Here is a 72,089-nt window from a genome sequence, read left to right on the forward strand (position 1 = left end):
ACAATGATTCACAGTGATAATTCAGTGATAATTCTTCTGGTGTTCTGCGCAGTGTGCACTGCATGAATAATGAAAAATAAATCAGTACATAATAGTAGATAAGGTTTTTCAACCAATAATAATAATAACCCTAGATCGGTAAAAATTATACAGAAATACAGAAAAATTCAACAGAAGGTGTTTCAACCTGATCTTGCACAAAGAGAAGATTCAAGTGTGAGATCAGAGAGAAGATTGTAAGACATCCCTACAGACAATCTATACACATACGTGCACTTTGCTATATAGGAGCTAAATACTTTTAGAATGTAATTATAGGTTGCCCTTTTTCTTTTATTCCAGGCTTTATCAAAATATTCAGCAAACAGAAATACACAATGTACAAAAAAACATTTCAGTTTCTCCTCATCACTCAGCCACATATTGCCAGGGTAAATCTGGTGGGCTTTCTGGAATAAGGAAAAATGTATATATCGCGGTAGAAAGTGCAATAGATGATCAAATGAATGTTATTCTCTATTTCTTCGAGGTCACAATAATTACCTAGTTTTTCCTAATCCATTTTACCGACCTGTTTCAATACGCACGGGCAATATCCCTGATCTTACACGTAGCGATCTCTTGCTTTTAGGTAGGTTGCACATAATATACTGTATCTCTCAAACACAAATTCACCCTTAATCAAACAAAAGGTTCTCAATTTRGGTTTATGATTCATCTCCCCCACCCATTTATTTTCATATCACACCATCAGTTGTTTTTAAATAGTATCTATATCTCCCTTCATTTGGTCTTCGTACAAATGTTAAAAGTCAGGCTGCTGGAAAAGGGCTGACCGACATTTTGGTTTCCCAGGCTCCTCCTGTGAAGAGATCCCATTGAAAAACTTGTCTGGCAATAGTCATATCCAACAGTCTATTCCAAAGTCTCACCATGCACGCCTTCCATCTCACCTCACAGGGATCCCAGCCCATGTCCCCACTTAATGCCAGTATAGGTGCAAACTTGTAGAAACCTAAAGAATAAGTACTGCTTTGAGATACCTCTTAGTAACTCACACTCCTGCTGAATAGTCCACAACAGGACACACACGTCTGATAAGGTTTGGAATATGTGGCATAACCAACATCTTTGAGTGTTCTTGTTTTTCCTATAAATCTCCCAAAAGCTCTACATGCTGAGTCAGCCAGGGCAGATGTGCTGTATTGAAAGTTCATATGTTCATCAAAATAAAGACCCAAATATTTATAATTGCCAGTAAACTCAAGAATGTCTTCACCACAAAATTGAAAACCAATTGACTGCACGTAATAACATTTTCCTCAGGTTTTGTTCCCTTTCTGCCATCAAAATAATATAATCAGCATTTCATCGTCATTTCTTACGCCAGTATTTAACTGTTTAATTTATTTTGCCAAATCATTAATAAACATAGCAAACAGAGTCTTTGATCAGGAGTCTCCTTGTTTTACACCCGAGAGTGTGAGAAACCAATCTGAACGATATTCGTTAACACACAAACAGACAGTTGGTGCTTGATTGTTAAACAATTCCTTCTCACCTTCCTCTCTTCTGTCTTGGAAGCATGATCAAGATAACGATGACGACTGCTTCATCTGTAGAAGCCAGGGCAGCTTGATATGCTGTGATGAGTGTCCTCGCTCCTTCCATCAGAGATGTCATCTTCCTAATGTGGATGATGCTATCCTGGGGTGAGAAGAGTTGAGGGTTGATGAGAGACAGAGTGAGAGAAAGAGATTGATACAAGAGAGGTCTGTTTGTTCTGTGTAGGTAAACTTAGCTGTCAGCTTATTTGTGGCACTAATTGAAATGTGTGTGTGTGTGTGTGTGTGTGTGGTAGTGATGTAGTGTGTGTGTGTGTGTGTGTGGTGTGTGTGTGTGTGTGTGTGTGTGTGTGTGTGTGTGTGTGTGTGTGTGTGTTGTGTGTGTGTGTGTGGGTGTGTGTTGTGGTGTGTGTGTGTGTGTGTGTGTGGTGTGTAATCACAGGATGAATTGTCCGTGAGTGTGTACATTCTGTGTACTGAGGACCAGTCAGCGTGGCGCTACCACCAACAAATGAGCTACGCAGAAAGCCTTAACCTGCGAATCTCAGACCACCTACTGGTAGGAGCCTGAATGAATGACTTCTACCATTGGTCCAACTGCCTCCAATATGTCCATTATAGTCTATCACCATATATTTGACATGAAATAATTATTCGATTATTAAACAAGCTTTGACCAGTCACATAAGGTGTGTTTACTCTGACAGGAATGCCAGTACCATTCTGTTGTGTATACCAGCAGGACGAGGAACACATCGCTGTGGCAGATCCTTGATCATGTAAGTTGCTTGGTTCTCTCTTCTCTCTCTGTGTGTTGTGTGTGTGTGTGTGTGTGTGTGTGTGTGTGTGTGTGTGTGTGTGTGTGTTGTGTGTGTGTTGTGTGTGTGTGTGTGTGTGTGTGTGTGTGTGTGTGTGTGTGTGTGTGTGTGTGTGTGTTGTCAAAGTTCACATACTCCGTCGCTGTATGTTTCATTGCCAGGTGAGAACTATACCAGTGTGATAAAGACCCTATATGGCTGGACAGGGTTGTGGAGAAGCTGAGCAGAATCTCTCTACCAAACAGTTCAACACTTTTGTGTGATGTGTGGCTTATACTTCACAACTGTGCGGCGCACATTTAAACGAGAACAAGCATGGGATTTTAGCAGGGTATAGGTGGTGAGTGACTACTGCATATGCCCATTGAGAAAATATGCAAGACACAAATCTTGGAATTGTGCTAATGCATGAATAACACTTTAACAATGTGTCTTTGTTTAATCCATAACAAATATGAATTAGGCTAAATGAGTTGTGTTTTATGCATTACTAGTTTATTATGTTTTCTATACAAATGTGTGTGTCTTTTTTTAATGAAGGATAATGCAGAGTTGCGTGGGATGGGCGAAAGATTGAAGAATCTATTTGAGAGAGAGTTCAAGAGTACATTCAGCATCCAACTTCAGCATCCAACTTCAGCATCCAACAGCCAGTAGAGCCTTCATCAAGTCTGTACTGTTATCTCACTATGAGACAACAGGGAATATTCACCATGCCCTGGTCTTTGTATACAGCCTTCATACAGACTTGCATGTACATTATTATCCATCTAGGACTTTCATTATTTATTTCATTCGTTCTAGCAGTCAAAATGGGTGTGTGATAATAATTGAAATAGAATGATGGTGATAACATTGCATTTCACACAGTAAATGTTGCTTTGCTAACTTCTCATGCAAGAGCCTTAGAATTCCTAACCTTCCAGGTTTTTACTTCTGGTTAGGCCTCACTAGATTCATGTCCAGGGATTCTGTCGACAATAAACTCATGAATTTCGAAAATATTGTACAACATAGGTCTACTTGTTTGACTGTGTAGCCTACCAGAATGTGGTTCTGTTGGGGAGAATATCACCAGACAGAGCATCAGCGCCCTCTTCAGGGAAGTTAGATCAGCGGCTGCTTTGGGTCTCTGCCCTCATGCAGGACCTGCGCACACTGCTAATGTAACAGTTGTTAAAGTACTGTGTGAATTTCACCAGGTTCATATATTAATATGGCATGTTGATTTGTTTTTATGCATGCCTGCATCCTGGGAGTAGGGGAGTGTGTACTTACACGGAACCCAAACCGGCTACGTAGTGCGCCATCGTGCGCTATCGTGCATGAATTTATTTTGCCCCCCCACACCAAACGCGATCACGACACGCAGGTTAAAATATCAAAACAAACTCTGAACCAATGACATTAATTTGGGGACAGGTCGAAAAGCATTAAACATGTATGGCAATTTAGCTAGCTAGCTTGCACTTGCTAGCTAATGTTAATTTGTCCTATTTAGCTAGCTTGCTGTTGCAAGCTAATTTGTCCTGGGATATAAACATTGAGTTGTTATTTTACCTGAAATGCACAAGGACCTCTACTCCGACAATTAATCCACACATAAAACGGCCAACCGAATCGTTTCTAGTCATCTCTCCTCCTTCCAGGCTTTTTCATCTTTGAACTTATATGGTGATCCATCTAAACTTTCATTGTATTACCACGACAACCGGCAACAAAGTTCGTCTTTCAATCACCCACATGCGTATMACCAATGAGGAGATGGCACGTGGGTACCTGCTTCTATAAACCAATGAGGAGATGACTTTCAGCGAGATCTGCGTCAGAAATAGGAAAGACTTCTATTTTAGCCCTTGGCGTAGCAGACGCGAGCAATGTGGGTGCAATAATTGAATAACATGGATTTCTACATTTATTTTGCGACAGTCGCGCACGCGACGTGTCCGATCTGGTCAGCATGTTACGTTTTGCCCTGCGTGCTCAAATCATTTTGATGCACTATGAGAGGTAGGCACGCTTTTTCTGTCGTCTTCAGAAAAGTTTGATTATTATAAAACCTGTTCGGGACAGGGGGCAGCATTTTCACTTTGGACGAATTGCGTGCCCAAACTGAATTTCCTCCTACTCTGTCCCAGAAGGTAATACATGCATATTATTATTACTATTGTATAGAAAACACTCTGACGTTTCTAAAACTGTTTGAATTATGTCTGTAAGTATAACAGAACTCATATGGCGGACAAAAACCTGAGAAGAAATCCAAACAGGAAGTGAGAACTCGATTTTCAAAACAGTGCCAAATGATATCCCTTTAAGTTATGGATGAGCAAACACTTCCTAGGGCTTCCACTAGATGTCACCGTCTTTAGATTCTGGTTATATGATTCTACTATAAAGGAGGGGCTCATAGGAGCTATTTTACTGAGTGGTCTGCAGAAATTCTCGGTCTCATTGTGTGCGCTCACGAGAGAGTGCTCTCGTTCCAATGCTCTTTCATCAGACAATGAAATTCTCCGGTTGGATCCTTATTGATGATTAATGTTAAAAACATCCTAAATATGGATTGCATACATCATTTGACTTGTTTCTAYGACCTGTAACGGAACTTTTAGAGTTTTTGTCTGGAGGGATTGCTCGTGCGTCATGAAAATGGATTACTGAACATGCTAACAACAAGTGGCTAAATGATGGGCTTTATGGAACAAATCAGTCATGTATTGTCGAACTGGGAATCCTGGGAGTGCCTTCTGATGAAGTTATTCGAAGGTAAGTGAATATTTATAGTGTTTTTGTAGCTTCTGTTGACGCCAAAATGGCAGCTATTTCTTTGGCTGGATTGTGCTCTGAGCGCCGTTTTCAGATTATTATTTTTCTGTAAAGTTTTTTTTTAAATCTGACACAGCGGTTGCATAGAGGATAASTTTATCTTTAATTCTGTGAATAACACTTGCATCTTTTATCAATGTTTATTATGAGTATTTCTGCAAAATCACCGGATGTTTTGGAATCAAAACATTACTGCACGTAACGTGCCAATGTAAACTGAGATTTGTTTTAATATATATATGCACATTATCGAACAAAACACACAATACATGTATAACATGATGTCCTATGACTGTCATCTGATGAAGATAATCAAAGGTTAGTGATTCATTTTAACTATATTTCTGCTTTTTCTAACTCCTATTGTTGGCTGAAAAAATGGCTGTGTGTGTTTGTGACCTAACATAATCATATGTTGTGCTTTCACTGTAAATCATTTTTGAAATCGGACACCATGGGTAGATTAACAAGATGTTTATCTTTCATTTGCTGTATTGGACTTGTTAATGTGTGAAAGTTAAATATTTCTAAAAAAATATTTTAGAATTTCGCGCACTGCCTTTTCAGTGGAATGTTGTGGGTGTTCCGCTAGTGGAACCCCTGAGCTAGAAAGGTTTTAAGCACAAAATCATACACACAGTGTTTTGTTCATGAATAATGTTGTATATTTAGAGGTTACTCATATGTGGATGGTATTGTTAAGATGCACTTGTAACTGCTTTTTAGGATGATATTAACATTCTGAATTCAACATGTGGTTAATAGCTAGCTACAGTATTAGCAGGCTATTGTATGTGTGAACGATGGCTAGCTCCTCGAATGATCCCAGTCCCTTGTATTGTGCATCTGTTGTAGAAAGAGGCGATGATTCGCAGAACATATGTGCTCAACAAATGTTTTATTTTCTTTTGGATGCAGATGCAGGATGCAGAGAGTGAATTCTGCTTAATTAAAACAACCTGATCTCCAAAGTCCACGTCTATAGTCTCAATCAACCACACACCACGCAGAGTTACAGCGGTGCAGTACAGCACCGGTTACATTGGTGCCTTCTAGACCCGGATTCATCGTTGATCGACGTCAGCTCAATCACCGCGGCGCCGCTGCTCTAGGGACTAATTACATCATTGAGGTACTCTTGCCACCCTGTGGCAAAAAGCGGAACTGCAGTCTTTTCTTTCCTGTTTTCTTTCTTCTGAAAACTTTGTATTGAGAGCGCTGTTTATGTTTAACTAACAGAAGTGTGTTCATCAACAGACATTTTATCATAACATTAGTGGTTTAGTGGCATGGAATCTTATAATGTTGATGAACCCAAATTCACTTTCTCATACTCTGATCAAACTCCATGTTTTGCTCCACAAAATGTTTGGGATGAAAGCCCTTCATCTAGTGTTAATCCAAATGCCCCTGTAGATGGTCTAGCTGATCTGGTCACTCAGCTAGCCCGGGAAATAGGGAGCTCCATTAGGGAAGAACTACAGAGTGGCAGGTCCAGTACTTATGAGCTACCAGTAAGACCAGAGAAGATAAGTGATCATCATTCAGAGTCGGTAGGATATGTAGACATCGGTAAATTTAAGTTCATCATGCAATCAGACATGAAGGAACCTCCTACATATAGAGGAGATGGTACAGACAAATGCTCCATTCATGAATGGGAGGAGTTGATGAGAATATACTTGAGGGGGAAGGGATGTCCTGTTGGGGAACAATCGGATGAGATGATTAGTCGATTATCTGGAAAAGCAAGAGACATGGTAAAGATACATTTACACAATGAGAGAACTGTTGATCCTACAGAGAAGCCAGAGATTGTATTTGACATTCTGAAACAGAACTTCAGCGAATTGGCCTATTCATGCATGCATTTGGCTCATTTTTACAATACTAAACCTGTACACGGAGAGGCTGTTATGGAGTATTGGGTTAGATTGAACAAGGCCGGTGATGTCGCTGACGAGGGCCTTAAGAGACAAGGTAAGAAGATTGATAGCTCCAACTCCGATGTCGTCAGGATGTTTGTAACAAACTGCCCTGACCCCAAACTGGCAGCAGTATTCCAATACAAGTCTGCTGAGAAATGGTCTGAGAGTGAAGTACAGGAGAGAATCTATGAACATGAACGCTGCAGGAAGGCCACCATGTGTCAATCTACCACTGTATCCTCAAAGCAAGTAACAGTACATCCGCAGACAACTCCGTTTGAAGGCTGGGTCAATGCTGGTGCGCGCAGTGACACTTCTCTCACATCAAGCGCCAAACAAGATGGGCAGAGTGCAAGTATTGCGAAACTCATTCACCTGCTTGAACGTACCTTAGAGAAGAGCATACCACCCGTTATGGTTTCACAGACACAGGCCAAGGCACCATCTTTCCCCGCCCAGCCCTTCAGGCGTAGGGAATGCAGGGTTTGTGGCTCAACAGATCACTCCACTGTGATGCACTGTAAACATGAGAACCTGTGCCTCTGGTGCTTTTCCCCAGATCATTGTCATTGGAAGTCAAATTGTCCAAAACGGGGAAAGCTATGCCAATCCTGGTGGCAAGAGACGCCCACCACAACAGCAGAGAAACTCACCACAGCAGCAAATTAAAACTGACACGCCCGCAGGTGAAGGGGGGAAATGTGGGTGTTCAACTGTCTGCCCCCAAGAAAGAATCTGATGATCTCGAGAAAACATGAGATTTTGTGCTCTGATGTGAAAGGAGAGAAAATTGTTATGCTAGGTTCACAAGAGGTTGTGGCTTTTTCAGATTTGTTTTACACCTCTGTGTCTGTACATTGGAAAGTGCAGCTTACAGGCATGCTTGACACTGGGTCTATGGCCTGTACATTGAGTGAACATGCGGAGCAGAGACTTTTGGAAGCAGGTGCCCTTCCTCAGCATTATCAGCCTCCTACAGAGTTAGTGTTAGTGGGGTGTGGGGGGAAGAAGGCCTCAGTGTTTTTATGACTTGGAGATGCAAATCTATGGGATTGATGTTAAAGTGCCCACCCTAGTTGTTCCTGGACAGCGTGATGATCTCATCCTGGGATCGAATGTCATTAAACATCTATTGCATGAGATGAAGGGCACTGACGAATACTGGAAGCTCGTCAACGACATGGATGGCCAGACCCACTCACCAGAGGGTGAGCAGTTTCTGCAGATGATAAGTGTCACAAGATGGAAGGGACAGCAAGTTGATGGCAAGATTGTGACAGTGAAGCTCACTCAAGCTGTGACTCTTTCGCCCAAGACTGAACACTTAGTTTGGGGTAAACTTCCTAAAAATGTGGCATTGTCTCCAGGCAGCACTGTAATAGTCGAGCATACCAGGTCAAAGGTCATGCCCAGAAACATACTTCTGGGTTGAGTTATTACGCCCATGTGGGGAGATGGCTGGGTCCCTTTTAAAGATAGTAAACTGTTATGACCAACATCTCACCCTGAGACGTAACATGAAGCTGGCCGATGTGTCTACATGCTTGGCTGTTGAGGATGCAACAATCTTTCAGGGCCTTCATGAAGTGAGGAAAACCCCAATGGAACAGAAGCAGGATGACAATGGCGGCCACAACCTGAAACAAAGATTGTCTGATCTAGGATTAGGAGACATTGACATTGATGGATGCCAGGTAACTGACCAGTGGAAGGAGAAGCTTGTGAATACCATCACAAAATATGAAGACATCTTCTCAGACATCTTCTCTTGGTCTTTGCACCCACCGAGGAACAGGCTCTACAGCGACTTGAAGTTGTGTTTAGCCGTCTAAGAGCCAACAATCTCAAACTAGCACCCAAGAAATGCCACTTCCTACGAAGAACAGTGAAATTCCACGAAGAACAGTGAAATTCCTCGGACATATCATTAAAGACACGGTGTGTCAGTGGATCCTGAGAAGGTGGAGGTCATTGCCAAGATGAGCCAAGCTCAGCTGATGGAGGCAGACGGATGCACTCCCTCTGCTCGCCGGCTGAAATCCTTCTTGGGTTTGGTATTATATTACCAGCACTTCATTCCTGACTGTTCTGCCATAGCCAGACCTTTGTTAGCACTCACTGGGGTTCAAAAGAGAAGAGGAAGAGATGGGAAGAAGGGCAACTGTGGGATTTTCGGGAAGCTGACTCTATCGGATTGAACTGTGGAGTGTGTCGTTGCATTCCAGAAGCTGAAGGATGCTTTTTTGAATTGTGTCATGCCAGCTCACCCTGATTTTGAGAGGCCGTTCATTCTCTTCACTGACGCATTCTTTGGATGGTCTCGGAGCTGTGCTTTGTCAAGTGCCTGAGAAGATAAAGCAAGGCCCATAGCATTCGAGAGCAAGACCCTGAGTAAGTCGCAGGGAAGGTATCCAGCACACAGACTTGAATTTCTAGCACTGAAATGGAGCGTGTGTGAGAAATTCAGTCACTGGCTTAAGGGGCACGAGTTCACTGTCTGGACAGATAGTAACCCGTTAACGTACATCATGACAAAACCCAAGATGGACGCTTGCGAGCAAAGATGGGTTGCCAAGCTGGCACCGTACAACTTCGATTTGCACTGAGCCGCGACCCCTTCGCAGTGACTGTCGCGCAGACTGATGAGGGAGTCCTACCTAGCACTTCTGTCTGAGGCTGTTGGGACGTTGAATGATGATGTCCAAGATGCCTTCCGTTGGGCTTCTTTTTCCCAGGAGATATTCTCCTTGACCACTGCTGAAGTGAAGGCCATATGTCAGCTCCATATCGACTGGGAATGTTCAACGGAGATGCAAGCCATCCAGCTTGGTTCCAACACCCAACAGCTGCTTTCTCCTGGTATTGACACTTTCCCTGAACTCTCGCACAAGGAACTTTGAGATCTCCAGCTGCAAGACTCTGTGACTTCCAAGGTCATCCCTTTCGTCTTCAATAAGAAACGGCCCACCAGACGAGATCGATACAATGTTTCTTCTAAAGTGGTGTTGCTGATGAAACAGTGGGACCGCTTGATCCTAAGAGAGGGAGTTCTGTATCGTGTCACTAAGGAGAGTCACACAAACCGGAGAAAGTTCCAGTATGTATTGCCAGAGGTGTTGAGACTCAAAGCAATGACCGGCATTCACGACCTTGCAGGACATCAAGGCCAAGCTAGAACTCTAGCCCTGGCCAGACGGAGGCTTGCAATGGAGAGAGAAATCAAGGAGTATGTGCGCTGCTGCCAGCAATGCGTTCTAGCAAAGACTCCAGAGCCAGCGGCTAGAACCCCGTTAGAGAGCATCAAAACCTGCTCTCCCATGGAGTTGGTGTGTTTGGATTTTTGGACAGCAGAAGACAGTAAGAAGAACTCAGTTGATGTTCTGGTGGTGACTGACCACTTCACTAAACTTGCCCATGCAGAAACCAGACAGCCATGCAAGTAGCTCCTAAATTGTGGGATCATGTCTCCTGTGTCTACGGATTTGCTTCAAGGATCCATACTGATCAGGGTGYGAATTTCGAGAGCAAGCTAATAGCAGAACTACTTAAGCTCTCCGGTGTCTAACAGGACTTTAGGTAGCATGCTCAGGAGTCTGCCCTTGAAAACCAAAGAACATTGGCGTGAACAAATCCAGTCATTGACATTTGCCTACAATGCCACCGTTCACAAGACTACGGGCTATGCTCCATTCTTTCTCATGTTTGGTAGGGTCCCTCGGCTACCAGTGGATGTGATGTTCCACAATGTTTTGGACGACTCCAGTGTTGTGGATTGCAACAATTATGTCGAGACTCTGATCACTGAGCTGAAGGAAGCTATGAGTGTTGCCCAAAGGCACACTGACAAGCAACAGAGACGACAAGGTCGGGAGTACGACAAGCGGGTTAAAGGCATCAGTTTGTCCATGGAAGATCGTGTACTCATCGCCAACCAGGGTGAAAGGGGCCGCCGAAAGTTGGCTGACAAGTGGAATCCCGAGATTTTCACAGTGACTTCAGTCAATCCACAAACTCACACGTACATAATCCAAGACCGTTACGGCAGAGAGAAAGTGGTTCACAGGAATCTACTGCTGCAGGTGAATTTCCTGCCATTTGAAATTGATGATTCAGTGCACTTCAATGACAGTGATGCTGCAGGACCCTCAATCAATGTAGATGCAGGAGAGGCCACCCACTCCGGCGATGGACTGGACAGGGAAGACATGGAGGACTCTGTGGAGGAAAGTGCATCTTGGGTGGCGGAGGATTCAAGCGATTACTCCGAGCTCTGGACATCGGATGGAAAGTCAGAACCAGAAGAACCTTGCTTGCCTGAGGAAAATGACCTGGGAAGCACCTCTGAAATCCTGGAGCTGATTCCTTCAAACCCTCCTCTGATCAATGATCTAAGGCCGGAGCCGCTGTTAGTCACCATGGCCCCTAGCCCAGTGGCAGGTCGCACAAAGGCGGGGAGGGTAGTTAAACCAGTCAAGATACTAATTGAGTCAATCCACCAGAAGGTGCAAGTTTAACATAGTACAGAGATATAATTTAGTACAGAATGACAGTTTTTTTAAGGCTAAGAAGGTAGGTAGAGTGTAAGAGGCACTACGCATCTAGGGGCAGTTGAAGGCCTGACCAACTTTCACTTGCCCTGAACCCTATGGGTAGCTTTGAGTTGAATTCAGAATTATGCCTTGAGCTTGGTAGGTTATTTTGTTCAGTTTTACAAGGTTGGTGAAATTCAGGAGGGGTGAATGTAACAGTTGTTAAAGTACTGTGTGAATTTCATCAGGTTCATATATTAATATGGCATGTTGATTTGTTATTATGCATGCCTGCATCCTGGGAGTAGGGGAGTGTGTACTTACGTTTTGCCCTTCGCGCTCAAGTCATTTTAAAGCACTATGAGAGGTAGGCATGCTTTTTCTGTCGTCTTCAGAAAAATTTGATTATTTTAAGCACAAAATCATACACACTGTGTTTTGTTCATGAATAATGTTGTATATTTAGAGGTTCCTCATAAGTGGATGGTATTGTTAAGATGCACTTGTAACTGTACGTTTTAGGATGATATTAACATTCTGAATTCAACATGTGGTTAATAGCTAGCTAAGCTTTTAGCAGGCTATTGTATGTGTGAACGATGGCTAGCTCCTCGAATGATCCCAGTCCCTTGTGTTGTGCATCTGTTGTAGAAAGAGGCGACAATTCGTGGAACATATGTGCTCTACAAATGTTTTATTTTCTTTTGGATGCAGGTATGTGGTTTTATCTATGTAAAATATATTGTAATGACCCGGCTGGGTCATAAAGGGAAAAGAAATGGACTCTAGGTGTGCAGGTCAGAACACAGGTTTATTCCTAAACTGGGCTATTGTTCCGGCCACAGCCCACGCCGCTAAATGCCGAACGTACACAATGTTACCCTGTCGAGTTAAGAGTCACTCTCATAGGAACAGATCAAGGCCCCGAACAGAAGAGAAAGAACAATGAGACAGTAATCCCTATTTATGCATTTCCAAATCCTGCGGGATTACCCATCATACCCCCCCAACCTTTCCATCTGTCCTGACATATTTAACCCCTGCTAGTAGCCATGAGAACCATAACACACCCACAAACACAGAACACAATACCGGGTCGTTACAATATGTTATGTGTTGATGCATAATAAGGAGAGGCTGTACTAATTTTTGTATTCTAAAATCATTTTGATGCAATATGAGAGAGGCTGATTCGCAGAACATACAGTGGGGAGAACAAGTATTTGAAACACTGACGATTTAGCAGGTTTTCCTACTTACAAAGCATGTAGAGGTCTGTAATTTTTATCATAGGTACACTTCAACTGTGAGAGACGGAATCTAAAACAAAAATCCAGAAAATCACATTGTATGATTTTTAAGTAATTCATTTGCATTTTATTGCATGACATAAGTATTTGATTACCTACCAACCAGTAATAATTCTGGCTCTCACAGACCTGTTAGTTTTTCTTTAAAAAATAGCATTGTATTTGTTCAAACACAATTCTTTCCATCAGTTTACTAAGAACAGGTAGCAAACTGATTGGGCTGCTGTTAGAGCCAGCAAAGGGTGCTTTACTATTTTTAGGTAGTTGAATTACTTTAGCTTCTTCCATGCCTGTGGACACACACTCCTTTTAGACTTTGGTTAAAGACGTGGCAAATAGGGGTGGCTATACAGTCTGCTAGCATTCTCAATAGTTTCCCATCTAGGTTGTCTATACCTGCTGGCTCATCATTATTAATGAATAACAACAACCTCTTCCACACAAACTTGACCAAATTCAAACAGCAATCCTTCTCTTTCATTATTAATCTTCAATACACAAATATGATGGTTCACTGGTCAATGTTGTCATTTCACTAACAAGTTTGTCCACTTTACTGGTGGAAGTCATTGAAATGTTTGGCTATATCAAAAGGTTTTGTTATAAATTACCCATCAACTTCAATGAACGATAGAGATGAATTGGGTTTTCTGCCCATAAAATAATTTATTTGAACCATAAAACATTTTCAATTCAGGGTTCTCTACCAGATAATGTGATATTACCAGGTTATGGCTACTTGGTGAGCACGAGCACGAGCACTGCTCGCCTGGCTACACATTGTGGTGACTGAAATGGCATCAAAACTGCAAAATTTTCTGGTCATGGTTATCAATATTATTTTCAGAAAAAAGGTGCAAAACGTAATCAAAATGCATATCCCTATTATTTTTTTTCAAGATATGACGAATTTAAACAGGCTGAAGGCATTTTTTTAGCAAATAACATTTTAGTTTATGATTTTTTTGTAATTTGATATGGGTCAATATCTGTTTGTTTGTAAGCATAAAATAGAGCGTATGGTCCACAGGTCCACTGAGTTGCAAACCAAGTGGATGGGTCTAGCTCATTGCTTAGCAGCTAATGGTGATTTGTAGATCTGACGCAGTTGCTACCTCAGATTGTGAGCCCAGCAAGTGTATTGAAAGAGGTATGCAGTACCTGCAGATGGCCACGGCGAGGAGCAAGAGAGCAAGTTTTTTGCTGAAAAAACACTAACCCTTAACCTTAACCCTAACCCAAGGTCTATCCCTTAAAACAGTTAGATGAAGTGCTTTCGGAAGAGTATTCAGACCCCTTGACTTTTTCCACATTTTGTTACGCTACAGCCGTATTCTAAAATGGATTAAATACATTCACTGCAGCCACCCTGGCCCCCAGCCCCGCTCACCCCGTTATCCAAAACCTCCCATGTTCCAGGAACTCCACGACCCGGTCCACCCCATCTGCAGCACCCACCCCCAGCCTGATCAGAAGCCCCAAGAAGTGGGCGCGGAGCACCGAAGCGACCAGACCTCTGCTATCCAGAGAGGTCCAGTCTGCTACTGAGAGGGCTGCTACTCTTCTAAGTAGCCCGACGGGGCCCCTCTGGCCGTGGCTCTCAACACCAGTTCCAAACAGAGGTGGTGGTCCAGCAGTCTTGTTGGTGGCAGTGACTCTGCTTCCCCTGGACTCTCCTCCTCTATGTCTTCCAGTCCCAGTACTGACCATGCTCCAAGAGAAAGAGAGCTCCCAGACCCACCACAACCAGAATGGCCCTTACAAACGCCCTTTAACGTCCCATGATGCTCCAGCATCTAGCCCCCCCCTTTTTTTATCTCCCCTGGATGAAGAACGATATGTCTCTCTCCGTTTCCTCTCCCATTGCTTTTTTTCCCCATTAAACAATACTTTTTTATTGAATGGCCTAAACTGTACAGTCAATGCGTGAGTTCAAGCGGATCAGTTTTGTCAAGTCGGTCACTACCTTTCAAAGTGTGTTGCATTGTGGGGTAAAAAATAACCAGACTTGCACCTACATGTCCACAGCATGAACTTTACAAAACTAACGTGATCTAAGGTCATGAAGTTTGACTGCAAGTTTCTGCAGTTGTATTTGACCAACTTCAGCCATCGCCTGCATTGTCGAAGGATCTATTTTCAACCAATCATTAAGTTGTTTTTGTTTGACCATGCAAACGGGACCAAATACGTGAATGTGATATTTGAGGCTCTCTCGCACTGATTAATTGTACAATGTAGACTTACACACACATGATTTCAGTTTGTGAGTGTGTGATAATATACTGAACAAAAATATAAATGCAACATGTAAAGTGTTAATCACATGTTTCATGAGCTGAAATAAAAGATCCCAGAAATGTTCCATGTGCACAAAAAGCTTATTTCTCTCAAATTGTGTTTACATCCCTGTTAGTGAGCATTTCTTCTTCACCAAGATAATCCATCCATCTAAAAGGTGTGGCATATCAAGAAGCTGATTAAACAGCATGATCATTACACAGGTGGACCTTGTGCTGGGAACAATAAAAACCCACTTTAAAATGTGCAGTTTTGTCACACAACACAATGCCAGATGTCTGCAATTGGCATGTTGACTGCAGGAATGTCCACCAGAGCTGTTGCCAGAGAATAGAATGTTCATTTCTCTACCATAAGCCACCTCCAATGTCGTTCCAGACAATGTGGTAGTACGTCCAACCGGCCTCACAACCGCAGACCACGTGGAACCACGCCAGCCAAGGACCACATCTGGCTTCTTCACCTGCGGGATGGTCTGAGACAAGCCACCCAGACAGCTGATGAAACTGTGGGTTTGTACAACTAAAGAATTTCTGCACAAACTGTCAGAAACCATCTCTGTGTGCTCATCATCCTCACCAGGATCTTGATCTGACTGCAGTTCGGCGTCGTAACCAACTTCAGTGGGCAAATGCTCACCTTCGATGGCCACTGGCACGCTGGAGAAGTGGGCTCTTTCAACTGTAGCGGACAGATGGCAGACAGCGTGTATGGCGTCGTGTGGGCAAGTGTTTTGCTGATGTCAACGTTGTGAATAGAGTGCCCCATAGTGGCGGTGGGGTTATGGTATGGGAAGTCAAAAGCTAGGGACAACGAACACATTAGCATTTTATCGATGGCAGTTTGAATGCACAGAGATACCGTGACGAGATCCTGAGGCCCATTGTCGTGCCATTCATCTGCCGCCATCACCTCTTGTTTCAGCATGATAATCCATGGCCCTATGTCGCAAGGATCTGTACACAATTCATGGAAGTTGAAAATGTCCCAGTTCTATTACACGACCAGCAAACTCAACAGTTGGTCTGGATCGACGTGTAAGACAGCGTGTTCCAGTTCCCACCAATATCCAGCAACTTTGCCCCTACATGCCCCTACCTTTTTTTAAGGTATCTGTGAAATCCATAGATTAGGGCATTATTTATTTCAATTGACTGATTTCCTTATATGAACTGTAAGTCAATAAAATCAGTAAAATATTTTAGTATATAAAGATTTTTTTTATAAACAAACGTCACCGCCATGGGGATCAAATCAAATCAAAGTTTATTTGTCACGTGCGCCGAATACAACAGTGAAATGCTTACTAACCAATAGTGAAAAAAAATGTGTTCGGTGAACAGTAGGTAAGTAAAGAAAGAAAACTACAGTAAAAAGACAGGCTATATACAGTAGCGAGGCTATAAAAGTAGCGAGGCTACATACAGACACCGGGTTAGTCAGGCTGATTGAGGTAGTATGTACATGTAGATATGGTTAAAGTGACTATGTATATATGATGAACAGAGAGTAGCAGTAGCGTAAAAGAGGAGTTGGTGGGTGGTGGGACACAATGCAAATAGCCCGGTTAGCCAATGTGCGGGAGCACTGGTTGGTCGGCCCAATTGAGGTAGTATGTACATGAATGTATAGTTAAAGTGACTATGCATATATGATAAACAGAGAGTAGCAGCAGCGTAAAAAGAGGGGTTGGGGGGGGCACACAATGCAAATAGTCCGGGTAGTCATTTGATTACCTGTTCAGGAGTCTTATGGCTTGGGGGTAAAAACTGTTGAGAAGCCTTTTTGTCCTAGACTTGGCACTCCGGTACCGCTTGCCATGCGGTAGTAGAGAGAACAGTCTATGACTGGGGTGGCTGAGGTCTTTGACAATTTTTAGGGCCTTCCTCTGACACTGCCTGGTGTAGAGGTCCTGGATGGCGGGCAGCTTAGCCCCAGTGATGTACTGGGCCGTACGCACTACCCTCTATAGAGCCTTGCGGTCAGAGGCCGAGCAATTGCCGTACCAGGCAGTGATGCAACCAGTCACGATGCTCTCGATGTTGCAGCTGTAGAATCTTTTTCGTTTCCTGAGGGGGAATAGGCTTTGTCGTGCCCTCTTCACGACTGTCTTGGTGTGTTTGGACCATTCTAGTTTGTTGTTGATGTGGACACCAAGGAACTTGAAGCTCTCAACCTGCTCCACTACAGCCCCGTCGATGAGAATGGGGGCGTACTCGGTCCTCCTTTTCCTGTAGTCCACAATCATCTCCTTAGTCTTGGTTACGTTGAGGGATAGGTTGTTATTCTGGCACCACCCGGCCAGGTCTCTGATCTCCTCCCTATAGGTTGTCTCGTCGTTGATCAGGCTTATGACTGTTGTGTCGTCTGCAAAGTTAATGATGGTGTTGGAGTCATGCCTGGCCATGCAGTCGTGGGTGAACAGGGAGTACAGGAGGGGACTGAGCACGCACCCCTGTGGAGCTCCAGTGTTGAGGATCACCGTGGCAGATGTGTTGCTACCTACCATCACCACCTGGGGGGCGCCCCGTCAGGAAGTCCAGGATCCAGTTGCAGAGGGAGGTGTTTAGTCCCAGGATCCTTAGCTTAGTGATAAGCTTTGAGGGTACTATGGTGTTGAACGCTGAGCTGTAGTCAATGAATAGCATTCTCACATAAGTGTTCCTTTTGTCCAGGTGGGAAAGGGTAGTGTGGAGTGCAATAGAGATTACATCATCGTGGATCTGTTTGGGTGGTATGCAAATTGGGGTGGGTCTAGGGCTTCTGGGATAATGGTGTTGATGTGAGCCATTACCAACCTTTCAAAGCACTTCATAGCTACAGACGTGAGTGCTACGGGTCTGTAGTCATTTAGGCAGGTTGCCACTATGGTGTTCTGCTTGAAACATGTTGGTATTACAGACTCATTCAGGGACATGTTGAAAATGTCAGTGAAGACACCTGCCAGTTGGTTAGCACATGCCCGGAGCACACGTCCTGGTAATCCGTCTGTCCCCGCAGCCTTGTGTATGTTGACCTGTTTAAAGGTCTTACTCACGTCGGCTTCGGAGAGCGTGATCACACAGTCGTCCGGAACAAATGATGCTCTCATGCATGCCTCAGTGTCGCTTGCCTCGAAGCGAGCATAGAAGTGACTTAGCTCGTGTCACTGGGCAGCTCGCGGCTGTGCTTCCCTTTGTAGTCTGTAATAGTTTGCAAGCCCTGCCACATAAGACGAGCGTCGGAGCCGGTGTAGTATGATTCAATCTTAGCCCTGTATTGACGCTTTGCCTGTTTGATGGTTTGTCGCAGGGCGTAGCAGGATTTCTTGTAAGCTTCCGGGTTAGAGTCCCACACCTTGAAAGCGGCAGCTCTACCCTTTAGCTCAGTGCGAATGTTGCCTGTAATCCATGGCTTCTGGTTAGGGTATATACGTACAGTCACTGTGGTGGGGACGTCGTCGATGCACTTATTGATAAAGCCAGTGACTGATGTGGTGTACTCCTAAATGCCATCTGAATAATCCCGGAACATGTTCCAGTCTGTGATAGCAAAACAGTCCTGTAGTTTAGCATCTGCTTCATCTGACCACTTTTTTATAGACCGAGTCACTGGTGCTTCCTGGTTTAATTTTTGCTTGTAAGAAGGAACTAGGAGGATAGAATTATGGTCAGATTTGCCAAATGAAGGGCGAGGGAGAGCTTTGTACACGTCTCTGTGTGTGGAGTAAAGGTGGTCTAGAATTTTTTTCACAATATACTCTACTTCAGGCAAGCAAAATCTAGAGACTTCCTTAAATTTCGTGCATCAGCTGTTGTTTACAAATATGCACAGACCGCCTCCCCTCGTCTTACCGGAGTGTGCTGTTCTATCTTGCTGGTGCAGTATATATCCCGCTATCTGAATATCCATGTCGTCATTCAGTCACGATTCCGTGAAACATAGGATATTACAGTTTTTGATGTCCCGTTGGATGGATATTCGTGATCGTACCTCGTCTAATTTATTGTCCAATGATTGCACGTTGGCGAGTAGTATTGACGGCAACGGCAGCTTTCACAGTCGCCTTCTCCGGGTCCTGACCAGGCATCCGACTCTTTGTCCTCTGTACCTGCGTCGCTTACTCTTGCAAATAACGGGGATGTCGGCCCTGTGGGGTGTTTGGAGAATGTCTTGTGCGTCGTCCTGAACCTTGCTGTTGGAAAACCACATTAGTGTCCAACTTTCAGCAGTTGAAGATGCACCTCCCCTGACTTCACTCCTCGACTAGAGTCTGTTGCTTTTGCCATACCACTCAAATGAGCCCTGTGACTTTGTGCTATATAAGCTAGTGACAACCCTGCAGCAGGGCGATGACTGTCACTTCCTGTCTCTCTTGGAAAGTATCTGCAGCAGGGTGATGACTGTGTTCTGTTTAGAGGAGAGCAGCTCCAGAGCCGTGGTCATCCTACCCAGGGACTCAGCCATGCGCACCTCCCTCTAGTGCCACCTCTCCTGGGCCTCCGCCCTGCCACGACGCACCTGCTCCTCCTGTCTCCTCAGGAAGTCCTAAAGCAGGGATGTGCTCTCCTTCTCTCGCCTCTGCTGCTGGGCTAGGAAGTTGGTAATGGAGGAGCCCTGGGAGGTGGAGCAGAAGCGACGGCGGATGTGACGGGACCGGAGCAGGGCAGGGGTTAGGCTGTAGAGTGGGAGGGAGGAGCGGACAGGGGTGGGGGGAGGGATCTGACAAAGGTGTAGAGGGAGGGAACGGGCGTGGGGTAGTGGAAGTGAGGAAAGGAACTGGGGTGAGCTTCGGAATGCAGGCGGTGATGAGAATGCCATGGGGAAGGAGGAGAGGCTTCTGCATGCTGGTTACTAGGGTTGGGCTGCTGGTGGTCTTTGTGCCAATGCTGTCACCAAGCATGTCATTCATCATCTTATGAGAGACAGACAGACAGACAGACAGATAGAGAGCAAGAGAATGTTGAGATAAGAGGGTCTTGTATTGAGGTGTTTTGACTATGATAATGTGGTTCAAATTCGCTAGTTAGCTAACAACTGTCACAATGTATTTATTTATTGTTTATTGTGCAGACGAAAATATAGTTTTAATAATCCTATGATTCTAATACAACTGTTTGTTTTGCCAGGAAGATGCTCACATCAATACAATTCTGATCTTTCATTATAGATTGTAATAGTATTTCTAAACTGTGCAGACTTTTTCCTGTTTCTCCAGTTTTGCCTCTAGCACCTTCACTCGCTAATCAGCTCTGGGTGTGCAGTAGATTCTGCTATTATCTACTAGTATTTCTAAAGTTAAGGTTCCTGTGAGACAAGACTGAAATATATGTTATCTCTGTGATTATACAGTACCAACAACTTACACAGAAATAGGCTGCCTATGTGGCTGTTTCTCTCAATGCTTATGAGAAGGAAAAAGTTTGTATTTCAATTAGATATAAAGAAATGTGCATACAAACCCCACAATCAGCCACTGTTGCAGTATTTGCATTCTCTGACCTGTGGCTTTACAACAAGAGAAATGGTTGCATTCTTTACCAAGCATGTCTGTGCAACGCTGCTGTGCAGCTCTGGGCAGGGATTCACTGCTGACAATTGTGGTGACGATACCAGTGTGCGCAGGCCCTGCACGAGGGCAGAGATGCTCTGTCTGATGATATTCTCCCCAACAGAACCACATTCTGGTAGGTTAGTGGTCGCCAACCTTTTCTGAGTCAAGATCACTTTCGCAGTCAAAAAGCAAGCTGAGATCTACTGCTCATATGATTATGTATTTTTTTACATTAACCTCACACAAACCGTTTTGTAGGAATGAGGTTTGGGCAGTTGGCCTAATACATTATCACAGCATATTGGCTATATGATTGGCCTGCCAATATTGTTAATCAGACCATATTATATTTCAGAACACGAGCTTTGATAACAAAATATATCAGTTGGTTTAGCACTTGTGAGGCACTGTAGAGCATGAATTGAAATAATTAGCTTTTTTGTTTTACTGGACTGATGGTACCTGCATCGGATGGTCAACAAGGTCAAATCACGATGTCAGTGATCTCCAGGTCGAAAAATCGGAGCTCTAGAAAGATGCCAGAGTTTCCGACTTTGAATTCCGAGTTGGATGACCTTTCAAAACGATTTTTCCCAACCGCTTCTCACGGTCTTTGCGCTCTCCTACCTTTCCTCCCGTGAAACTGACCAGAGAGAGGAGACACCGTCTTCCACCTGATGGCGAAACACGAGTCGCACCGCATCTGCCTCATACACAAATTCATGTTGTTCCTATGACCAGAGAAAGTAAAATATCTCTTAATATTAAAATCGACACGACGAGCTGCTAATAATAATAAAATGCAGGGCTATCGATACTTGCCTACTCATTCTTTGCAGCTGCAGCCCGAGCGGAAGTACAGAGAAGCGCGTTTTGTAATAGTGTTGAATAAAAACAGTGACAGTGCTGAATATCAACTTAACCATGAACTCACTCATGAAAACCGCAGCTCTTTGCTGTATTCGTTGACAGTCTCTCTGTGGTCATGGTTTTAAAAGTTATTAAATCTTACGTAGGCTGGTAGCTTATTAAACTTGGCTGTGGCCAGGGTCATGGAAGCTCTGTAGCCACGGTGATTTGAGCTATCCGATTGGGCAGCACAGTAGGTGCACTTGATTTAGTCACGGATTTGCCGGTCCGTCGGGTAGGCAGTTTGTCTCATGGGAACACTTTGCTTACCCGGTGCGCAGGACTTTCTGAATCAAGTGCACCTACAGGCAACAGCTCAACACGATTTTAAAAAAGGAGCGCAAGCCTTTATCGTTCGTTGGCTTTTCTACAGAAATATTTGGTGATCGACTAGGAATTCCTTGAAGATCGACTAGTCTATTGATTGGTTGGCGACCACTGTGGTAGGCTAAACAGTCAAACAAGTAGACCTACAGTATGTTGCAGAGGTGGGACCAAGTCATTGTTTTACAAGTCACAAGTAAGTCTCAAGTCTTAGCACTCAAGTCCCAAGTCAAGACCGTCAAGTCTCAAGTCCTAAACAAGTCATAATGTGCTCTTCACCAAATGTAATACCATTTCATATTTTTAACAAGAGTAAAAGTATATTACATTTACTCAAATCATGAATGCTTTCAAAAATATCTATATGTATTACTTTCCAAATAAACGTTATATTTCCATTGAAATACAGTTGAATTTGGAAGTTTACATACACCTTAGCCAAATACATTTAAACTCAGTTTTTCACAGTAAAAATTCCCTGTCTGAAGTCAGTTAGGATCACGACTTTTATTTTAAGAATGTGAAATGTCAGAATAATAGTAGAGAAAATTATTTCAGCTTTTATTTCTTTCATCACATTCCCAGTGGGTCAGAAGTTTACATACACTCAATTAGTATTTGGTAGTGTAACAGTATAACTTTAAACCGTCCCCTCGCCCCGACACGGGCGCGAACCAGGGACCTTCTGCACACATCAACAACAGTCACCCACGAAGCATCGTTACCCATCGCTCCACAAAAGCCACGGCCCTTGCAGAGCAAGGGGCAACACTACTAATAGGTTTCAGAGCAAGTGACGTAACTGATTGAAACGCTACTAGCGCGTACCCGCTAACTAGCTAGCCATTTCACATCCGTTACACTCACACCCCTTTCAACCTCCTCCTTTTTCCGCAGCAACCAGTGATCCGGGTCAACAGCATCAATGTAACAGTATAACTTTAAACCGTCCCCTCGCCCCGACACGGGCGCGAACCAGGGACCCTCTGCACACATCGACAACAGTCACCCACGAAGCGTCGTTACCCATCGCTCCACAAAAGCCACGGCCCTTGCAGAGCAAGGGGCAACACTACTAATAGGTTTCAGAGCAAGTGACGTAACTGATTGAAACGCTACTAGCGCGTACCCGCTAACTAGCTAGCCATTTCACATTCGTTACAGTAGCATTGCCTTTAAATTGTTTAACTTGGGTCAAACGTTTCGGGTGGCCTTCCACAAGCTTCCCACAATAAGTTGGGTGAATTTTGGCCCATTCCTCCAGACAGAGCTGGTGTAACGGTGTCAGGTTAGTAAGGCCTCCTTGCTCGCACACGCTTTTTCAGTTCTGCGCACAAATGTTCTATAGGATTGAGGTCAGGGCCTTGTGATAGCCACTCCAATACCTTGACTTTGTTGTCCTTAAGCCATTTTGCCACAACTTTGGAAGTATGCTTCGGGTCATTGTTCATTTGGAAGACCCATTTGCGACCAAGCTTTAACTTCCTGACTGATGTCTTGACATGTTGCTTCAATATATCCACATAATTCTCCTCCCTCATGATTCCATCTATTTTGTGAAGTGCACAAGTCCCTCCTGCAGCAAAGCACCCCCACATCATGCTGCTGCCACCCCCGTGGTTCACAGTTGGGATGGTGTTCTTCGGCTTGAAAGCGTCCCCCTTTTCCCTCCAAACATAACGATGGTCATTATGGCCGAACAGTTCTATTTTTGTTTCATCAGACCAGAGGACATTTCTCCAAAATGTACGATCTTTGTCCCCATGTGCAGTTGCAAACCGTAGTCTGGCTTTTTTGGAGCAGTGGCTTCTTCCTTGCTGAGCGGTCTTTCAGGTTATGTCGATATAGGACTCGTTTTACTGTGAATATAGATACTTTTATACCTGTTTCCTCCAGCATCTTCACAAGGTCCTTTGCTGTTGTTTTGGGATTGATTTGCACTTTTCGCACCAAAGTACGCTAATCTCTAGGAGACAGAACGCGTCTCCTTCCTGAGCGGTATGACGGCTGGGTGGTCCCATGGTGTTTATACTTGCGATTATTGTTTGTACAGATGAACGTGGTACCTTCAGGCATTTGGAAATTACTCCCAAGGATGAACCAGACTTGTGGAGGTCTATAATTTTTTTTCTGCAGTCTTGGCTGATTTCTTTTGATTTTCCCATGATGTCAAGCAAAGAGGCACTGAGTTTGAAGGTAGGCCTTGAAATACATCCACAGGTACACCTCCAATTGACTCAAATTATGTCATTTAGCCTATCAGAATTTTCCCAAGCTGTTTAAAGGCAGTCAACTTAGTGTATGTAAACTTCTGATCCACTAGAGTTGTGATACAGTGAATTATAAGTGAAATAATCTGTCTGTAAACAATTGTTGGAAAAATGACTTGTGTCATGCACAAAGTAGATGTCCTCACCGACTTGCCAAAACTATAGTTTGTTAACAAGAAATTTGTGGAGTGGTTGAAAAACGAGTTTTAATGACTCCAACCTAAGTGTATTTAAACTTCCGACTTCAACTGTACATGGGTAACCATGAGAAAGACACACCCCCCCAATAGTGATGACTATCAAGGATCGCTATGGGGCGCAACCTTAACACACACACACACACTCTCTCTGTGTGGTTACAGTAGGGTAACGTATGTCAATGGTTTTAAGAACAGCAGTAACATCAGGCAGGATTTAGGCTACCAACTGCCTAGCCAGTTGTAGCTCAATCTTGGGTGCAATGTTCACTTTCCCGTACTGACTGACTGTGTGGAGGCTCATTGATTTAACGTTACGTTAGCCTACATGATACACCAGTAAAGTAATAAAATGTATATCTGTCGGCGATCTTAGCCACGACTTACTGTTCTTTGTGCAGCTTCAAATGTCGAACAAAGTTGGAAATTGTTGCAATCCGTTTTTTCTTGATACAGCGTCGTTTTTATATCCGAAAATAATAATTTGGGGTATCATCTTTCCAAGGGCTCCATCTGAATTCACCCGCCGACGTTCCTCTGCACTGCCACGCACAACTTTTTCTCAGCTGGTACAATTTGATTGGCTGCTGTCCGATTCAAACTGTAATCCGTTAAATGAAGAGTTGATGCGCTGCACACTTTAATAGCATCATTTTTAATATTTGGGCTTGGGGACGGTATCAAGGCAGGTCGAGTCATAATTCTCAAGTCCAAGTCAAGTCACGAGTCATTGGTGTTAAAGTCAAAGTCGAGTTGCAAGTCATCATAATTGTGACTCGAGTCCAAGTCATGTGACTCGAGTCAACACCTCTGGTATGTTGTACATTGTTTTAGAAATTCATGAGTTTATTTTCGACAGAATCCCTGGACATAAATGCATGTAAGGCCTAACCAGAAGTAGAAGCCTGGAAGGTAAGGACTTCTAAGGCTCTTGCATGAGAAGTTAGATAAGCAACATTTACTGTGTGAAATGCAATGTTATCACCATCATTCTATTTAAATTATTATCACACACCCATTTTGACTGCTAGAACAAATGAAAGAAATTCATGAAAGGACTGTATACAAAGACCAGGGCATGGTGAATATTCCCTGTTGTCTCATAGTGAGATAACAGTACAGACTTGATGAAGGCTCTACTGGCTGTTGGATGCAGTTGGATGCTGAAGTTGGATGCTGAATGTACTCTTGAACTCTCTCTCAAATAGATYCTTCAATCTTTCGCCCATCCCACGCAACTCTGCATTATCCTTCATTAAAAAAAGACACACACATTTGTATAGAAAACATAATAAACTAGTAATGCATAAAACACAACTCATTTAGCCTAATTCATATTTGTTATGGATTAAACAAAGACACATTGTTAAAGTGTTATTCATGCATTAGCACAATTCCAAGATTTGTTTTCAAAAACGTTGCCCCGAGTCTTCACATTGGATACGGCAGTAGTGCAGTCTCACCCTGTTAAATGTGGCACAGTTGGTGAAGATAAGCAACACATCAGACACAAAGTGTTGCACTGACTGGTAGAGATTCTGCTGCAGCTTCTCCACAACCCTGTCCAGCCATATAGGGGTCTTTCTCACACTGGTGTAGTTTCTCACCTGGCAATGAAACATACAGACGGAGATAAACTCAGCAAAAAAAAGAAACGTCCCTTTTTCAGGACCCTGTCTTTCAAAGATCATTCGTAAAAATCCAAATAACTTCACAGATCTTCATTGTAAAGGGTTTAAAACACTGTTTACCATGCTTGTTCAATGAACCATAAACAATTAATGAACAAGCACCTGTGGAACAGTCGTTAAGACACTAACAGCTTACAGATGGTAGGCAATTAAGGTCACAGTTATGAAAACTTAGGACACTAAAGAGGCCTTTCTACTGACTCTGAAAACACCAAAAGAAAGATGACCATGGTCCCTGCTCATCTGCGTGAATGTGCCTTAGGCATGCTGCAAGGAGGCATGAGGACTGCAGATGTGGCCAGGGCAATAAATTGCAATGTCCGAACTGTGAGACACCTAAGACACGCTACAGGGAGACAAGACGGACAGCTGATCGTCCTCGCAGTGGCAGACCACGTGTACAACACCTCACAGGATCGGTACATCCGAACATCACACCTGCGGGACAGGTACAGGATGGCAACTGATGGGTCAAATTGGGGTCATGATAGGGGCTGCACCAAATGTTTGATGTGTTATAATAATTGATTATGCTTATGTTGTATTAATAGAAGGGGAGGGGCTATGGGACCCCTCTACATTTATAGGGTCCTAGACTACAGATTAACAATATATATATCCATTGTACGGTTTTAGAATTGTTCCACAGTATTTTCTAAGTCTCTGCCTCTTATAAAGAAATGGTCTGTGAGAAAGCATTTCAAAGATAAACAAAGAGCCCTGCAGGGGAGTAGAGGAGATAAGAGGCTAGTCAGACATACCTCTATAAATCAACTTGGGGGAGTGGACATTTACTGCTGAGGCCTAAGAAAACACGGAACTATTGTATCTCTTGCAAGTTTGTATAGCTGTGTATACATGGGCTTGGTCAAGCATGATAAAAGCAACTTGGACTTTTCCTATGGGGCAGAACTCATGAGAGACATCAGTTATATGTGAGATGTTTGATCTTTGACTTCCGTCTACAGCTATATTTTATTAAAATTGTTATTATTTATAAGTGCACATTTTGAGTGTTCCTTATTTGTTAAGTAAATAAAACGGAGCACAGAAAAACGGAACCAACACAACAACTGCCGAGTTACACCAGTAACGCACAATCCTCCATCAGTGCTCAGACTGTCCTCAATAGGCTGAGAGAAGCTGGACTGAGGGCTTGTAGGCCTGTTGTAAGGCAGGTCCTCACCAGACATCACCGGCAACAACATCGCCTATGGGCACAAACCCACCGTCGCTGGACCAGACAGGACTGGCAAAAAGTGCTCTTCACTGACCAGTCGCGTTTTTGTCTCACCAGGGGTGATGGTTGGATTCGCGTTTATCTTCGAAGGAATGAACGTTACACCGAGGCCTGTACTCTGGAGCGGGATCCATTTGGTGGTGGATGGTCCGTCATGGTCTGTGGCGGTGTGTCACAGCATCATCGGACTAGCTTGTTGTCATTGCAGGCAATCTCAATGCTGTGCGTTACAGGGAAGACATCCTCCTCCCTCATGTGGTACCCTTCCTGCAAGCTCATCCTGATATGATCCTCCAGCATGACAATGCCACCAGCCATACTGCTTGTTCTGTGCGTGATTTCCTGCAAGACAGGAATGTCAGTGTCTGCCATGGCCAGCGATGAGCCTGGATCTCAATCCCATTGAGCACGTCTGGGACCTGTTGGATCGGAGGGTGAGGGCTAGAGCCATTCCCCCAGAAATGCCCAGGAACTTGCAGGTGCCTTGGTGGAGTGGGTAACATCTCACAGCAAGAACTGGCAAATATGGTGCAGTCCTTGAGGATGAGATGCACTGCAGTACTTAATGCAGCTGGTGGCCACACCAGATACTGACTGTTACTTTTGATTTTGACCCCCCCCCCCCCCCTTTGTTCAGGTACACATTATTCCATTTCTGTTAGTCCAATGTCTGTGGAACTTGTTTAGTTTATGTCTCAGTTGTTGAATCTTGTTATGTTCATACAAATATTTACACATGTTAAGTTAGCTGAAAATAAATGCAGTTGACAGTGAGAGGACGTTTCTTTTTTTGACAGTTTCTTTTTTTGACAGTGAGAGGACGTTGAGTTTATATTGAACTTTGACACACACACACACACACACACACACACACACACACACACACACACACACACACACACACACACACACACACACACACACACACACACACACACACACACACACACACACACACACACACACACAAGAGAGAGAGAGAACCAAGCAAACTTACGTTGATGCAAGGATCTGCCACAATGATGTGGTCCTTGTCCGCTTGGATAGACACAGCAGGAGATACTGGCATTCCTGTCAGAGTAAACACACCTTTATGTGACTGGTCAAATATTGTTTACATTTAAGTCTGAATAATTATATAATGTCAAGTATTTATTGATGGTTATAATGGACAGACTGAAAGATAGATATATAGATAGATTGGTCCAATTGCCTGTCAATCAATGAAACAATGGTAGCAGTCATTTGTTCAAGCTCCTTACCAGTAGGTGGTCAGAGATTCGGCAGGTCAAGGCTTCCTGGTAAGTCTTTTGACTGGGGTAACGCCACGACTGACTGGTCCTCAGTACACAGAATGTACACACCCACGGAAGATTATCCCTGTGATTCAAACAACAAACACACACACACACACACACACACACACACACACACACACACACACACACACACACACACACACACACACACACACACACACACACACACACACACACACACACACACACACACACACACACACACACACGACAGCTAAGTTTACCTACACAGAACAAACAGACCTCTCTTGTATCAATCTCACTCTCTCATCAACTGTTCTCACCCAGCATAGCATCATCCACATTAGGAAGATGACATCTCTGATGGAAGGAGCGAGGACACTCATCAGCACATATCAAGCTGCCCTGGCTTCTACAGATGAAGCAGTCGTCATCGTTATCGTGATCATGCTGCCAAGACAGAGAAGAGAGGAAGGTGAGAAGGAATTGGTTAACAATCAAGCACCAACTGCCTGTTTGTGTTGTAACGAATATCGTACAGATTGATTTCCCACACCCTCGGGTGTAAAACAAGGAGTCTCCTTATAACCAATTCTGTTTGCTATGTTTATTAATGATTTGACAAAATACACTTAAAAGTTAAATACCAGAGAAAGATATATACTGATGAAATGCTGATTATATTATTTTGATGGCAGAAACTGAACAAGACCTGCGGAAAATGATATTAAGTACTGTCAATTGGTGTTAAAGATGGAGACACGTGATCAATACATAGGCGGAAATCCCAGGGGGGACGGGGGGGACACGACCCCCCATCTTGGGAAAAATATGATTTGTCCCCCCAATATATCACTGTAAACATAACTATGTAATTTCAATAATATTAATAATACGCAATGAAAGCACTTGTGCTGATTATAGACACTTAATAGCGCGTTTAAGTTTCAAAAGATTGCGACCCCCCGCCCTTTGCCTCACAATGGTTTGATCCACTGCCAGTTTCTTTAGCTGGCAAGGTAATAGAGGGTTCGTAACTACTGTCCGAAAGGGACATGTACGTAACTGACGTGAGGTTAATCCAGTCAATCCATAGCAGGTCCATAGCAATGTTTATTTATTTATTATGTTTGTTGGCAGGGTTCACACACTAGCTGAATTTGCAGAGCTAGCGCGCAAACTAAAGCAAACATTAACTATCAAGCTAGCTAGTACCTATTCCATTTAGTTGGCGTCGTCAAAGATGGAATCTTTGCTATCATCAGTTTATTCCAAGATCAGCATGCAGCTGTAGTGCTTCGACGTCCCTGTGATAAGGTTAGCGATAAACTGAAGTCCAAACTGAACAGAACAGAACTACACTCTCTTCTACCATTGTCTTAAATATATATAATGGTCTCGTTGCAAAAGATAAATTGTCGCTAGTGAACTTTTTTTTTTTATTTTATTTAACCTTTATTTAACCAGGTAGCAAAGATTATAGCAAACACACAGAAACGGAATTGGTGCTCGCTAGCTTTACAAATTCACTATTGTTGGAAGCCAGCCAATATGAAACAAACTATTTAAATTACAAAAGGTTGCAGCATGTGTTGTGTAAATGTGTGTGTGTGCAGCTAGGCCAGCCAGCCAGCCAGGTAGAAAAATGGCGAACATTTAGAAGAAGAACGGACATCAAGAGTATTTGTCAGTACACCAAAACGCATAGTAAGAACTCTAGTATCCTAATATCTCAAAGACTAGTTGAAAAATGTTCATAAGAAAGAAGTGAAATGCTAATGGAAATGTTTCACAATGATGTCATTAGGCAGAGCAGGCAACAGATGGCACACAGACAGCAGAGCTGGGGACAGATATGGAGGGACAGACTGGCAGACAGGGAGTCTCAGGTAAGTTTGTTGAGTCTTTGTTTGGCAACATTATGAAAGGTTCTCAATTTTTTTGACTTGTAAAATAGGGACATAATTGGAAATGCCATGGATACCGCCACTCTCAACTTAAACTGGTGACTAAACTAAGATTTGTTTACGGCAATGGTATTGCTGTTGTGATTAATTGTGTAGTTTTGGTACCGGTAGTTAGAGTACGGCAAACACCTTATTTTTTTCTAGGAGACAGACTGAGTCAGTTAGGGTAGTGAAAGGGAAAGAGCCAGGGAGAGAGACTTCAGAGGACAGTGTCACAGCCACGGCAGACCAAGTGTCACCCTTGTTGCCAGCAGCACCAGTATAGGGGACAGTGGCACAGCATTGTCCAGTTACCACAGTGATGGCACAAAACCATATCAGCCACACCCACAATTTATAGAACCGCAAACTCTTGCCAACAGAGTGTTGACGTTTCAAGAGAGATGGTTTCGCGATTTCCCCTGGCTACATTATAATCCATCAATAAAAGGAGTGTTGTGTTTTCACTGTAGCCAAGGGTTTTCAAGCCAGCCATCTTTTGGCCAAAGAGCTGATGCTGCCTTCATTAGTGCAGGATTTAGGAACTGGAGAAAAGCCATTGAAAAATTCACAGCACATCAAAATTGCCAAACCCACCGCCACTTTGTAATTGTAACAGCACCCAGCTAAATCCAATCAGTGTCCAGTTATGTCCAGCGCGTGGGGTAAACAGCAGGATGACGCAAGGCATTGCTTGATGAAAATTGTTAGTTCGGTGCGGCATGTAGTAAGACAGGGACAAGCCTTTAGAGGCCACACGATGACAGTGGGAATTTATACCAGATTTTGAAACTTAGGGCAGAAGAGGATGATCCCATTTTACTGAAGTGGTTAACAGAGCGTACCACAATGTACACAGGCCCCAAAGCACAGAATGAAATTCTGAACATCATGGCCAATAGTCATTCGAGGCATTGCAGCTGAGATTAGGTCTCTTCCGATTGTACAATTTTCATTAATTGTTGATGGTACTCAAGATGTTCTCTGGTGCTGAAACAGAGAATGTCTGTCTGCGTTATGTTGACCATGACCATGTCCCTCACAAGGAGTTTATTGGGCTATACAGGGTGTCGGAGACAACAGGCGAGGGCATTGCGAAAGTGCCAACTGATGTGTTGTTGAGGAAACCCGCAAACATATGCTCGTTCTTTTGTTCAGTAGTGTGTATAGCAGTGGTTCTCAACCTTTTTGGGGTACTGGAACCCCTGCATATTTTGAGGCAAGGCAGGCAAGGTTTTGAGCGGTCCTCAGGGACCTCCACCCCCTCTATATATATATGTAAACTTACTGGAAACCTTGTGGTACTGACTACATTCATTACACTTTTTTATTTCACGGACCCCTTGCAATTAGTCCATGGACCCCTGTTTGAGAACCCATGGTGTAATTGATAGTTGTTCTTTTGTTTAGTAGTTTTCAGTACACTTACAAATGATTTATTTCATGTTATTTTATTTAAAATTGCATACTTTGTGCGACATACTTGTCCATAGCTGCTGTTTGAAGATTGAGACACTGACTGAGGATATTTTGTTTGATTTATTTGGGTTTTCATTGAAGTAGTTATTTTGCTTTTAGAACTGTACTTATTTTAAGCTTTTTTTCTTGCAAAGATATTGTAAACTCGGCAGGTGCACATATTTAATGACTATATAAATGTATCAGAAAAAGTCAAATTAAAAGGTCAATTCAATACGGAGACCAACTTTGTGATGGTTCTCAATGGAGATTCTTTTAGATGTGATCACACCATGTTCATTGTATTTATGAAAACTACACCCATACAGTGTACAGTACCATTGTCACCTACTGACCTTTCTTGATATTGCTGGTTGTAAGTACGAATACCTGCATACATACTGGACTGGTAAGGAGCACTGCTATAACTATTATTAGTAGTAGAATTATAATGATTTAAACATTTGAACAAGTTGGGAAAACCCTTCAGTTAACTACTGTACCTATCAATTATCCAGTTGTAGGAATTATGGTTCCTCAATATACATTTAACAACGTATGTTATGTGTTACAGCACTACTTTTGGTGTCCCCCTCAGGAATTGCTCTTGAGAAAATTTAATGTAATTGTCCCCTCCAAGGTTGATCTCAGATTTTCGCCCCTGGATCAATAAAAACATTTTAAAAACTTAAAATGCATTTTAGAAAACCAAGTACTAAGAGAAGTGTTTTTCAGTTTTAGTTTTGAGGGAGAAATTCTTGAGTTTACTAGCAATGACAAATATTTAGGTATTTATTTTGTTGAACATATGACCTTTCTATATGGCACATCTGACCTGGCTGACTCAGGAAGTAGAGCTCTTGGGGGAGTCATAGGAAGAACAAAACCACTCAAAGATATTGGTTATGCCACTTATTCCAAACTGTATCAGACATGTGTATGTCTCCTGTTCTATTCAGGAGGAGTGTGGGTTGCTCAAAGCAGTACATGATTTTCTGCTTACGTGATTTTCCCCCCCACAAGTTTGCACAATAACTGGGGACTTTGGAATAGACTGTGGGATATGCCATTTGCCAGAATACCCATCAAAGTTTTTCAATGGCATCTCTTCATATGGTGAGCATGAGCAACTGAAATGTCTGAACTTTGCCAACAGTCTGACATTGAACATTTGTTTGAAAACAAATTAAGGGAGACATAGATGCTCTTTTAATATATTTTTTTAGGGGGTAGATCAGCTTTAATATTGCAGATACATTGATAGAAGCCACAATCTAATTGTCTGCATCATTTCCAATCCCCCATATATTTTGGGGTAAATATACAGTACCAGTCAAAAATTTGGACACACCTACTCATTCAAGGGTTTTTCTTTATTTTTAGTATTTTCTACATTGTAGAATAATAGTGAAGACGTCAAAACTATGAAATAAGACATATGGAATCATGTTATAACGACACAGGGCGAGACCCAGATACAGACACCGGAGGCAGATGGTTCGAGTCTCTGATATTTATTGAAAAACAAGAGGCAGGCAAGAGACAGGTCGAGGACAGGCAGAAGTTCATAAACCAGGTCAGAGTCCAAAAGGTATGGCGCGGCAGGCAGGCTCGGGGCAGACTGAATGTTCAGGCAGGCGGGCTCAGTGTCAGAGCAGAGAAAGGGTCAGAAACGGGAGGACTAGAAAAACAGACTAGGAAAACAGGAGCACGGAAAAACACGGTGGTTGACAAGACAAGATGAACTGGCAACAGACAGACAGAAGACACCGGTATAAAGACACAGGGAATAACGGGAACAAATGGGAGACACCTGGTGCAGGGTGGAGACAAGCACAAGACAGATGAAGCAGACCAGGGTGTGACACATATAGTAACCAAGTGTTAAACAAATCAAAATGTATTTTAGATTCTTCAAAGTAGCCACCCTTTGCCTTGATGACAGCTTTGCACATTGTTGGCATTCTCTCAACCAGCTTTATGAGGAATGCTATTCGAACAGTCTTGAAGGAGTTCCCACATATGCTGAGCACTTATTGGCTGCTTTTCCTTCACTCTGCGGTCCAACTCATCCCAAACTATCTCAATTGGGTTGAGGTCATCTGATGCCGCACTCCATCCCTCTTACTTGTTCAAAGAGTTCTTACATAGCTTGAAGGTGTGTTTTGGGTCATTGTCCTGTTGAAAAATAAATTATAGTCCCACTAAGCACAAACCAGATGGGATGGTGTATCGCTGCAGTATGCTGTGGTAGCCATGCTGGTTAAGTGTGCCATGAATTCTAAATAAATCACTGAGTGTCACCAGCAAAGCACCCCCACATTATCAAACCTCCTCCTCCATGCTTCACGGTTGGAACCACACATGCAGAGATCATCCGTTCACCTACTCTGCATCTCATAAAGACACGGCAGTTGGAACCAAAAATCGCAAATTTTGACTCATCAGACCAAAGGACAGATTTCCAACGGTCTAATGTCCATTGCTTGTGTTTCTTGGTCCCAGCAAGTTTTTCTTCTGATTGAAGTACTTTAGTAGTGGTTTCTTTGTAGCAATTCGACCATGAAGGCCTGATTCACGCAGTCTCCTCTGAACATTTGATGTTGAGATGTGTCTGTTACTTGAAGCATTTATTTGGGCTGCCATTTCTGAGGCTGGTAACTCTAATGAACTTATCCTCTTTATCAGAGGTAACTCTGGGTTTACCTTTCCTGTGCCGGTCCTCATGAGAGCCAGTTTCATCATAATGCTTAATGGTTTTTGCAACTGCATTTGAAGAAACTTTAAAAGTTCTTGAAATTTTCCGGATTGACAGACCATGTCTTAAAGAAATGATAGACTGTCGTTTCTCTTTGCTTATTTCCGCTGTTATTACCATAATATGGACTTGGTCTTTTACCAAATAGGGCTATATTCTGTATACCTCACCTACCTTGTCACAACACAACTGATTGGCTCAAACGCATTAAGGAAAGAAATTCCAAAAAATTACTTTTAACAAGGCTCGCCTGTTATTTGAAATGCATTCCAAGTGACTACCTCAAGGCTGGTTGAGAGAATGCCAAGAGTGTGCAAAGCTGTCATCAAGGCAAAGGGTGGCTACTTTGAAGAGTCTCAAATATAAAATATATTTGTTTAACACTTTTTTGGTTGCTATATGATTCCATATGTGTTTTTTTATATAATTTTGATGTCTTCACAATTATTCTACAAGGTAGAAAATAGTACGAAAAAAGAAAAACCCTGAAATGAGTAGGTGTCCAAACTTTTGAATGGTACTGTAAATTTGTCATATACTGTATTTTCCTTTATTATTTTCCCCTAACTCTATCATCCCGCACCTAATTGGACAAAATGAATAGACAACAATACATTCGCTTCTAATTCCAGCTTGTACATACTCTATACATTTTACAGACACAGTATATTTTACATTAGTTATCTTAATTTTTATCCCACCCTTTAGCTCCCCTCAAACCCTCCAATCTATCTCTGAACACCCTCCAGTTTTGTGGTGATATCTCACAAAAGTCCTGAACCCTTCTATTCTCGTAGTTTCTACAGATTGTAAATTGAAGATAACAAAAAAAATTTAAGAGTATTATTATATTATTGATCGATTTGAGTAGGACTTTTCAAATCACCCAGCAGTGCTATTTGCAGAGTTAGCTCCAGGTAAATTAAATTCTTCAGCAATTCCTGAACCTGCAACCAAAAACAAGCTACATATCGGCAGTACCAAAAAAAAAAGGTGATCTAACGATTCTGTCTGCAGAACTGGGAAGGTTGTATCCAACCTATAATAATTATATAACATTCTATTGGATGTAAGAATTCTATATAATAATTTAAATTGAAAAGGTTTTGAATCCGGTTGTCATTTTGTGAATTAGTTTGACAAACCATTGGTCCTTAAATGAAACTGTTATACTTTTTATTTATCACAATTTTCTTTCTACCAATTTTGACAGACAAGTTCCTTACCTTCTCCCCCTTCCATTTCGGCTGACTTAGACACTATTAAAAAAAACAAGTGACGACGCAATATGAAAATAAATGGGTGGAGGAGATTAATCATGAACCCAAATTGAGAAACTTCTGTTAGATTAGGGGGGATTTCGTGTGTGAGAGATATATTGTGTACAACATACCTAAAAGCAAGAGATCCCTATGTGCACAGGTAAGATCAGGGATATGGCCTCAGCGTATTTAAACAGGTGGGTGAAATGGAAGAGAAAAGCCTAACTATTGTGACCTCGAAGAGATAGAGAATAATATTTATTTGATCCTTTATTGCCCTTTCTACCACGATACGCTTGCCCTTATTCCAGAAAGTCCACCAAATATACCYTGGCATTACATTTACATTTAAGTCATTTAGCAGACGCTCTTATCCAGAGCGACTTACAAATTGATTACTGTATGTGGCTGAACGATGAGGAGAAACTGAAACAGTTTTTTGTCCATTGTGTACTTCCGTTTGCTGAATTTTTTTGATAAAGCCTAAAAGAAAAAGGGTGACCTATTATTAAATTTAAAAAATATTCAGCCCCAGACAACTAGCAAAGTGCATATATGTATATACAGTGTATTCGGAAAGTATTCAGACCCCTTCACTTTTTCACATATAGCCTTATTCTAAAATTTATCAATTTGTTTTTATCCCTCCTCAATCTACACACATTACCCCATAATGATGAAGCAAAATCAGGTTTTTAGAAATGTTTGCAAATGTATTCAAAATAGAAAACGGAAATATCACATTTATATAAGTATTCAGACCCTTTACTCAGTACTTTGTTTTAGCACCTTTGACAGCGATTACAGCCTCGTGCCTTCATGGGTATGACACTACAAGCTTGGCACACCTGTATTTGTGGAGTTTCTCCCATTCTTCTCTGCAGATCCTCTCAAGCTCTGTCAGGTTGGATGGGGAGCGTCACTGAACAGCCATTTTCAGGTCTCTTCAGAGATGTTCGATCTGGTTCAAGTCCGGGCTCTGGCTGTGGTACTCAAGGACATTCAGAGACTTTTCCTGAAACCACTCCTTCGTTGTCTTGGCTGTATGCTTAGGGTTGTTGTCCTGTTGGACTGGGGCGAAGGTTCACCTTCCAAGGTCCTAAGCGCTCTGGAGCAGGTTTTCATCAAGGATCTCTCTGTATTTTGATCCGTTCTCTCGACCCTGACTAGTCTCCCAGTTCCTGATGCTGAAAAACATCCCCACAGCATGATGCTGCTACCACCATGCTTCACAGTAGGGATGGTATAGGCCAGGTGATGAGCGGTGCCTGGTTTCCTCCTGGCGTGACGCTTGACATTCAGGCCAAAGAGTTCAATCTTGGTTTCATCAGACCAAAGAATCTTGTTTTTCATGGTCTGTCCTTTAGGTGCCTTTTGGCAAACTAGTACACTGTCAACTATGGGACCTTACCTGGACAGGTGTGTGCCTTTCCAAATCATGTCCAATCAATTGAATTTACCACAGGCGGACTCCAATCAATTTGTAGAAACATCAAGAATGATCAATGTAACCAGGATGCACCTGAGCTCAATTTCGAGTCTCATAGCAAAGGGTCTGAATACTTAGTCGGAAGTTAACATATACTTAGGTTGGAGTCATTAAAACTCGTTTTTCAACCACTCCAAACATTTATTGTGAACAAACAAAAGTTTTGGCAAGTCGGTTAGGACATCTACTTTGTGCATGACACAAGTCATTTTTCCAACAATTGTTTACAGACAGATTATTTCACTGTATCACAACTCTAGTGGGTCAGAAGTTTACATACCCTAAGTTGACTGTGCCTTTAAACAGCTTGGAAAATTCCAGAAAATGATGTCATGGTTTAGAAGCTTCTGATAGGCTAATTGACATAATTTGAGTCAATTGGAGGTGTACCTGTGGATGTATTTCAAGGCCTACCTTCAAACTTAGTGCCTCTTTGCTTGATATCATGGGAAAATCAAAAGAAATCAGCAAAACAATTGTAGACCTCCACAAGTCTTGTTCATCCTTAGGAGAAATTTCCAAACGCCTGAAGGTACCACGTTCATCTGTACAAACAATAGTATGCAAGTATAAACACCATGGGACCACGCAGCCGTCATACCGCTCAGGAAGAGACGCGTTCTGCCTCCTAAAGATGAACATACTTTGGTGCAAAAAGTGCAAATCAATCCCGGAACAGCAAAGGACCTTGTGAAGATGCTGGAGGAAACAGGTACAAAAGTATCTCTCTCCACAGTAAAACGAGTTCTATATCGACATAACCTGAAAGGCCTCTCAGCAAGGAAGAAGCCACTGCTCCAAAACCGCCATAAAAAAGCCAGACTACGGTTTGCAACTGCACATGGGGACAAAGATTGTACTTTTTGGAGAAATATCCTCTGGTCTGATGAAACAAAAATATAACTGTTTGGCCATAATGGCCTTTGTTATGTTTGGAGGAAAAAGGGGGATGCTTGCAAGCCGAATAACACCATCCCAACCGTGAAGCACGGGGGTGGCAGCATCATGTTGTGGGGGGTGCTTTGCTGCAGGAGGGACTGGTGCACTTCACAAAATAGATGGCATCATGAGGGAGGAGAATTATGTGGATATATTGAAGCAACATGTCAAGACATCAGTCAGGAAGTTAAAGCTTGGTCGCAAATGGGTCTTCCAAATGGGCAATGACCACAAGCATACTTCCAAAGTTGTGGCAAAATGGCTTAAGGATAACAAAGTCAAGGTATTGGAGTGGCCATCACAAAGCCCTGACCTCATCCTATAGAAAACTTGTGGGCAGAACTGAAAAAGTGTGTGCGAGCAAGGAGGCCTACAAACCTGACTCCAAAATTCACCCAAATTATTGTGGGAAGCTTGTGGAAGGCCACCCAAAACGTTAGACCCACGTTAAACAATTTAAAGGCAATGCTACCAAATACTAATTGATTGTATGTACACTTCTGACCCACTGGGAATGTGATGAAAGAAATAAAAGCTGAAATAAATAATTCTCTCTACTATTATTCTGACATTTCACATTCTTAAAATAAAGTGGTGATCCTAACTGACCTAAGACAAGGATTTTTTACTAGGATTAAATGTCAGGAATTGTGAAAAACTGAGTTTAAATGTATTTGGCTAAGGTGTATGTAACTTCCGACTTCAACTGTATTTAAATAAGGTATTTCTGTTTTTTTATTTTTAATACATATACAAAAATTTCACTTCGTCATGATGGGTGGGGTATTGTGTGTAGATTGATGAGGATTTTTTTTATTCAATCCATTTTAGAATAAGGCTGTAAGGTAACAAAATGTGGAAAAAGTGAAGGGGTCTGAATACTTTCCAAATGCACTGTAGATTGTGTACAGGCCTGTCTCACACTTGAATCTTCTCTTTGTTCGTGACCAGGTTTAAACACCTTCTGTTCCATTTTTCTGTATTTATTTTTATAATTTTTACTGATCTAGGGTTATTATTATTATTGCTTGTATAACCTTATCTACTATTATGTACTGATTTATTTATGCTGCGCAGAACACGAGAAGAATTATCACTGAGTTATCACTGTCAATCATTCTAATGTTTGTTTTCAGTCAATTAACACGAAAATGTACTTAATGAATTACTTAATTCATTCATCATCCCCTATTCAGTGATGTTGAGAAACATCTTGGAATTTCATTATTAAAACTGAAGCATTTATTTAAACTATGTGATTGGCTGATTGGTAAGTGGGTGCCACCGTGTTCGTGAGGGTCGAGGGGGAAACTTACCCTGTCTTTGGCCGTAGGGCTGCACAGCTTGCACTTACACAGGAGAGTGTGAATGACCAAAATCTTACTCTGAAAATGAGAAACAAACAAAGACAGTAGTAGTACTAGTAAAACGTTTTTGAAGAAGAGAAATGTTTTCATCACAGGTCCTTAAAGACCTGGCAGACTATCTTAAGCCATTCCTTGTACAGTAGGTTGGTAAGTGCCAAACATACATTATTTTCCCCTCATCTTTCTTCCTCTCTCTCTCTCTCTCTCTGTTCTTTTCCCCTGTGTACCTCGATGAGGACGCTGAGTGGTTTCCCGTCCCACTGGATGTCTTTCTTCCAGGAAGGATCTTCCAGAGCTGACTCCCCCGTCACAAACTCCACCGGGGTCATCCAGCGCTGGTCCGTACGGATGCTCTTTCCACACAACCCTGGGCCACAGAGAAGATAGGGGCAGAAGGACAAACTCAAATGAATCCAATATGGGTCACTACAGCTGACCAGAGTGACATAGGGCTATGGTAAAATAACCTGTAGTGTATTATCGATAATATTACGTTTATTTTTGTGGGTACATTTTCAGTACAAGTGCCGGTTTTAGCCAGTCAGCACATTTTTGACCATAGTCCCTGTACAGACAGACAATGAGCACATACAAAGCAGAGAGCAACATATGACAACTAACACTTAGTACGCAGACAGAAAGAGCAATGACACAAAAAGCAACCAAACAAAAGACAGAAAATTAACAAACAATATCTACACACCTAAAAAACTACAGACAGGTTGATTGTTGCACAGTTACGTGTGTCTGAAAGCAGTGAGTTCCAGACATGGGAAGCTCTCACAGTGAAAGACGTCTGACTGAAGGTGCTTTCCTGAAGGGAACTATACAGTCCCCTCTCATGGCAGACCTTGTGGATCTGCTGAAATGGGTTTTCTGCTTGATAAAAGCACTAAGTGGAGGCAGTATTTGAGGTGCAGCCAGAGAAAGAGGGTTGGCAACATGTAAAAGTGTCTCCAGTACCTTCAATAGTTTCAAAGACATGGCGATAGCTATAGAATGTTGTTTACTAAACCTTGAGAGAATAAAATTTGTACCTGATGCAAACCGATCCTTATGTAGCATTCCATTGATGGCTCCACAGGTGACTTTGAAGACTTCCTCTTTTTCCTGCTCAGCTTCTTCCTCCTCATCATCATCGTCATCCTCCTTAGATTCTGAAGTAAAGATAAACAAAGAGGTTTAGGGAAAGATGGTTTATTATATAAGTGTGAAGGGTCAGGCCTGTGTTATTCACAAAACCCTATAACAACAAAAACAGAGTTAGAGAGACAACACCATCCCCTTTACCAGATAGTCATGTCTAAAGGATTCAGAAAGATTCCATTGAGTTGTGATTAGTGCACATACCTGTGATTGAGCCCGCTGATTGGTTGGAGGGAAACAGTGCTTTCTTGGCCTAGATAGGAGAAAAGGGACAGACCAGTTTTACATATATCAGTCACATACCAGACTCTTCTTTATCTAATATGGTAAGAACATGGACAAATAAAAATATCAATGGTCAAAGTATGATCACGCACAAGAAATATAAATTCATGCCCGCATATATGTCACAATATCAACGGCTAAGGCTAAGCTATTGTCAAGTTAGATGTTGCAATAAAACTAATTTATGACTAACGTTCATAAACAACATGTACTCAGATGCTATGACGATGCAGCACTTAACCTATAGTCAAATTAAGTTTGACTGTTAATCCAGAGGATGTGGTATGTTGAAAGATTGGTCTCCTACCTGTGCACTCTTTCTTCTTTTAAAGTCTGGTGAAGTTAAATGACCTTCCTGAGGTGGGTGGGATGGTGAAATGAAGGGGGAGAGAAGGGGGAACAGACATACCATTCAGTCACTCAACACTAAAAAGAAATATCAGTGAAATACCTGTACAGTTAGTTTCTTTACAGAAAAACAAAAAGGGTATAAAATGTGTAGCTATAGTTTGTTGCTCTGTCTGGCCCAATTTTCTGCTATATGTAATGATAAACSGATATGCTGCACCGGAGACCGGGGTTGGTTGTCTTACGGTTTGGTTGTCAAAGTGCTAATTAATTCCCAATCTAAATGGAGCTGTGTAATATTTTAAAAGTTAAAATGTGTGAATTCTTTGAAAGAACTCATCCACTTGGTAAAAATTAATGTCAGCATGACAAAATATTGAGGTGTTTTACGTTTTTCATAATGTTTGTATTATTTAGTAAATGTTTGAATTATGGGAATATCATAATAGGGGTGAAGCGAGAKAAATATTTTTAACCTATTTATCTCGCTCTGCTGTGTGCATCTCGATAGCTGTCACTCAAATGGCAAGGGGCTGAAGCTCATTGGATAGAACTCTAATTGCTAGGGGGTTGGCCCACATGGGGGTAAATGTAGGGAAAATTATACCACACAGATCCCAGTAAACAATCACTTTTAAACTAGGGATTTCATGACTAATTAAGGTGAGAGTCATTTTGCTCATAGGTTATGCATGTGTGAACTACACATTGACACATCCAGCCCAAGGCGGGAGGTTGGAAAAAAATGCTTACTAGTCGCAAAAGTTCCGGAGCATGTCTTTAATTCGATCAAAGAAAGGCTTGGCTGGCCTCCCGAGTGGCGCAGCAGACTAAGGCACTGCATCGCAGTGCTATAGGCGTCACTACAGACCCGGGTTTGATCCCGGGCTGTATCACAACCAGCCGTGACCGGGTGTCCCATAGGGCGGCGCACAATTGGCCCAACGTCGTCCGGGTTAGGGGAGGGTTTGGCTGGGGGTGCTTTACTTGGCTCATCGCGCTCTAGCGACTCCTTGTGGCGGGCCGGGCGCCTGCAGGCTGGTATACAGTGTTTCCTCTGACACATTGGTGCGGTTTGCTTCCGGGTTAAGCGGGCGGGTGTTAAGAAGTGCGATAAGGCRGGTCATGTTTCGGAGGGCGCATGACTCGAGCTTCGCCTCCCAAGCCGGTTGGGGAGTTGCAGCGATGAGACAAGATCGAAATGGGAGAGAAAAAGGGGGTAAAAAAAAGAAAAAAAAGAAAGGCTTGGCTATTTCTAAGAATGTGTTTGCTATATTGTTTCACTTCTTGTTTCAAAAGGAATAACTACTAGCAAACATTGTGACAACCAACCCCATACTGTGTGACATCCAACCCCACGATGGGGCTGGTTGTCACAAGTGGGAAGAGTGTGTTTGATGGCGTCTAAAATCAAATCAAATTACATTTTATTTGTCACGCTTCTGAAACAACAGGTGTAGAGTAACTAATGGATCCATTTCCAACAATGTAGAATTAATTAAAGATAATTTGTTAATTGAGGTAGGGGTAAAGYKACTAGGCAACAGGATAAATAGACAGTAGCAGCAGCGTATGTGTGAAAGTGTGTGTGTGTGTGTATGTTAAGGATTAACATGGGAAACCGGGATCCGGAATACTGTTCACATTTCATCCCAAAATAAAATGACATTTTCCCACAACATGAGCAGCATCAGATTAGCAAAAAATAAAATAGCACATTATCCTAACAGGTTGTTGCATGGAAAACTTTAGCCTAGCGCATTTACTTCACACAAAGTTGGTACTAATTCAAAGCACACCATAATTGACACTGCCGGACTGCACATGCGACCCGAATGCAGTTAATAAAACCTACAGGAAGCCCCTACAGTATAGCCGATAAAACAGGGTTCCCCAACTGGCGGCCTGCGGGCTGAATTTGGGCCGCTGGTGGTTTCATTTGACCCACCAAGTTTCCGTTTTTTTTGGGGTTGAATTTTAATTGTTGGACATAAAAAAAGAACTCTAAAAATCGCAGGAAATTAGCTCCAAGTGATTTTATTTCGTGAAATCTGTTCAAGTATTTCCACACACCTGTAATCATATCATATACAAATTCAAGCAAGGTTCAAATTATTATGTTTTAGTCAAATATTATATCTGTTTGGGCTTCTTGCGGTCAATTTGCAGTCTACAAATGATTTGTAATTATGTTCTGGCCCCCCGACCATCCGCTCAAGAAAAAAACGTCTAACCGCTGAATCTAGTTGATGATCGCTGCTATAAAAGAACATGTGCCTCTTTGAGCTGTCATTGTGACTCTTCAGACAGTCACAAAGTTGATAGGTCTATGCACAATTCACTGCATTTGCATCTCTGTCACAGACATGACGTCTGTTAACAATTCAGAGAGGCATGAGGGAAAAGGCTACAGTTGAAGTCGGAAGTTTACATATACTTAGGTCAGAGTCATTAACACTCGTTTCTCAACCACTCAACAAATATCTTGTTAACAAACAAAAGTTTTGGCAAGTCGGTTAGGACATCTACTTTGTGCATGACACAAGTAATTCTTCCAACAATTGTTTACAGACAGATTATTTCACTTATAATTCACTGTATCACAATTCCAGTGGGTCAGAAGTTTACATACACTAAGTTGACCGTGCCTTTAAACAACTTGGAAAATTCCAGAAAAAGATTTAATGGCTTCAGAAGCTTCTGATAGGCTAATTGACATAATTTGAGTCAATTGGAGGTGTACCTGTGGAAGTATTTCAAGGCCTACCTTCAAACAGTGCCTCTTTGCTTGACATCATGGGAAAATCTAAATAAATCAGCCAAGACCTCAGCAAAACAATTGTAGACCTCCACAAGTCTGGTTCATCCTTGGGAGCAATTTCCAAACGCCTGAAGGTACCACGTTCATCTGTACAAACAATAGTATGCAAGTATAAACACCATGGGACCACGCAGCTGTCATACCGCTCAGGAAAGAGCTGTCTCCTAGAGATGAACGTACTTTGGTGCGAAAAGTGCAAATCAATCCCAAAAGAACAGCAAAGGACCTTGTGAAGATGCTGGAGGAAACAGGTAGCAAAAGTACCTATATCCACAGTAAAACGAGTCCTATATCGACATAACTGAAAGGCGCGCTCAGCAAGGAAAAAGCCACTGCTCCAAAACCGCATAAAAAAGACAGACTACAGTTTGAACTGCACATGGGGACAAAAATTTTACTTTTGGGAAGATATACTCTCTGGTCTGATGAAACAAAAATAGAACTGTTTGGCCATAATGCCCGTGTTATGTTTTGGAGGAAAAAGGGGGAGGCTTGCAAGCCGAGAACAACATCCCAACCATGAAGCACGGGGTGGCGCATCATGTTGTGTGGGTGCTTTGCTGCAGGAGAGACTGGTGAATTTCACAAAATAGATGGCATCATGAGGAGCGAAATGATGTGGATATATTGAAGCAACATGTCAAGACATCAAGAAGGCATTCACCTAGCTAAACAACATTAACTGACATGGACTAGTTGATCTGATGAGGAAATCTGATGATGCACTACCCAATGTCTAAGTTTCACCTTTCAAAAGTAAGTTGACAGCGAGACTGAGTTCAAAAAAATATGTACAGTGGGGAGAACAAGTATTTGATACACTGCCGATTTTGCAGGTTTCCTACTTACAAAGCATGTAGAGGTCTGTAATTTTGTATCATAGGTACACTTCAACTGTGAGAGACGGAATCTAAAACAAAAATCCAGAAAATCACATTGTATGATTTTTTAAGTAATTCATTTGCATTTTTATGCCATGACATAAGTTATTTGATACAATCAGAGAAGCAGAACTTAATATTGGGTACAGAAACCTTTGTTTGCAATTAAGAGATCATACGTTTCCTGTAGTTTCTTGACCAGGTTTGCACACACTGCAGCAGGGATTTTGGCCCACTCCTCCATACAGACCTTTCTCCAGATCTCTCAGGTTTCGGGGCTGTTCGCTGGGCAATACGGACTTTCAGCTCCTCCTCCAAAGATTTTTATTGGGTTCAGGTCTGGAGCTGGCTAGGCCACTCCAGGACCTTGAGATGCTTCTTACGGAGCCACTCCTTAGTTGCCCTGGCTGTGTGTTTTGGGTTGTTGTCATGCTGGAAGACCCAGCCCACGACCCATCTTCAATGCTCTTACTGAGGGAAGGAGGTTGTTGGCCAAGATCTCGCGATATCATGGCCCATCCATCCTCCCTCAATACGGTGCAGGTCGTCTGTCCCCTTTGCAGAAAGCATCCCCAAAGAATTATGTTTCACCTCCATGCTTCACGGTTGGGATGGTGTTTCTTGGGGTTGTACTCATCCTTCTTCTCTCCAAATGCGGTGAGTGGAGTTTAGACCAAAAAAGGCTCAATTTTTGTCTCATCAGACCACATGACCTTCTCCCATTCCTCCTTTGGATCATCCAGCATGGTCATTGGCAAACTTCAGACCGGGCCTAAGACATGCGCTGGCTTGAGCAGGGGGACCTGCGTGCACTGCAGGATTTTTAATCCATGCGGCGTAGTGTGACTAATGGTTTTCTTTGAGACTGTGGTCCCAGCCTCTCTTCAGGTCATTGACTCAGGTCCTGCCGTGTAGTTCTGGGCTGATCCCTCACCTTCTCATGATCATTGATGCCCACGAGGTGAGATCTTCGCATGGAGCCGCGCAAGACCGAGGGTGATTGACCGTCCATCTTGAACTTCTTCCATTTTCTAATAATGTGCGCCAACAGTTGTTTGACTTCTCACCAAGCACCTGCTTGCCTATTGTCCTGTAAGCCCCTCATCCCAGCCTTGTTGCAGGTCTACAATTTTTATCCTGATGTCCTTACACAGACCTCTGGCTTGCCATTCGCGGAGATGAAATGTGGAGTCTGTTTGATTGAGTAGTGTGGACAGGTGTCTTTTATACAGGTAACCGGAGTTCAACAGGTGCACGTTAAACACAGGTAATGAGTGGAGAACAGGAGGGCTTCTTAAAAGAAAAACTAACAGGTCTGTGAGAGCCGGAATTCTTACTGGTTGGTAGGTGATCAAATACTTATGTCATGCAATAAAATGCAAATTAATTATTATAAAATCATACAATGTTATTTTCTGGATTTTTGTTTTAGATTCCGTCTCTCACAGTTGAAGTGTACCTATGATAAAAATGACAGACCTCTACATGCTTTGTAAGTAGGAAAACCTGCAAAATCGGCAGTGTATCAAATACTTGTTCTCCCCACTGTATGTGAACACACTTTCCAGCTGGTTAGTGCATTTTCTGAGTATGCGTCCTGGTAAACTGTCCGGCCCTGCGACCTTGTGAATATTAACCTGTTTAAAGGTCTTACAGTGACTCCGTGTTGGAATAAGATGAGGCTAAAAAGGGCCCCCATTTCAACCCAACACCTTGGTGTTTCTCCTAATATTGAAAAGTCTTGTAAAATATGCTGGTGCTGAGAAATACACACAAGAGTAAAAAGTGTGACAACCAACCCCAGTCTCCCCTATATGATATTGTATATGATACAGACCTATATATATATCCCAGTGTAGTAGTGTATGGCAACATTGTCCAAATGACATAGGCCTGATTAGAGTATGAAAAGTGACCAAGCTGTTCAACTTTTCTGTGTTTTATTTTATGATTTTAAATCAATTGTATGCACATCTGGTTGAATTGTGTTTTTAAATGGTCAAATAAATCTAATCAAAATATATGCTGTACCTGGATCAGTTCTCCCAGAGTGGTGCCGCTACAGCGGATACTGTACTTCCAGTTCTTTCTGGTCTTCTTCCCCCCAAACTCCTCAAAGCCACTTGGGGTGAACCAGCGACCCTGRACCACAATGCACCTCTCCCCTGAAACAAACCAATGAGGAAGTCAGACATCATACATACCACCACAAATTAAAACAATGCAAAGTCAAATAGACCGTAGTACACATTTGCCTGACTGTGATTGAAACCTGGGTCTCCTGCACATCACAATACAGTGTTAACCCACTAAAGACTATACATTAGATCTGGGCCCGTATCCACAAATGGTCTCATAGTAGAACATTTATCGGGTAAACATAAAAGCTATGCATGATGCCTTTAGTCATAAAAGTCACACCTACTCGACAGATATTTAGGACACTTCATGAGCTGTCCTAACCAGTTAAGAATTATCAGCAGGTGTCTTGGTAATGGAAAAATGCAGTAAGTCAGTGGTTCCTGCGCCACATGCAATTACTTTGGAGTTGTTAAAATAATGTTTAGATATTTCTATATGATCAATCCATTAATAATCTAGACCTACTGTACATGTAACAGTATGTCTTGAGCTTTTGACAACGATTTCAAGAGGCCTATTCTACAAGTATATATACTTATAAACACTAGGCTAATAAATACACCAGTTTTTCTGTTATTTCAAGTTATCCATTTGGAGAGCAACATCACTTTGTTACAAAAAATATGTCTAAATTGGGCATGCCTGTAAATTCGGCAATTGAAATTGAAATTGAATTGAAAGCATCTAGGGCTTATGTTGACTTGTGACTTGAGGATGAATATGTATGAACTTTCCAATTTGTAAGTCGCTCTGGATAAGAGCGTCTGCTAAATGACTTAAATGTAAATGTAAATGTTCGATGAACATGATAGACCTTTCAAACGTTGTATGCAACATTATCGGCAAGTGACTTGATGTCTCCTGTGGCAAAGCAATTCAGAGTTGTTAAATGGGAGTGACGAGTGTGTTGATATAAAGGTAATCTTGTGAAAATAATCCACTTTTAGAAACCATCAGAATAATAAAAAAGGTTATATTTGCCAACATATTAGAGTAGGAAAAGTGATTGTTCCAGGCTAAAATTATATAAAACTTTTTACTTTTGCAACATTTGACTACAGTCAGATTCGCCGTGGTTGTCTGAAGCGCTTTACCTATAGAGTTCACAACTGGCAATTACATTTACACTTAAGTCATTTAGCAGACGCTCTTATCCAGAGCGACTTACAAATTGGAAAGTTCATACATATTCATCCTGGTCCCCCCGTGGGGAATGAACCCACAACCCTGGCGTTGCAAGCGCCATGCTCTACCAACTGAGCCACACGGGGCAATGTCTCATCACGATTGGTTATTCCCCATCATTTGCAACATTGTCAATGAGCATCATCACTATCTTTCATTTGCGGAAGCTCAAAATGTTGTGATTCCCCGCTGAGATAAACTTGATTTTAATCCTGACTCAGAATTTGTCTGGGAAGTATCTTACGATATCCTAAAACCTACTGTGAGTTGTCTTTTTGTTGTCTTAAAACTTGTTTTAACAGGATCCCTAGGACCTTTTCTGAGATGCTTTGTGGATATAGGCTCTGGTCTCAGGGCTGGAGAAATGTAACCACTCTCAAATTCATAAAATGGGCTATGGATGCAAAGACTGACCATCCATGCTATTAACATTCTAGTTTTAACCATGCTTTGAGGGTTTGTTTACATTTACTTTGTGAACAAACATTGGAGTTAAACAAGCTTATATTTTGTTCTGATGGGGTAAGACAGTTGAACTAAGTTCATGAGGCATTTATAAGTTATATTCTTCAAGAATCAATGGATACATATCATAAATGTCCAAAAACCAATGTAGCAACTGCAAATTGTCCCTTTAAGGTCTCAGGCACGGTTATTGGGACCGAACCACAGCCACCGTTACACAGAAACACAGAGAATCACATCACATTAAGTCCATTGTTACGACCTACCTTTGGCCAGCTTGTTCCTGATGAGATTGCCTTCTTTGTCCCCACAGGTGACTGGGAGCTGGGTCTTGTAGATGGGCCTGGTCCAGATGTCATCTTTCTCCCCCTTCCTGGAAGGAAAACCTGCATGGGGACACRTTCCGGACAAACATTAAGATGTGACTTGAAATTAAAAAGAAACATATTTCACCCCCCAAAAAAAGGTTACAGAGGGACTTTAGACTTTCTGACTCAAGTCCTCCTCTTTCCCAGAAGGCAGCATGAATCCTGGGACTCACAGTTGGTCGGCCTCTGGACTTTCCTCTTCTGACTGGGGTTGGACTGGGTGGATGTGCTGGGCTGCTCCTCCTCAGCACTCTCACTTCTCTCTTTCTGTTTACTATTTTTCCTTCTTGTCTTCTCCTCCTCTTCTTTCTCCTCCTCTTCCCCTTCCTCTGAAGCCTTCTTCTTATCCTCCTCCTCCTCTTCTTCTCCTTCTGCTGAAGCCTTCTTTTTATCATCCTCCTCCTCTTCCTTCTCCACCTTCTTTGGCAGTTTCTCATAGAATGTGAACGACCCTGCATGGGATTGGAGGCAAAATTTAGCAAACCATGCAACCTAAATCATTTACAACTAATTAAAACAATTAGAATATACATTTGACAGGGCATTGAACTTCAACTTCTAAGTATCCACCATTGTGACTACATTTATACTCTACTAGGAGTTAGAATTATATTTAGATATTAACCTATCCATTCGAATGCCATAATAATATAATAATAAGAGTGAAGACTCCAGAACTGACCGTCCAGCAGGCGGTTTTGTAGCAGGCGTAACGTGGGGTACTGCAGCAGAAGGTGGTCCCTGAACACACAGTTCCAGAACACCTTGATGCTGTTGGGAGTCTTTGCCTCCACCCAGTCCAACATCTGGTACACACCCTTCTCCCTCAGCTCCTTACTCCTCATCCGAATCAGCTTCTGCAGGAGGGGTCAAATACAAAACTATAGTCCAATTTATGAGGGTTGTCAAATTAAGGCTGGAGTGGAGTGATAGACTTGATTCTCTAGCAACCACCATCTCAATAAGTTCCTGTGACAGACAGGGATTTATGGACACACATCAGGCCTTATGAATCAATGATCATCAACTCCAATTTCCACTCATACAATAACATTCTGAGACCTGTTACCAGCTAGCAATAGGACAGTAACTGGTGTTAGTGTACACAGTACACTCAAGAGCATACAAAATAGGATAAATAATTTTACCAAATCAATTCTGTAGACTACAATTTGTTTTGTTACACGGTTTAATCGGGGTTTTTTCAGTAGAGTATAGTAGAGCACAGTACGATACAGTACAGTATAGTTTACTTTAGTAGAGTACAGTACAGTACAGTATAATACATTAGAGTACAGTACAGTTTAATTCAGTAGAGTACAGTTTAGTTCAGTAGAGTAAAGTAGGGTAGAATACAGTACTATACTCTGTGCTCTACTGTTTTGAACTATACTTTACTTTTATTTACAGTACTGTACTCTGCTGTGCTCTACATTACTGCACAGTGCTGTCCAAACCTGTAAAACATTGATGTCTATGATTGGTTCAGATTTCTCAACAAATCATAGACATCTGTCAATGTTTGGGCCAAATCCGGACTGACCAAATCTTGCCCAAATATACACATCTATGTTTAGGCCAAATAAAGGCCTGTCCCGACTAGATGTCTGTGGACGTTGAAATCAAGGCCAGTACAGACCGGACCAAATCTGAACCAAACATTGACGTCTGTGATTGGTTCCGATTTGGTCAAGTCCAATCCGTACCTCCCAATAAGAGTCAGGTCAGGACAAAAAAAATAATACATCTAAAAGACGTCGGCGTGGGTCCGTGGTTGGTAGGATGTAATTTAGCGCTGCTTGCTTAAACTTTGAGTGGCCGGGTGTGTGTATAGAAACTTGGTAGTCCAGTCTACTGCTCTCACCTTGTACATTTCTTCCGGAATGAGGTGGTGGTCTCGGAGCTGGTTAAGAAAGGTGTGTGGTTGCTCCATGCACGACATCTCTGTCCTACTACAGCGGAAAAACCGCAGTAACTCCTCATCTGTCAGAAAATCCAACTGGTCCATTGGCGCAGACGCAACTGCAAGTCTTCAATACACTTTTCTTTGTCGAAAAAAATCCAATATTTACCAGGTCACTGAATATTATTAATAGTTTAATAATGAACGATCCGGTTCATATTGGGTGGCATATATATACACTTATAAATTAAAGTTTGACGTGATGTAGACTATTTACATTTCAATACAGGCCCCGGGCGGATTGATTCAATCAGACGAGTACCGATAGACGCGGGTTTGGACGAAGGACGGAGAGGACGTAATGACAACGTTTTCAACTGTAGGCCAACAAGTTGTTATTAAAGTTATTTTCGAAGATAAAATAGATATCCCACAAGCACGGAAGTACACTTCAAGTGATGTTTGGAAAGTGAAAGTGAAAGTGTGATTTCATATGAGCCACAAGGGGAGAGGCTATGGATTTTTTGGAAAGTGAGTATTCATGTGATTTCATGGGCTACAAGGGGAGAGGCTATAGATTTTTTTTAACTCATTGTTCTATATTTGAGGAGCTCCGTGGACCCTTCTTGTTCGGAAGTAATTTAGCCATTTTAGCCATTGGCGCAAGGGTTGACAGGTCTCGCTGAAATGTCTAGCCCAAATACCACTCAACATTGAACCACAAGGCATGGAAATGAGCCCATTTTCTTCTGCAGTAAGCGAGGAGTTGCCACCTTTCCCCATAACGTTATCGAGCGAATAAAGAAGGAATATCAACATAACTTATAAAGACATAAGAAGCAAAATTCGGTTTTCCATCAAAATAATCATTATTGAGAGCTAACTTGACTAACAAAGGAATTTAAGGAATTTAAATGATAATCCTTTCTCATTAAACTCCCTAGATCATTTTCCATTAATGGATGTCGATTTAACTGCTGTGATTGTAAATAGAATATGCACATGTGCATAATATAGATACATTTGACAGGAGTTTGTTTGAGGGATGAAAGTTGGACAGAGGATCTCGAAATCTGTGAAAGAAATACGTGGACGAAGTTTATGAATCGAATTGCAAATTTCAGGCAATTGTGACTTTATTATGTGCCAGATTTTAAGACTACAAGCCGTTATAAATGGCCAATTTTCGAGATTGACTTGTTATTTCAATAGGAATAGGCTAGGCCTACTGGCTAAAATCTGGGTTTATATTGTAATTAAACTTTGCCATAGTTTGGTTAGCTAGATGCAGGTAGCCTACAGCCCCTGATCGGCATACATCTAATTTCAGATAGCCAACAGTAACCTAGACAAGATGCAGGCAAGATGTAAAATGAACGATTTATCAGCTTGCTTGGTTCAAATTCACAGACAAATTTATTCAACATGAATAGCAAGGCGATTTCGAGGTATGAAGTGTATGTAGAAATTTCCGTGCCAACAGAATTGTATTTTACTTTTATAATTTGTGTTAGGATATTACATTTTAATTTTATAATTTGAGTTAGGATATTTAATTTGAATTCAATATTTTTGAATTCGTAATTCACAAATGTAATAATTAAATTCTTAAATTGAACTTGTATTTCATGATTTGAAACTGAATTGAACAAATGTTTGTTTTAATTCAATTTAAATTTTATTCAAATTCAATATTTTATATATTCAGTTTCAATATGGTAGATATTGCATAAATTTGATGTGTATCAAGTTTACAAACTATAATTTCAACTTGACCAAAGTTTCATTTACTCAATTTCTCAGATGGATTCAGTTTCCAAACTGCTCTCAACAACATCCTGGTACTTTGCCAGCCAGGAAAAGTAGAAGAACAATGATACATCTTACTCCCTTCTAGCCAATCACAAAGTAAAACCACAGATAAATTAGAAAACCTGAATTCATTAATGGCGGTTGCGTTGACTGTCTTTGCTGGTAGAAGAAGCAAGAGACAGGAATGATCACTGAGCAGTAATATTAACTAACTCTTCTAAGAAAGGAGTCGTCTTTGATATAACACCTTATCAAGCACAATGGCGCGATGCCACTGTACCACCACTGTCAACGGGAAGTTTGAACTGTCACTCATGCAGCTAATTAGTGGAATGCAGGATAGGTGGTAACGTTAGCTAGGTAGAAAAGGTCAAAATATATATATTGCGATCGCGTTGCTAACTTAGYTGCTTGTCAACTGCAATGTAAACTCTTGGGATAACTAAAACTAAGAGAAACTGTAATACATTGGTTGATGTTGAATTATATTAAATCAGAGCAATCAAAACAGCACAAATCAGGCTTCTTATGAAGGTAGCTAGCAATACTAGCAACGGTTTACTCCATACCATGGCCTGGTTAGCCAGATCCAGATGTTGAGACGTGTTAACCTGTGGCCATGGTTTCCTCCCCAGTCTTATACAGTTATTTGTTTGCAACCAGGCTGTGCCCTGCCTCCTAGAGTTTGTTTAGCAGATGAAGAAAGAAGCCAGACACACTCCAACTCAGTTTAAAGTGGGCAAAAGTAGTGACATTTGACATCCTCCAACATCTACATAAGTTGGTCAGATGTAAAGACTAATAACCGTATCTTGCTGAAGCTTGTTAAATAATAGGCAGATTTATCTAACTAAGCCGATCCCATAAGTATGTTCATTTGGATGCTGATCCAGCCTCTCCAACTAATGTGTGTGTGGGTGTATATACATTTCTGTCTTGTCCGCATAAAAGTATTATAAATAAAAAATATATATCCTTCTTCGCAACAGCTTCAGCTATAAAGGACAAATTCTGCATCATATGATTCATCTACAGCAGGCAGGTCAARATCAGGGGACCATGTTAAAGCTAGGACAATAGCCACACCTTCAATTCCTCTAGGAATTMATTGAGAAACATTGATTTAAATCATGTGAATAAACTACTGTTCATAGATGCCTTTGGACATTTTTTTCCTCTCACACAAACATGATTTGTTTTGCTTTTCAGGAAGATGATAAAATACACAATGAGCCTAGAAGACCCCTCTGCAGTGCAAGCACCAGTCCAAGCCCCAGTGGACCAAGCACAAATTGAGAGACACCCAAGACCTCCAGAAGGAGAGTCCATCCCAGTGTGAATGATCAGACAAAGGAGGTCTACAACAAAATTATTTCTTGCCTACGAAAACCAGCACCCACAGCCACAAAGTCTGATCCTCTGTTTGGACCACCACCCAGGACAATGGATCGGATCCCAGTAGGCGACCCAAAACAACGGCGCCGCAGAAGGGGCAGACAGAGCAGTCTTCTGGTCAGGCTCCGTAGACGGGCACATCGCTTACCTCTCCTGAGTATACTACTCGCCAATGTCCAGTCTCTTGACAAGGTAGACGAAATTCGAGCAAGGGTTGCCTTCCAGAGAGACATCAGAGATTGTAACATTCTTTGTTTCACGGAAACATGGCTCACTCGGGATACGTTATCAGAGTCGGTACAGCCACCCGGTTTCTTCACGCGTCGCACCGACAGAAACAAACATCTCTCTGGTAAGAAGAAGGGCGGGGGTGTATGCCTTATGATTAACGAGTCGTGGTGTGATCATAACAACATACAGGAACTCAAGTCCTTTTGTTCACCTGACCTAGAATTCCTTACAATCAAATGCCGACACATTATCGACCAAGAGAGTTCTCTTCGATTATAATCACAGCCGTGTATACCCCCCCCCCCCCAAGCAGACACCTCGACGGCCCTGAAAGAACTTCATTGGACTCTATATCAACTGGAAACCACATATCCTGAGGCTGCATTTATTGTAGCTGGGGATTTTAACAAGGCTAAATCTGAAAACAAGGCTCCCTAAATTGTATCAGCATATCGAATGCCAAAACTCTGTACCATTGCTACTCTAATTTCCGCGACACATACAAAGCCCTCCCTCGCCCTCCTTTCGGCAAATCTGACCACGACTCCATTTTGTTGCTCCCAGCCTATAGACAGAAACTAAAACAGGAAACGCCCGTGCTCAGGTCTGTTCAACACTGGTCCGACCAATCTGATTCCATGCTTCAAGATTGCTTCGATCACATGGACTGGGATATGTTCCGGATAGCATCGGACAACAACATTGATGTATACGCTGATTCGGTGAGCGAGTTTATTAGCAAGTGCATCGGTGATGTGGTACCCACGGTGACTATTAAAACCTTCCCCAACCAGAAACCGTAATACACTACATGCTGTTTTACCATAGCCCCATGTCACTCTGGTCAGCTGTAATGCGCCATATGAAATGTATATTAAGGTTATAATAGGGTTTCATTTGAGTTTTTCCTTTTGTCCCTATCTTCTCTGTTGTAAGAAGAATGCTGTTCATCGATTACAGCTCAACATTTAACACCATAGTACCCTCCAAACGCGTCATTAAGCTCGAGGCCATCGCTCATCCATATATTTATATGTAAATATTCTTAATCTTTCCTTTACACTTGTGTGTATAAGGTAGTTATTGTGAAATTGTTAGATTACTTGTTATATATTACTGCACAGTCSGAACTAGAAGCACAAGCATTTCGCTACACTCTCATTAACATCTGCTAACCATGTGTATGTGACCAATAAAATTTGATTTGATTTGATCTGCAGTTTTTGGTCTTCGACCAAGGGGATGTTACTAACACTTCGATAGATGGCCAAAAGAAATTGCTGCTAAAGTATCTTTTTCAAGATTTAAGTAATGAGTTAGAATTGTGGTCCCGTGTGGCTCAGTTGGTAGAGCATGGCGCTTGCAACGCCAGGGTTGTCCCCACGGGGGGACCAGGATGAATATGTATGAACTTTCCAATTTGTAAGTCGCTCTGGATAAGAGCGTCTGCTAAATGACTTAAATGAAATGAAAATGAATTGAGAGAGCAGAGATATTGAAATGTTTAATGATATGTTTATTAGTGTTTATACGTATTTGTTGTGCATACGGTGCATTTGGAAAGTATTCAGACCTCTTTACTTTTTCCACATTTTGTTACGTTACAGCCTTATTCTAAAATGGATTAAATCGTTTTTCCCCCACATCAATCTACAAACAATACCCTATAATGACAAAGCAAAAACAGGTTTTTAGACATTTTTGCAAATTTATATACAGTGGGGAGAAGAGGTATTTGATACACTGCCGATTTTGCAGGTTTTCCTACTTACAAAGCATGTAGAGGTCTGTAATTTTTATCATAGGTACACTTCAACTGTGAGAGACGGAATCTAAAACAAAAATCCAGAAAATCACATTTGTATGATTTTTAAGTAATTCATTAGCATTTTATTGCATGACATAAGTATTTGATACATCAGAAAAGCAGAACTTAATATTTGGTACAGAAACCTTTGTTTGCAATTACAGAGATCATACGTTTCCTGTAGTTCTTGACCAGGTTTGCACACACTGCAGCAGGGATTTTGGCCCACTCCTCCATACAGACCTTCTCCAGGTCCTTCAGGTTTCGGGGCTGTCGCTGGGCAATACGGACTTTCAGCTCCCTCCAAAGATTTTCTATTGGGTTCAGGTCTGGAGACTGGCTAGGCCACTCCAGGACCTTGAGATGCTTCTTACGGAGCCACTCCTTAGTTGCCCTGGCTGTGTGTTTCGGGTCGTTGTCATGCTAAGACGGGATATACTGTGTTCAATACCGGAGGAAAACAAAGTGTAGCGAGCTTTCAGTTCACGCGCCTCTAATAAAGATTACACTTCCCTCTACCCTCGTTCTGAACAGTGCTACTTCTTCATTTCTCAAAGGAAAAACCTCAACCAATTTCTAAAGACTGTTGACATCCAGTGGAAGCGATAGGAACTGCAAGAAAGTCGCTTAGAAAACTGGATTCCCAATGAAATCCCATTGAAAAGAGAGTGACCTCAAAAAAAGAAAATTCTGAATGGTTTGTCCTCGGGGTTTCGCCTGCCAAATAAGTTCTGTTATACTCACAGACATGATTCAAACAGTTTTAGAAACGTCAGAGTGTTTTCTATCCAAATCTACTAATAATATGCATATCTTAGTTTCTGGGCCTGAGTAGCAGGCAGTTTACTTTGGACACGCTTTTCATCCGGATGTCAAAATACCGCCCCCTATCCCAAATAAGTTTTTAAAGAACAAGTTAACTACTGCCGTTCAGCATGCATATAGAAGCTCCTGTTTCATTTGCGACTTGTGGTAACTCTGTGGTTCTAAATCAATAGTTGTTTAGTAGTCCGAAAATGTCAGAAACATTTTGTTTGTTGCATGCAATATGTTTTGTGAACTTCACTGAACAGATTGTTCTCTCTGATTTTGTAATGAAACAAATGTGTGGTTGAGTTTATTCTGTCTTCTTATTGTCCTGGCCTTAGGCCTTTATATCACTGTGTCAAGGCACATGAACTAGTTTATATTTKACCCAAGCAATACTGGTATGCCTACTTTCAAAGATGGCGCCAACAGAGATGATAGCCTCGCTTCGAGTCCTTCGGAAACTATGCAGTATTTTGTTTTTTTATGTATTATTTCTTACGTTGTTACCCCAGGAAATCTTAAGTTTTTATTACATACAGCCAAGAAGAACTATTGGATATAAGAGCCACGTCAACTTACCAACATTATGACCAGGAATACGACTTTCCCGAAGCGTATCCTTTGTTTGAAGCAAATCAAATCAAATCAAAATCAAATTTTATTAGTCACATACACATGGTTAGCAGATGTTAATGCGAGATGTGTAGCGAAATGCTTGTGCTTCTAGTTCCGACAATGCAGTAATAACAACAAGTAATCTAACCTAACAATTCCACAACTACTACCTTATACACACAAGTGTAAAGGGATAAAGAATATGTACATAAAGATATATGAATGAGTGATGGTACAGAACGGCATAGGCAAGATGCAGTAGATGTATAGAGTACAGTATATACATATGAGATGAGTACTGTAGGGTATGTAAACATAAAGTGGCATAGTTAAAGTGGCTAGTGGTACATGTATTACATAAAGATGGCAAGATGCAGTAGATGATATAGAGTACAGTATATACATATACATATGAGATGGGTAATGTAGGGTATGTAAACATTATATTAAGTGGCATTGTTTAAAGTGGCTAGTGGTACATTTTTACATAATTTCCATCAATTCCCATTTTTAAAGTGGCTGGAGTTGATCAGTATGTTGGCAGCGGCCGCTAAATGTTAGTGGTGGCTGTTTAACAGTCTGATGGCCTTGAGATAGAAGCTGTTTTTCAGTCTCTCGGTCCCTGCTTTGATGCACCTGTACTGACCTCGCCTTCTGGATGATAGCGGGGTGAACAGGCAGTGGCTTGGGTGGTTGTTGTCCTTGATGATCTTTATGGCCTTCCTGTGACATCGGGTGGTGTAGTGTCCTGGAGGGCAGGTAGTTTGCCCCCGGTGATGCGTTCTGCAGCCTCACTACCCTCTGGAGAGCCTTACGGTTGTGGGCGGAGCAGTTGCCGTACCAGGCGGTGATACAGCCCGACAGGATGCTCTCGATTGTGCATCTGTAGAAGTTTGTGAGTGCTTTGGTGACAAGCCGAATTTCTTCAGCCTCCTGAGGTTGAAGAGGCGCTGCTGCGCCTTCTTCACAACGCTGTCTGTGTGGGTGGACCAATTCAGTTTGTCCGTGATGTGTACACCGAGGAACTTAAAACTTTCCACCTTCTCCACTACTGACCCTCGATGTGGATAGGGGGGTGCTCCCTCTGCTGTTTCCTGAAGTCCACAATCATCTCCTTTGTTTTGTTGACGTTGAGTGTGAGGTTATTTTCCTGACACCACACTCCGAGGGCCCTCACCTCCTCCCTGTAGGCCGTCTCGTCGTTGTTGGTAATCAAGCCTACCACTGTAGTGTCATCCGCAAACTTGATGATTGAGTTGGAGGCGTGCATGGCCACCAGTCGTGGGTGAACAAACAAGAGTACAGGAGAGGGCTCAGAACGCACCCTGTGGGGCCCCAGTGTTGAGGATCAGCGGGGTGGAGATGTTGTTACCTACCCTCACCACCTGGGGCGGCCCGTCAGGAAGTCCAGGACCCAGTTGCACAGGGCGGGGTCGAGACCCAGGGTCTCGAGCTTGATGACGAGTTTGGAGGGTACTATGGTGTTAAATGCTGAGCTGTAATCGATGAACAGCATTCTCACATAGGTATTCCTCTTGTCCAGATGGGTTAGGGCAGTGTGCAGTGTGGTTGCGATTGCGTCGTCTGTGGACCTATTGGGTCGGTAAGCAAATTGGAGTGGGTCTAGGGTGTCCGGTAGGGTGGAGGTGATATTGTCCTTGACTAGTCTCTCAAAGCACTCATGATGACGGAAGTGAGTGCTACGGGGCGGTAGTCGTTTAGCTCAGTTACCTTAGCTTTCTTGGGAACAGGAACAATGGTGGCCCTCTTGAAGCATGTGGGAACAGCAGACTGGGATAAGGATTGATTGAATATGTCCGTAAACACACCAGCCAGCTGGTCTGCGCATGCTCTGAGGACGCGGCTGGGAATGCCGTCTGGGCCTGCAGCCTTGCGAGGGTTAACACGTTTAAATGTTTTACTCACCTCCGCTGCAGTGAAGGAGAGCCCGCAGGTTTTGGTAGCGGGCCGTGTCAGTGGCACTGTATTGTCCTCAAAGCGGGCAAAAAAGTTATTTAGCCTGTCTGGGAGCAAGACATCCTGGTCCGCGACGGGGCTGGTTTTCTTTTTTGTAATCCGTGATAGACTGTAGACCCTGCCACATACCTCTTGTGTCTGAGCTGTTGAATTGCACTCTATTTTGTCTCTGTACTGGGACTTAGCCTGTTGATTGCCTTGCGGAGAGAATAGCTACACTGTTTGTATTCGGTCATGTTTCCGGTCACCTTGCCCTGGTTAAAAGCAGTGGTTCGCGCTTTCAGTTTCACGCGAATGCTGCCGTCAATCCACGGTTTTCTGGTTTGGGAATGTTTTAATCGTTGCTGTGGGTACGACATCGTCAATGCACTTCCTAATAAACTCGCGCCACCGAATCAGCATATTCGTCAATGTTGTTGTTGGACGCAATGCGGAACATATTCCAATCCGCGTGATCGAAGCAGTCTTGAAGCGTGGAATCAGATTGGTCGGACCAGCGTTGAAACAGACCTGAGCGCGGGAGCTTGTTGTTTTAGTTTCTGTTTGTAGGCTGGAATCAACAAAATGGAGTCGTGGTCAGCTTTTCCGAAAGGAGGGCGGGGGAGGGCCTTATATGCGTCGCGGAAGTTAGTATAACAATGATCCAGGGTTTTACCAGCCCTGGTAGCACAATCGATATGCTGATAGAATTTAGGGAGTTGTTTTAGATTAGCCTTGTTAAAATCCCCGCAGCTGATGAATGCAGCCTCAGGGTGTGTGGTTCCAGTTTACAAAGAGTCAGATAAAGTTCGTTCAGGGCCACGATGTGTCTGCTTGGGGGGAATATATACGGCTGTGATTATGATCGAAGAGATTCCCTTGGTAGATAATGCGGTCGACACTTGATTGTGAGGAGTTCTAGATCAGGTGAACAGAATGACTTGAGTTCCTGTTGTTGTATGATGATCACACCACGTCTCGTTAATCATAAGGCATACCCCCCGCCCCTCTTCTTACCAGAAAGATGTAGTTTCTGTCGGCCGATGCGTGAAGAAACCAGCTGGCGGCCGCACTCCGGTCTAGCGTCGTCTTGAGGTTAGCCATGTTTCGTGAAGCAGAGCACGTTGCAATCCCTGATGTCTCTCTGAATGTTACCCGTGCTCGGATTTCATCAACCTTATTGCAAGAGACTGGCATTGGCGAGTAGTATGCTAGGGAGTGGAGCGCGATGTGCCCGTCTCCGAAGCCTGACCAGGAGACCGCTACGTTGCCCCTTTTACGGCGTCGCATAGGTCGCGGCTGGGATCAGATCCATTGTATTGGGTGGAAGGCAAAACACTGGATCCGTTTCGGGAAAGTCATATTCCTGGTGGAACGATGAGTGGAGTTGACGTTAATCGTATATTCAGTAGTTCCTCCCGACTGTATGTAATGAAACCTAAGATTACCTGGGGTACCGATGTAAGAAATAACACATAAAAAAACAAAATACTGCATATTTTCCAAGGAAYGCGAAGCGAGGCGGCCATCTCGGTCGGCGCCGGGATGGCACCACCCAGGACAATGGATCTAATCCCATAAGCCGACCCAAAACAACGGTACCGCAGAAKGGGCAGACGGAGCGGCCTCCTGGTCAGGCTCCGTAGACGTGCACATCGCCCACCACTCCCAAGTATACAACTCGCCAATGTCCAGTCTCTTGACAACAAGGTAGACGAAATTCGAGCAAAGGTTGCCTTCCAGAGAGACATCAGAGATTGTAACATTCTCTGTTTCACGGAAACATTGCTCTCTCGGKATATGTTGTCGGAATCGGTTCAGCCACCGGGCTTCTCCATGCATCGCGCCGACAGAGATAAACACCTCTCTGGGAAGAGTAAGGGCTGGGGTGTATGCTTCATGATTAATGACTCATGGTGTAATCATGATCGTGGACTTCAGGAAACAGCAGAGGGAGCACCCCCCTACCCACATCGACGGGACGGTAGTGGAGAAGGTGGAAAGTTAAGTTCCACGGCGTACACATCACAGACAAACTGAAATGGTCCACCCACACAGACTGTGGACACACAGATCATCAGGCATTTGTAGTTCTTTATGATAGCCACAGGCAAATATATTGATAGAAGACACCCTGTCCTAGATTTAGGAGGTTATCAAAACGCCAGGGTAAGCCTACATGAAACACAGCCCTTATTTTAAATGTTTCTAAAATCCCATATGGGAAAAATGTATGGTGGAAAAACAATTTGGAGACATTTTCCTGTTTGAACGCTATGTTAGGGTTGCGTCAATTCAATCTGGTATAAGGACAAGTAAGACGATGAGTCACCGATTGTATACTATATACTTTTTATTAACTAAGCAATAAATGGCAAATGCAACTTTCGTATATACGGGTTCAATATAACATCACGCAGGATGAGACACAGAACTCGGCTACGCCCCAAAACTCCCCCTTATATACTCTAACAGTTGTTAGTTCCTGCTTCAGAGYAGGCCTGTTAGAGTAGAGGTCCAGTGTGGTTTTAGACTTACTGGCCTATCGCTGGTGTTGGCGCTTAAGCTAGTCCAGCCCCTTAGCGCTTCGGAGGGTCCGCTGCTGTCTTGATAGAGTGTTGCTGTCTTGCCCCACACTCTTGTTGTTGCATTCACAGTTCCTGTTTTCTTGTACTTTCGGTACTTTTCCATCCTAGCTACGCCTCGTGATGTGCACCCCTCCCCTCCAAGATTAGTCAAGTCATGCTATATGTTTAGCCATACTTTGTTGCACAATTATAACACACACACATACATGTTCATCTCCCCCCCCATACAATCAATAAAACTCAGACCTCACACTAGGTTTTATGTTTTATGGGTWTTATGACTCATACTGTGGTAATCTATACCACTTGATTTCAGGTCCATTCACCATTTTTCATGCCTCTGACATATGGTAATGATAAATAACAGTGTAATAGCCTACAGTTTTCTTGACATTTTGTTTTCATTATTGTGATAGTCTCTTGTTTTACCGGTACAGCATACCCCCACTATTTTTTTTTTTTTCAGGACCATGGACCATACCACCATACTTTCTCCTCTGGTCAAAACACCTCATTACAATACATGTATTAAGAACAAGATCAAACTAGCTGAAACGAGTGACTTACGATTCCCAACATAGCAGCTTCTTGTCATTGTTGGCAGTGTTGCCCACAGCGAGTATTCAGACCCCTCTAGCGACACATTTTCAAAAAAGCGACTAGCGACAAATCTAGCGGCTTTTCCTGTGTTATTGGAGACTTTTGGAGACTTTGACAGGAAAGCATCGTTCTTACTCTTCTCAACGAGCAGCGGGTGCTGCCGTGGGCCCCACCCCCGTCGCAAAGCACTCACAGGCGGCCCAGTCCTCCCAGCTGCAGTCAGAGCAGGAGATGTTCACCCCTCCGTGTCCAGACTGCAAATGAATTGCGCATGCGGGAAGCCGCCGGTGGCTGATCCCGCCCTGGCTTACATTAAGGGCGGGATGTAAATGTAAAAAACTAAACAAAAAAACAAAAAAATGTAATTAAATAAAAAACTAAGTAACTCCGCCAGTTTGTCTCTTTTGGGTCACTTTTGCCGGTCCCAAGCCCGGATAAAGGAGGAGGGTTGGAATTGTGACATAAAAAAAGAAACAAGAATCGACAGAAGAAAGTTCATTTGTAGTTCTAAACATATTTAGGGTGTTTTTAACTCACTTTTTGTCTCTCCCAAGACGTTATTCCTCTCTCCTACAGCGTCCATCACAATTACATGCACATGGCCAATTATGCAAATTAGGTGATGACGTCATTTAGCGACTTTTAGGACAGCCAATAGCTACTTTCCTTACTGAGGAGTTGGCAACACTAATAGCTATCTGGCCATCCAGAATCACAACAACTCATGGACTTCTGCCCCATTTGAAACGTGCGCATCGTTTTCAGYGAACCCATCTATTGCAATTCTACAGAGAGCCAAACATGGTTGCAATGTCCGGATTTTTTTTTTAGCTAAATTGTGTGTTGAGACTTTTCACGTTAGTGAGAAGAGCGAGCGCACGTTATGACAACTTTTTACCAGTTGTAGGTAGGCTATTTAGATTGTCATTATGGAGACCTATTTCCATAATACATTAACTCGCTACAACTGATGCTCATTAAGAAATAACGGTGACAAAGCACAGTGAAACAAATAGGCGCTCTAGAGTGCATTAGATCAATTCGCTAGGAGGTGGTTTAAACTGCATTCGGATGTCGACTTTCCTTATGGAGAACCATAGCAAGCGAAGGGTTTTACGCATGCTCAGTGGACATTTGAAATTGAAGTTATGGAACTCCCTCATGTGCATTAAATGTGGAGAATGATAGCCTACATTTGCATCTGTTGGGTATCAAGTAGCCTATATGTAACAGGGTTGGTTATGTTTCCACTTACCTCTAAAGAAATGTGTATTTAATTCCAATGACAATAAGGCGCGTTGTTATTGGCCCTGCTTGCAGATAGTGGGAGATCACGAACGTCAGGTCTCCCCAGTATGAGAATGTGATGCAAGRCGTAGGTCACGTTCTGAATACTATATTATATTTTTATATTTTACAATGTGTACAAGTTTGCTGTACATTGCTGATTTATACATATKTGGGTATATGGTACCTGTTASGGATTGAGGGGCTTTGGTATATGATTGATGTACATAAATGTGTTAGCTAGCATGCACTAATGTAATGGTCACATAAGCCCACTGCTAACACAGTTGTTTTCATGCTACAGCCTCTGTTTACATGTTGCTTATGATTGCATTTCACACTAATTTTGGATTATAATGACATTTTAAGGCTCGTATGAATGTTCTGCTTAATATGTTTGTGTCATCGTCGCAAATCAACTGAATTATACTTTTTTTTTAAACACTACAACTTCAACCGGTAAAATGTCTCTTTGGCTAACTTTTGCTACAGCCTATATCAATGAGCGTTAGCATTCTAGTTAACAACTGCTGCATCCAAAATAGTCGAGCACTTATGAATGGGACCCTGGACAAGCCGGATCTAATCCCCTTGCCTAAGAAAAAAGCCAGTGCCATATGTTGTCGTGGCCAATAAGGCATTCAGACTGAAATCTAACACTCTGAAGCCCAACCAAGAACCTAGCTGGTAGACGAGAGCAGGATCTTCAATTACAAATAAGCACTATCCTTGGTTATTTTCCTATAATTGTCAAAAAAGACAACACCAAATAGCAAAGAACTGAAATAATCATGCCACRGTTTTCTTATTTTTTCCAGCAAGGCTTTCAAGAGCAAGGCGCTGTGTGGAAAATGMCTTTGGCATCAAGACCACCAGTGGCGAGTGTTCAGATCATTCCTGACCTCGTCCTAGCAGCAACAGCTCTTCACAACTTCACAAGGTCGCAGAAGAGCACACAACAGGTGTACTCAACCCCAGAATTGGACAGGGAGGAAGTGGGGAGTGGAGTGGTGGTGCCTGGCCAGTGGCGCTCCGAGGCTCCTACAGTCCATGCTGCATATCAGGGTAAATTCCATCAATAACTACGCCAGGGAAGGCAAGAATGTCAGAGACGAGAACAWTGACTACTTAAACTCGCCGGAGGGTGGATTCAACTTGCAGTGGAACCTTTTCCAATAATCAGTCACATTTTAACACCATCTTGCTGTAGCCCTAATTATTTCAGAAACTAGTATGCCAACTTTGTTTCCTATATCGATTAAAATATTGAATTCCATCTCATGCATTATTATTATTATTTCTTTGTACTTATCATAAAAATAAAAAGTATAGAGTAATGAGTCAGCACTGTAGGTTAATTGATTTAATAATTAATGTATGCACAAACAACACATAAACATCAAACATGGCTAGCTGGGGACATGCTGTCGGAGTCTGTACAGCCAACGTGATTTTCAGTGCATCACCCCGACAGGMATAAACATCTCTCCGGTAAGATGAAGGGCGGGGGTGTATGTTTCATTATTAACGACTCATGGTGTAATTGAAACAACATACAATAACTCAAGTCCTTTTGTTCACCTAACCTAGAATTCCTCACAATCAAATGCCGACCGTATTATCTCCCAAGAGAACTCTCCTCGGTTATCATCACAGCCGTGTATATCCCCCCGCAAGCGAATACCAAAACGGCCATCAGGAACTTCACTGGACTTTATGCAAACTGGAAACCATATATCCTGAGGCTGCTTTTATTGTAGCAGGGGATTTTAACAGAGCTAATTTGAGAACAAGGCTACCTACATTCTATCAGCATATCGATTGCAGTACACGAGCGAGTAACATGCTCGACCATTGATACTCTAACTTCGGCGATGCATACAAGGTCCTCCCCCGCCGTCCTTTTGGCCAATCCAATCATGACTTCATCTTTTTGCTCCCCTCCTATAGGCAGAAACTAAAACAGGAAGCACCCGTGCTTAGGACTATCCAACGCTGGTCTGACCAATTAGATTACACGCTTCAAGATTGCGTCGATCACGTGGACTGGGATATGTTCCGGGTAGCCTCAGAGAATAACATTGAGATATACGCTGACTCGGTGAGCGAGTTTATAAGGAAGTGTATAGGATATGTTGTACCCACTGTGACTATTAAAACCTTCCYTAACCAGAAACCGTGGATTGATGGCAACATTCGCGCAAAACTGAAAGCACGTACCACCGCAATTAATCATGGCAAGGCGAATATGTTGTAAAACTTTGAGGCTTAAAAAATTGGGCTTGTCACCCAACCCTCACTAACTTTTACAGGTTCACAATTGAGAGCATCCTGTCAGGCTGTATCTCCGCCTGGTACGGCAACTGCACCGCCCACAACCACAGGGCTCTCCAGAGGGTGGTGCGGTCTGCACAACGCATCACCGGAGGCAAACTACCTGATTGTTAAACAGCCACCACTAGCACAGAGAGGTGGCTGCCTACCTACAGACTTGATATCATTGGCCACTTTAATAAATGGAACACTAGTCACTTTAATAATGCAACTTTAATGTTTACACATGTCGCATTACTCATCTCATATATATATACTGTATACTGTATCCTTCACTATCTATTCTTTACTATCTATTGCTTCTTAGCTGCTCTGTCACTGCTCATCCAYATATTTTATACTTATACATTCTTATCCCATTCCTTACTATATTGTGTGTATTAGGTTTTGTTGTGGAATTGTTTGAGTTTATTTTTTATTTTTACAGGGACAGTGCACATTAATCAACGTTTCAGTAAAAGTGCCAGTTTTAGCCAGCCGTCTTATTTTCAACCGCAGTCCCTAAGCAGGTTATTAAAAACACTTACAATAACAATACAGACAATCATTGAGCAGTGAGCACACACAGAGCAACATAGGACAAGCAAGACGTAGCATGCAGACAGAGCAACATAGCACAAAATGCAACAAGACAAAATCCATAAAAGCAACTAAGTGTTTCCACACCTCACAAGCTACAGACAACATGGAAAGCGGCAATACACAACTAGGGATTATGTTCACAAATCTGATTGGCCTTTAGCCATGTCTTCATGTTTTTTGTGAAAGTGTGATTGGTGGTGCAGTTATGTGTGTCTGATGGCAGTGTGTTCCAAACATGGGAAGCTCTCACAGAGAATGCAGATTGACTAAAGGTGCTTTTCCTTAAGGGAACTACACAGTCACCTCTCATGGCAGACCTTGTGGATCTGCTGACATATGTTTGGGTTTTCTGTTTAACAAAAGTACTGAGTGGAGGGTATTACCTGTTAGATACTGCTGCAATGTCGGATCTAGAATTATAAGCATTTCTCTACACTAACATCTGCATGTGAGCAATACAATTGGATTTGAATTGATCAGACAAACTCTGACCCAGGAGTAAAATCAACTCATAAAAGTTTATCTCAGCGGGTAATCACGACCGTTTGAGGTACCGCAAAAGAAAGATAGTGATGAGGCTCAATGGAATCAAATACATCAAACACATGGTTTCCATCTGATGCCATTCCATTCGCGCCGTTCAGCCATTATTATGAGCCGTCCACCCCTCAGCAGCCTCCACTGTTGCCTACTCTAATATGTTGGCATGCATATTTTTTGTTGTTTAAAGCAGATTTTTTTTACAAGATGACCTTTATATCAACACACTTGTCACTCCCATTTAACAACTCTGAATCTCTTTGCCACAGGAGGCATCAAGTCACTTGCAGATAATGTTGCATACACTCTTACATACAACGTTTGAAAGGTCTATCATTTTCATTGAACACAAAGTCAGCGTAAGCCCAGATGCCGTCAATTGCCCAATTTATAGGCATGCCCCATTATTTATTTTTTTGGATGACTTGAAATAACATGATGTAGGGAAATAAAGAATCAAAAGAAAAACTTAGGCATATAGTTGTGAAATAGGCCTCTTGAAATCATTGCCAAATGCTCAAGAGATACTGTTACATGTACAGTAGGTCTAGATTATTTATGGATTGATCATATAGAAATATTAAAACATTATTTTAACAACTCCAAAGTAGTTGCATGTGGCACAGGAACCACAGACTCGCTGCATTTTTCTATTATCAAGACACCTGCTGATAACCCTTAACTGGTTAGGACAGCTCATGAAGTGTCCTAAATATCTGTCGAGTAGGTGTGACTTTTATGACTAAAGGCATCATACATAGCTTTTTACCCATCAACCAGATAAATGTTCCTACTATGAGACCCTTTGTGGATACGGGCCCAGATCTAATGTATAGTCTTTAGTGGGTAAACACAGTATTGTGATGTGCAGGAAACAGAGGTTTCAATCACAGTCAGGCACATGTGTACTACAGTCTATTTGACTTGGTTTTAATTTGTGGTGGTATGTATGATGTCTGACGTCCTCATTGGTTTGTCTCAGGGGAGAGGTGCATTGTGGTTCAGGGTTGCTGGTTGATGTCTGACTTCCTGATTGGTTTGTCTCAGGGAAGAGGTGTATTGTGGTCCATGGTCGCTGGTTCACCCCAAGTGTCTTTGAGGAGTTTGGGGGGAAGAAGAGCAGTAAGAACTGGAAGTACAGTATCCGCTGTAGAGACACCACTCTGGGAAAACTGATCCAGGTACAGAATATATTTTGATTTAATTTATTTGACCATTTAAAAACACAATTCAACCAGACGTGATAACACAGAAAAGTTGAACAGCTTGGTCACTTTTCATACTCATATCAGGCCTATGTCATTTGAACAATGTTACCATACACTACACTCTGGGATATATATATAGGTCTGTATCATATAGTCTGTATAATATAGGGCAGACTGCGTTGGTTGTCACACTTTTTACTCTTGTGTACCTACTGGTGCTGAGAAATACACACGAGTAAAAAGTGTGACAACCAACGCAGTCTCCCCTATATGATACAAAACTATTTTCAATATTAGGAGGAACACCAAGGTCTTGGGTTGAAATGGGGAYCGACCCTTTTTATCTTCATATCTAATTCCAAAATGGAGTCACTGTAAGACCTTTAAACAGGTTAACATTCACAAGGCCACAGGGCCAGATGGATTACCAGGATGCGTACTCAGTGCATGCACTGACCAGCTGGCAAGTGTCTTCACTGACATTTTCAACCTCTCCCTGACCCAGTCTGTAATACTTACGTACCTTCAATCAGACCCACCATAGTCCCTGTGCCCAAGAACGCCAAGGTAACCTGTCTAAATGACTATCGCCCCATAGCACTCACATCTGTAGCCATGAAATGCTTTGAAAGGCTGGTCATGGCTCACATCAACACCATCATCCCAGACATTGTGGACCAACTCCAGTTCGCATACCGGCCCAACCGATCTACAAATGACGCACTCTCTATTGCACTCCACACTGCCCTTTCCCACTTGGACAAAAGGAACACCTACTTGAGAATGCTGTTCATTGACTACAGCTCAACGTTCAATACCATAGTACCCTCGAAGCTCATCACTAAGCTAAGTACCCTGGGACTGAACACCTCCCTCTGCAACTAGATGTTGGACTTCCTGACGGACGCACCCAGGTGGTGAGGGTAGGCAACAACACATCAGCCACGCTGACCCTCAAGACCAGGGCACGTCAGGGGTGCGTGCTTATTCCCCTCCTGTACTCCCTGTTCACCCACGACTGCGTGGCCACGCACGACTCCAACACCATCATTAAGTTTGCAGACGACGTTGAGATAACCTATAGGGAGGAGGTCAGAGACCTGGCAGTGTAGTGCAGTGTAGTGCTAGGACAACAACCTCTCCTTCAATGTCAGCAAGACAAAGGAACTGATCATGGACTACAGGAAACGGTGGTCCAAGCACGCCCCATTCACATCGACAGGGCTGTAGTGGAGCCGGTCCTGAGCTTCAAGTTCCTCGGTGTCCACATCGCTAAGGATCTATCATGGTCCAAACTCACCAAAACAGTCATGAAGAGGGCACGACMATRCCTATTCCCCCTGAGGAGGCTGAAAAGATTTGGCATGGGCCCTCAGATACTCAAAAAGTTATACAGCTGCACCACTGAGAGCATCTTGACTGGCTGCATCATCGCTTGGTATGGCAACTGCTTGGCATCCAACAGCAAAGCGCTACAGGGGGTAGTGCGTATGGCCCAGTACATCACCGGGGCCAAGCTCCCTGCCATCCAGTACCTCTATACCAGGCGGTGTCAGAGGAAGGCCCAAAAAATGTCAAAGACTCCAGCCACCGAAGCCATAGAATGTTAATTCTGCTACTGCACGGTAAGCGGTACCAATGCACCAAGTCTGGAACCAACAGGACCCAGAACAGCTTCTACACCCAAGCCATAAGACTTCTAAACAAGACTGCTAGATAGATAATCAAATGGCTACCCAGACTACCTGCATTGACCCTTTTTTGCAATAACTCTCTTGCACTGACTTTATGCACACAACCTGGACTCTACCCACACATTCACACATACTTACACTGACTCCCCGACACATACATACAAACACACACTGCATACACCCACTTGGGATTAATTATTTTCCAGAGAATCTACCAAGTCTAAATACTAGGAATAATTCATAATTATCCAGAGTCCCGGGAAATGTCCATAACAACYGAAAGTGCCCATTTAAAGCGTTTTAAAAGATATGGTCACTATGCCAGGGTTCTCCCCAAATAACAGTGGCGCTGCGCCACCTTGTCTTCTTGGCTGCACAACTATGTAAAGATTTCAGAGCAAATTAAACTGATATTTAGTAATGTTAGAATTAACTTATAATAATTYTTTCATTATATATTTTTTTCTTGTGACATCCAATTAGTAGTTACAGTCTTGTCCCATCGCTGCAACTCCCTTACTGACTCGGGAGAGGCGAAGGTCGAGAGCCATGCGTCCTGCAAAACACGACCCGCCAATCCGCACTGCTTCTTGACACACTGCTCGCTAAACCCGGAAGTCAGCCGCACCAATGTGTCGGAGAAAACACCATACAGCTGGTGACCTGAAGTAAGCGTGCATGTGCCCGGCCGCCACAAGGAGTCGCAAGAGGGCGATGGGACAAGGACATCCCAGCTGGCCAAACCCTCCCCTATCCCAGATGACGCTGGGCCAATTGTGCGCCTTCTCATGGGTCTCCCGTTCACGGCCGGCTGCGACACAGCCCAGGATCGAACCCGGATCTGTAGTGACGCCTTGATAGAATGATCTTTGATCGCCAATGACGTTGTGAATTGCAAAACAGGCCGTTCATAAATTCTGAGCGTTATCATGTTCCTCAAATAATTCAGCGCATTTCAGCAGTAGGCTACAGTTGAAGTCGGAAGTTTACATACACCATAGCCAAATACATTTAAACTCAGTTTTTCACAATTCCTGACATTTAATCCTAGTAACAATTCCCTGTTTTAGGTCAATTAGGATCACCACTTTATTTTGTTCTGGGTGGGCATCTATCCGCGGTGGCGGCTCAGGTGCGGGACGC

At 42.6% G+C, this 72,089-nt stretch overlaps 3 protein-coding genes and 1 long non-coding RNA gene across 6 annotated transcripts in view; 3 read left to right on the forward strand and 1 right to left on the reverse strand.

Annotated features, from left to right (window-relative positions):
- Positions 1 to 2,070, forward strand: part of LOC111979916 (nuclear body protein SP140-like protein) — a 65,424-nt gene extending 63,354 nt beyond the window's left edge. For all 3 annotated transcript variants that reach the window (XM_024010602.3, XM_024010603.2, XM_024010601.3), the window contains 2 exons: positions 1,585 to 1,712; positions 2,008 to 2,070. In XM_024010602.3, coding sequence (XP_023866370.2) covers positions 1,585 to 1,712; positions 2,008 to 2,023 — 144 coding nt within the window. In that variant the 3' untranslated portion in view covers positions 2,024 to 2,070. The remainder of the gene's footprint in view (positions 1 to 1,584; positions 1,713 to 2,007) is intronic.
- A 23,082-nt stretch (positions 2,071 to 25,152) lies between these two features.
- On the reverse strand, positions 25,153 to 51,951 carry LOC111981590 (nuclear body protein SP140-like protein). Its single transcript, XM_070449201.1, is given in 16 exon segments — positions 25,153 to 25,763; positions 25,977 to 26,120; positions 28,442 to 28,488; positions 28,491 to 28,515; positions 28,707 to 28,820; positions 29,043 to 29,174; positions 39,893 to 39,961; positions 40,171 to 40,310; positions 40,981 to 41,100; positions 41,294 to 41,342; positions 41,682 to 41,729; positions 47,456 to 47,589; positions 49,483 to 49,602; positions 49,758 to 50,036; positions 50,267 to 50,441; positions 51,449 to 51,951. Coding segments are annotated over 16 exon segments (1,854 nt in total). The 5' UTR covers positions 51,593 to 51,951; the 3' UTR covers positions 25,153 to 25,649.
- Positions 51,932 to 56,138, forward strand: LOC139029396 (uncharacterized). The gene is made up of 2 exons (XR_011481698.1): positions 51,932 to 52,018; positions 54,509 to 56,138. It is a non-coding gene; the product is annotated as an uncharacterized lncRNA (long non-coding RNA).
- A 9,301-nt stretch (positions 56,139 to 65,439) lies between these two features.
- Positions 65,440 to 72,089, forward strand: part of LOC139029529 (uncharacterized) — a 19,538-nt gene continuing 12,888 nt past the window's right edge. The window contains exons 1-3 of the mRNA XM_070449712.1: positions 65,440 to 65,653; positions 69,092 to 69,225; positions 70,407 to 70,814. Coding sequence (XP_070305813.1) covers positions 65,440 to 65,653; positions 69,092 to 69,225; positions 70,407 to 70,814 — 756 coding nt within the window. The remainder of the gene's footprint in view (positions 65,654 to 69,091; positions 69,226 to 70,406; positions 70,815 to 72,089) is intronic.

The sequence above is a fragment of the Salvelinus sp. IW2-2015 genome, linkage group LG20, assembly GCF_002910315.2.
Source record: "Salvelinus sp. IW2-2015 linkage group LG20, ASM291031v2, whole genome shotgun sequence".
Classification (NCBI taxonomy): Eukaryota; Metazoa; Chordata; class Actinopteri; order Salmoniformes; family Salmonidae; genus Salvelinus; species Salvelinus sp. IW2-2015.